Raw genomic sequence first — 60,948 nt, 5'->3', positions numbered from 1 at the left:
TCGTCACCGCCACCGCAACTCCCCAACTCCTCCCCGCCGCGAACCCTCGCAGAGGGAGGATGCCACCCGTTCGGGTGGTTCGGCCCTCTCTCCGCTCCCGGGCAGGGGGAGGCCATGACGCGTCGGGGCACGTCGCCGCCTCACTTACGGCGACGGCGATTCGCCCCGAGGCGCGCTTCAGGCGGCAGGTGCCCTTCTGCGGCATCCCCCCGTAAACTCGGAGCCGGAGACCCCTGTTCAGCGCTGGCTGGACGACGTGGCCAACTTGGTCACCACTGCCCAGCGGCAGTTGGCCGCGGGCGGCCGACCTGCCACCACCAATACGTCGCGTACCCCTATTACCCTCTCCTCGTCGGCAACGAGGAGGGCTCGCCGCTCGGCCACCGCCTCAAGGCGGTCCACGGCGCCAACATCGTCAGGGGCCTCGGGAAGCCGGAGGCGTCATGACGGTCTCTACGGGGAGCAGGACGCTCGGATTAACATCGAGCGACGCAGGGACGAGCGCCGAGCTGCCCGCATGGGGGAAGGCGCCTCCTCATCTGGAGAGCCACGTTCCTCCTCACGAGGCGGCCCTCCCCCCACGTTCACCCCTGGAGGGACGGGTTGTAGGGCCTTCGTGGCGAGTCTCCGGAATGTCTGGTGGCTCCCGAAGTTTCGCCCCAACCTCACGGAGAATTATGATGGTAGCATCAATCCTTCCGAGTTCCTCTAGATCTACACCACGATTATCGTGGCAACAGGGGGTGACAACCGCGTCATGGCAAATTACTTCCTTATGGCCCTCAAGGGTCAGGCGCGTGGCTGGTTGATGACCCAGCCCCCCGTCTCCATCCACTCCTGGGAGGATCTGTGCCAGCAGTTCGTTACGAACTTCCAGGGCACATATCCCCACCCGGGAGAAGAGGCGGACCTGCACGCTGTACGGCGGAAGGACGACGAGTCCCTCCGCTCGTACATACAGCGCTTTTGTCAGGCCCGCAACACTATTCCGTGCATTCCGGCCCACGCGGTCGTGTATGCATTTCGGAATGGCGTGCGGCATAACCGCATGTTAGAGAAGATCGCCTCCAAGGAGCCCAAGACCACCGCCGAGCTTTTTGAGCTGGCGGACAAGGTGGCTCGGAAGCAGGAGGCTGGGCCTGGAACTCTCCCGGCACCGGTGCGGCGGCCGCGGCTGCCCCCGAGTCTGCCCCCTGCTCTAAGCGGCGAGATAGGAGAGGCAAAAGGAAGCCGGCCCGCTCCGATGACGAGGGCCATGTCCTTGCGGCAGATGGGCCCGCACGGGCCCTGCGCAAGGGAAAGGCCACCGATGACAAGCCGAGCTCCACTGCTCCACCCGGCGAGGGCCGGTCGGCAGACAAGTGGTGCTCGGTGCACAACACTTATCGGCACAGTCTCGCCGACTGCCGCTCGGTCAAGAATTTGGCCGAGCAATTCCGAAAGGCCGATGAGGAGAAGCGGCAGGGTCGACGGGAGGGCAAGGCCCCCGCGACCTCAACCGGTGACCGGCGAGAAGAGGCCAAGAACAAGGCCCCCGCCGATGATGGCGGTGACAGTGAGGATCTGGATTTCCAGATACCTCAGGGAACCGTCGCCACACTCGACCGGGGGGGGGGCGTGCGCTCACACCTCTCGCCGGAGCTTCAAGGCCATGAGGCGAGAGCTTTTGGCCGCTGTTCCCACGCACGAGGCGGCTCGGAAGGCACGCTAGTCGGAGGTGAAGCTCACCTTTGACCAGAGCGACCATCCGACAGTGCTCGCTCGAGGAGGGAAGTTGGCCCTTGTGGTCTCCCCGACCATTCACAACGTTAGGATGAAGCGTGTCCTGGTTGATGGGGGAGCCAGCCTGAGCATCATTTCCCCAGCCGCCTTCAACGCGCTCAAGGCCCTAGGGATGAAGCTCCAGCCGTCGCTGCCGATCATCGGCGTGACTCCGGGACATACGTGGCCTCTTGGCCACGTCGAGCTCCCGGTGACCTTCAGCGACTCCACCAACTTCCGCACCGAGCGAATCGACTTCGATGTGGCGGACCTCAATCTGCCCTACAACGCGGTCCTGGGCAGACCCGCGTTGGTGAAGTTCATGGCTGCCACCCACTATGTCTACATCCAGATGAAAATGCCGGGCCATGCTGGTCCCATCACCGTCTTTGGCGATGTCAAAGTCGCCCTCGCCTGCGCAGAGCAACGCGCCGACAACCTGGCAGTGGCCACGGAACCGCAGGCCCCGGAGGCCTCCGCGTCCCGTGTCTCCAAGAAGCGCCTCACCACGGCTGATGAGGTGCCCGTCAAGGAGATCCCCCTTGGCGATGATCCGTCCAAGACCGCCAAAATTGGCGGAAACCTAGACGCCAAATAGGAAGGTGCGCTCGTCTCCTTCCTGCGGGCAAATTCTGACGTCTTCGCATGGAAGCCGTCGGATATGCCCGGGGTCCCCAGGGAGGTGATCAAGCACCGCCTTGCCGTTCGGCCGGATGCGCGACCCGTCCGGCAAAAAGTGCGGCGTCAAGCCCCGGAGCGACAGGCCTTCATCCGAGAGGAAGTGGCGCGGCTCCTGGAGGCTGACTTCATCCGCGAGGTTATCCATCCGGAGTGGCTGGCGAACCCGGTGGTCGTCCCGAAGGCCAACGGCAAGCTCCGGATGTGCATCGACTACACGGACCTCAACAAGGCATGCCCTAAAGATCCCTTCCCTCTACCACGCATAGATCAGATAGTCGACTCCACTGCGGGGTGCGACCTTTTGTGTTTTCTAGATGCCTACTCTGGGTATCACCAGATTCGCATGGCTAGGGAAGATGAGGAAAAAACTATCTTCATTACTCCTGTGGGCACCTTTTGTTATACACCTATGCCTTTTGGGTTAAAAAAATGCAGGCCCTACTTTTCAGCGCATGACTCGTATTACTTTGAGTAATCAAATAGGGCGCAATGTAGAGGCGTATGTCGATGACCTGGTGGTAAAGACGCGCCACCAGGACACATTGCTGCAGGATTTGGCCGAGACTTTCGATAGTCTTAGGTCCACACGCGTGAAACTGAACCCCGATAAGTGTGTGTTCGGTGTGCCGGCGGGCAAACTTCTCGGTTTTCTAGTCTCCTCCCGAGGCATAGAAGCAAATCCCGAGAAAATACGCGCGATAGAGAGGATGCGCCCCCCCAGCAAACTTAGGGATGTGCAGTGTGTCACTGGATGCATGGCCGCCCTAAATCGATTCATATCAAGGCTGGGAGAGAGGGCGCTACCCCTATTCAAGCTCCTCAAGCGCTCTGGGCCGTTTGTGTAGACGGAGGAAGCTGAGCAAGCTCTCAACCAGTTGAAAGCTTACCTCACCTTCCCCCCCCCCCCATCTTGGTAGCCCCGGGGCCGGAGGAACCGTTGCTACTCTACTTGGCCGCGACCCCTCATGTGGTGAGTGCCGCCCTAGTAGTCGAGCGCGAAGAGGGCGAACCAGAGGCCTCTTTAACTCGAGATGACCCTTCGTCTCCCGAAGGCCCGGAGCCCGAAGCCCCCAGCCCCCGGGAGGACCCCGAAGCCCCCGTGGGAGGAAGGGAGGCTTTGGCAAGTGGTCCCGAGGCCTATGATCCCGACATGACTCGAGACCCCCCCGGGGCCCTCGAGCAAGGGCAACCCAGATCATCGGCCCCTGACGGTACGAACCGGCCCCACCGAAAGGTGCAGCGGCCCGTCTACTTTGTCAGCGAGGCGCTTCGAGATGCGAAAACCTGATACCCACAGGCCCAGAAAATGCTTTATGCAGTTTTAATGGCCTCAAGGAAATTGCGCCACTATTTCCAAGCGCATTGGGTTTCCGTAGTGACATCCTACCTCTCGGTCAAATCTTGCACAACCAAGAGGGCACTGGACGGGTGGTGAAGTGGGCCATCGAGCTGGCGGAGTTCGATCTGTACTTCGAACCACGGCACGCGATCAAAAGCCATGTCCTAGCTGACTTTATCGCGGAGTGGACCCCAGTGGACGAACCTGTTCCACCCAAGGTCCCCTCCCTCCCCGGAGATGAAGAGGACCCAAACGCCGATATTCGTGGTGGGCACTGGGTTATGCATTTCGACGGCTCCCTCAACCTTCAAGGTGTGGGCGCCGGAGTCACGCTGACTTTGCCAAGCGGGGACGTCCTCAAATACGTCGTTCGGCTCGACCTCTGAGCCACGAACAACATGGCGGAATACGAAGGACTCCTCGCGGGATTGAGGGCGGCGGCCGGAATGGGCATCCGCCGTCTCCTGGTCCTGGGTGACTCCCAGCTGGTCATAAATCAAGTATCCAAAGAGTACCGGTGCACCGACCCACAAATGGACGCATATGTCCGCGAAGTGCGGCGCATGGAACTTCACTTCGACGGACTCGAGCTCCGGCACGTGCCCCGACGCGACAACACAGTCGCTGATGAGTTGTCGCGTATCGCGTCGGCACAAGCCCCACTTCCCCTGGGAATATTCGAAGAAAGACTCGCGCAGCCATCGGCGCAACCAGATCCCTCGAGGGACCCCGATGACACGCCCTCCGCCCCGACCCTTGGCGACCCGTGGCCCTCGAGGCCCGAGGGGGTCAACCCCGACCCCCCCCCCCCCCCCCCCGCCGTCAGGTTGTTTGGATGACCGACATCTACGCGTATCTCGACGGCAATACTCTTCCTGAGGATCGCGCAGAAGTTGAGAAGCTCGCGCGTATCTCCAAGCGGTACGTCCTCGTAGAAGGGATCCTCTACCGGCGTGCCGCCAACGGGATACTCTTGAAGTGTGTTTCTCGAGAGTAAGGCATCAAGCTCATAGCCGACACCCATTAGAGTGAGTGCGGGGCCCATTCGGCCTGATGAACTTTGGTTGGTAAAGCCTTCCGACAAGGTTTTTACTGCCCGACTGCATTGTAAGATGCCCAAGAATGGGTCCGGCGATGCAAGGCATGCCAATTCCACGCCAAGCAAATCCACCAGCCGGCCCAAGCCTTGCAGGTCATCCCACTCTCTTGGCCTTTTGCGGTCTGGGGGCTAGACATCCTTGGACCATTCAAGGCGGCTCGATGCGGGTATCAGCACCTGTACATCGCCATCGACAAGTTCACCAAGTGGCCCGAAGCTTACCCGGTCGTCAAGATCGACAAGCATTCCGCCCTCAAGTTCATCAGGGGCATCACATCACGATTCGGAGTGCCCAACCGCATCATTACAGATAACGGCACCCAGTTCACCAGTGAGCTGTTCGGCGACTACTGCGACGACATGGGCATCAAATTGTGCTTTGCCTAACCTGCCCACCCCAAGAGCAACGGCCAAGTCGAGCGAGCCAATGCCGAAATCCTCAAAGGCCTTAAGACCAAGACGTACAACATCCTGAAGAAACACGGGGATTCGTGGCTCGAGGAGTTGCCCGCTGTGTTGTGGGCAAATCGGACCACTCCAAGCCGCGCCACAGGGGAAACGCCATTTTTCCTGGTCTATGGCGCCAAAGCGGTCCTACCCTCGGAGATTTCCCTAAGATCGCCTCGCGTCGTGCTGTACAATGAGGCCAACCAGGATGATCTTCGCCGCGACGATCTCGATTATCTTGAAGAATGGAGAAGGCGTGCGGCCCTGCGTGCCGCGCGCTACCAACAAAGCCTGCGGCGCTACCATCAGCGCCACATCCGGGCCCGGTCACTGCAAGTTGGCGATCTCGTCCTACGCCGCGTCCAATCGCGTCTGGGGCTGAGCAAGCTCTCGCCAATGTGGGAGGGGCCATACAAAGTGATCGGCGTTCTCCGGCCAGGCTCCGTTCGACTAACCACGGAGGATGGCACGGAGTTGCCTAACCCCTGGAATATCGAACACCTCAGTCGCTTCTATCCATAGCGTCGAGATTTTTTGCTTTCCAGGAGCTCGGCCCAACCCTCGCACAACCCCTCGGTTTGTGCGGGCTTGGCCGGGGGCTACCACTGTGTATCCTCTTCCCTTTACAAGCAATGAATTTTTCTACTCACTGTGAAGCCCGTTATGCACCCTTTTTTCTCTCTCTTTCCTCTGGCTTGTCCTGGTTCAAAGGATAGTTCGCGCTTACTCTGAACCCTAAGTGCCGTGGGGCGACCTGAAAACCGCCGAAAGGGAGCACAAACGCGGGCCGCGCCCCGGGTTGCACCGAACCCCGGGGGCTCGGAAGGGCCTACACACGGCCGTCCCCGACCCCTAGTCGTCGTAGCCCCGGTCTGGCCAGTCCCGCTGGGCGGCTCCCTCAGGGAGACGGTTTTGCCTTTCACCACTTAGGTACCACGGACCGAGCGCGGGTTTGCCTTTTCGCTAGAACAAGCTCGGGGGGGAGGATGGGGTAAAAGCGGCATTTCGATCACAGGCAGATTAATTATATACTTTCGCTCTTGTTTTTTCTTCTTTCTATGCCACAGGCATTCAATGGAAAAAGCAAAGGAACAAAAAGTGCGAAAAGGAAGTTTTAATTGCAGAACAAGACAGGAACGGCACGATGGCCTAAATACAAGAAGTGTCCGCTACAGGCACACAACAAAGGGAAATTGGAAGCGCGGGTAATCACGGAGTGCCCGGGCCCCCGAGGCCGGCGCCGCTAATGATGTTGTCCTAGTCCTCGCCGCCGAAGTCGTCATCATCGTCCCCGCTCCCGCTCTCCTCGTCCGAGGCAAGCCCGAAGGTGAACCAGGGGGCCGACCCCTCAAAGTTAGAGACGATCGTGTCGGCCGCCTCCCGGACTTGCTCCCGAGCCCTTGCCTCGGTCCCCGGGGGAAAATCCTCGAGTGCGCGCCATGGGACGAAGTCGGGGTCACGCACTTGGTGGCTCACAAGAACTAGTTCCACCGCGGCCCGCGCCAAGGAAGCCGACGACGATTTCACGGTCTCGCTGACCTCCTCCTCCAGCCTCTCCAGATCCGCCGCCAGCCCGTCCAGCCGGAGTGCGAGTGCCGGCAGTGTGGGCGGAAGCTTACTATCCCGGCGCACGGAAATGCTGACTCGGCGCCCCGCGCGCTCCAGTCGGTCGATGGAGTCGGAGAGCTGCCCGGGTCCGATCTCATTGGTGAGGCGGAGGGCCGCAATCTCCCCGGCTTGATCTTGCACCAAGCGTTCTAGATCGGCGAGAGTGCTCTGAGCCGTGGCAAGCTGGCTCCCCAACTCCACGCCGCCGGGCTGCCCGCCCGCCGCCAGGTCCTTCTCACGGGCCTCCAGCTCAGAAGCCCTCGCCGCTATCGCCGCGCGCTCGGCGCGAGCACTCTCCAGATGCCGAGCCTCACGCCCAGCAACGGCCTCCTCGCGTTTCGCGAGCTGCTCGCCCAGCCGGCGCGAGGCCACCTCACGGCGGTTCACCTCAGCTTCGCGCCCGGCGAGTGCGACGTCCCGTTCCTGGCACGCCTCTTCCCGGAGCCGTAGCTCCTCTGCGCGGCGGTCCGCTGAAGCTTTCGCGGCGAGGGTGATCCGGTCACGCTCAGCTGCGGCCTCTTCACGAAGGCGAAGGGAGGCCTCCACCTCCGCCGCTATTCTCTCGTGGGCGGCCAAGGTGGACTCCCGCTGATCGAGCAGACGCGCTCGCTCCTCCAGCACCTGAGTCCGCCTTTCCAGCTCCTGAGCTCGCTGCGCCTGCTCCTGGCCGCGCGCGTTTTGCTCACGCTGGCTCTGATCGAGGACCTCGATTCGTCGGCGAATCGTGGTCTCGAACTCCTGCGCGGAGCGGGCACGCTCATCCAAGGCCCTGCGTTCAGCCTCGAGCGCCGCTGTCCGAGCCCGCAGCGAGGCATTGGCCTCCGATACCCGCCGCTCTTGGGCAACAGCTGCGTCGAGGATACCGCGGGCGTCCTTGATCCTCTTCGCCAGACACTCGGCATGGGCCTCGTAATGGAGGCGGATGTCACACAGTGCTTCGTCCAGGACGCTCAAGGCAACCAGCGCCGCCTGCCGCTCTTCCTCCACCTCTCGCATGATGGAGTCCAGCGACTCCTCACGCGCCTGGATTTTGGCTAGTTGGGCTTGGCGCATTTTGCGTCCCACCCTCACCATGTCGTCCACGGCGTGGCGCCCCTCGTCAACTCGCGCGCGGTCCGCGGCGAGCTGTGCCCATTCAGCCTCCAGGGCCGCTCGCTCTTCTGCCAGGGCTTGAACTTGGGCGTTGAGCCCCTCCAAGACGGTGGAATCGGCGGCGGCGAGCACCTGCAGGAGCGGCTCCATACTTGTCGAAGTCGGAGAAGAAAAAGTCGCGGCCCGCCCCTGTGATGATGGAGTGCTGCTGGATCCCCACGAGACTGGGGGCTGCTCTCGCCCCCTTCTTCTGCGCGACCAGCCCCGAGGGCGTCCCAAGTGCAAAAGGGAGCGGCCGTCCCTCTCGCCCCCCGCCTCGGGTCCTCGGGTAGATTCGGCCTCGGCCTCGGCCTCAGGCTCGGGCCCGCCCCAATTTTGGCATCGGCCTCAGGCTCGGGCCTGCCCCCGATTTCGGCCTCGACCTCGGGCTCAGGGCCGCCCTGTCCCTCGGCATCCGAGCCGCGACCTCCCTCGCCCCCCGATCCCGGGTGGCGCTCCGCATGAACCCTGGTCTCGGAGTCGCCCCCAGGAGGGACGTCATCGTCGCTATCGCCCGCGGCGGGACGAGTCCCGGCTGGGGTTCGCTCGGGTCCGGACCCGGTATGCGGCCCGTGGGCCCCACCGAGAGGCTGTGAAGGCCCCACGGCCTTGGATCGGCCAAGCCCGAGCCGCTCCGATCGTTCGGATTTGGTCGCCCGCGAAGGGTCGGACCCCGAGACCCCTAGGAAGGAATCTCGCTACAAGGGAACCCAGATCGCATTAACAAAGAAAAAGAAAAGGAGGGAACAAGAGATCAAGATGGATAAAAGCACCGAGGTGGGTGCCGGCGATCATACCTGCGGGGAGGGCGGTTGAAAGTCCACTTCGGGGGCTCAATGAAGCTCCCCCGACACGGCTCCGTTTGTCCTATCTTTTGGAGCCGTTTCTTTTTCCGTCCGGCCTCAGGCCCGGCAGGGCGCTTGTGGCCCGCTGGCGGACGATCCGCCACGCGCTCGGCGCCACCTCCACGCGGGGGAGAGGGCGGTCGAGATTTGGACATCTTCTGCTTCCCTTTTGGGTCGCTGGCCGAATCGTCCCCGGGTTCGTGGTTTGGGCCGGGAGACCTGGAGCTCCCACCCCCACCGGGTCCGCTTGTCCGACTCCCGCCTGCGGTCGCGCCACCGCTACCAACGCCGGCAGTGCTACCACCGGTGCCGCCCCGGCTGGACCGGCTTCTGCCAGCGCCAACAACCGACATCATGGCCAGGATGCTCTCCCGGTCGCGGTCGCAGCAGAGGGGAAGGATCCCGTCTGGAATCAGAGTTTGCTCGGCGGAGTCCAAGCCTAGTACCCGCCGAATCACCATCTTCGCGTCCTCCTCCCCCCAATCCCAGCGCTCACCCACATGCGTGCACATGGGGTCGTTGGGACCAGTGTACTCCCACGTGCCATGGGATCGATCCTGGAGAGGTGCGATGCGGCGGCGGAAATAGTCACCAAAGACCATCGCCCCTGTGAGGCCCAGGCTTCGCAGGCCCCTAAGGCGATCCCACACCGCGTCGTACTCTTCGCCCAATTCCGAAACCGCCAGCCATGCGGCGGATCTTTCGGGAGGACCGGTGGGAAGCCGAAGTCGCGGATGGTCCGGCAATGCGGTGTAGAACCAGTCCTTCTTCCAGTCCTCCCATTACTTGCGTAGATGACTCTCGATGTATTGCCCCGCTGTGCCTGGCCGGGGCTGGAAGTAACATCCCCCCACCACCGCACCTTGCAGCAGCTGCGGGATGAAGAAAGACTGGAACAGCCGCATCGTCGGCCGCACCCCGATGAACATCTCACACAAATGCGCGAAGATGGCCAACGTCATCACGGCGTTGGGTGCGAGATGCAAGGCATGGATTTCATAGAAATCCAAAACCTCATGGAAGAATCCAGAGAACGGCGGAATCAACCCCGCCATAGCAAAGGACAAGAGATGCACGGATCGCTCCGGATACCGCGGCCGCGGCTGCAACTCCCCCGCCCTCACGACGGCGCCTTCCGGTATGATCTTGCGGGGGAGGCTAAGGTGTCTATCCGCCGTAATGCGTGATGCCGGGAGCACCGTGTCGCCAACGTCTTGAGCCATGATGGCCGGCGGAGAAGCGGCGGAGGGCTTGGCGTGTGGAATAGTGTGAAGTGGCGAGAATGTTAGGGCTTAAGGAGCGAGAAGACGAGTGGGCAGTTGGCGAAAGGAAGGAGGCAAAGTCCTCGCCTCCGTATCCTTTTATCCTCGCCTCACCCACGCTCACCTCCTCGTTTCACGCCCTCACGGTTGCCCCCACGATTCTCACGCCCGCGGTTGTCTCTTCGTTTCCCGTGTCCACTCATCACGTCGCCCATTGAATCCGCGCCGTGCATTTAGTGCGCCTATCAGCGGCACACTCGAAGTAGGGCGCACAACGGTCACGGGCACAACCTGAGCGAACCATCGCCACTACCGCCGCATGAGTAGCGGGCAAGGGAATCGAGGCGTGGCCTAACCGACCCCCTGATTTTCGCGCCTTAAACATCACCATCATCAGCACGGTCAGTGGCGGCAAACCGCTGCCGTGGTTAATACGCCAACCTAGCCACTCGGCGACATTTCCTTAGATTCCCTACCGGGCCCACAACCCCAGCTTGGGAAGTCGTGAGGCACCACGTCAGAACCGACCTCAGGAGGTCAGTGTCCGATATGGTGCCGAGGGCTACTGTCGGAGATATGGGCCCGGGGGTATGTGAAGTGGGGGAAAGTTACCTTTCCATCCAGACGCGTGGCTCTACAACCTGGCCCTACTCCCGCGCCTCGCGAGTCACAGAAGCGGCCGGGGGGGGGCCTCGGGGTGCCACGTCGTGCCCCTCGGGCTCTCCCGCTGCCTCGCCCCGAGGCCCTCGCCCAGCTGCCATGTGGCGGGGGGAGGGAGCAGGAAGGGGGCCCAGGCTGAACAGCCATCAATGCGCAGTGCCCCAACTGTCCCTCGTCGCATTTAATGCGGTAAGGGCAAACGTGCGGTGCCGCCTAGTTGACCCACCAATCGGACGTGACCAGTCTGTGACCGGCCTGTTGCCGGTCACATCCGATTGAACGGGCGGCCGTGCCCCCACGTCGCCTCTGTAACAGGCGGAGGGGAAGTAGGTATGACCCGTCCCATCAAGGCGTCATTCAGGGTTCCCTCCATGAGAAAAGGACCACCACAAGTCTTCACCCATTTATGAGGAAATGACAGGGCTATCCCCCGTGTCAGGCGGGGGTTGGCGCTGGGTCCCACTCAAGGACGGGCTGCTGCTTAGCTTCCGAGCGAAGGCACGGATCGTGGCCCGATCAAGGTAAGGTGGGTCCCTCTCCCAGGGAAGGATAGGTAGAGGCGGTACATGTGGTATCCCCTTGAACTATAAAAGGAGGACATTGCCCACCGAGCAAAAGGATGACTCCCAGAAAACCTGAACTCTAGGAGAAGAAGGGGAGAAAGCTCTCCGGAGTTAAAGAACCCTTGTAACTCTTAACCATAATCTCAAACACAGGAGTAGGGTATTACGCTCTACAGCGACCCGAATCTGTATAATCCGACTGTGTGCAAGCTAGCTAGTAGTCTTAGGGGCGGATACGCGATTTCTAAGAGGCGAGCCTCTTCCCCCGGCCAAACTCACGAAAAGGGGGTCTCACGACCTCCCGCTATCGAGAGACTTCCCTCGACAGTGTGCAAGATCACTGATTTAAAATTTAGTATGATCATAAAGTTTTGCATTTTAAAGGTTCACTCTGGGAACATTAATGATTTGCTACTCAACTAAGGCAAGAGAGTTACTTCACTATCACATTCTTAACACTAACAGAAACTAGATTGAGCTGTAACTCTTTAAGTTGTTTCACTGTAACGATAAGGAATCAAGGCACGAGATGTGATGAGTTTGTTACTTTCGAGAATAAACTAATTTGGTTAGTTTTATTTCCGCATCTGTTTATTTAAAAAGAAGCATGTAATTTTGACAATATTACCGACCAGCAATAACAATAATAAACCTTTTCATTATATAGCCTTCCCTTTGTTTCATTTGATATTTGGACAATAAGCAATTTCATCAAAAAAACGATGCATATTTAATCATATTTTTTTAGCAATGCTACAAGATTATGTGAGCACATTAGATAATTGCACTTGCATTATATGTGGGCAAAATACCTTTTGTATTTTCCACATTGCACTTACAATAATCATTGAGTCCCGCAACAACACGCGGGGTATTATCAGTTAGAATGATGATACAATCCATCCTTATATAGATGGAGAGAGGACCCAGTCTAATTCTATTCAACAAACTCTATCCTTATCCCTAGGGCCTCGATCCCTCGGCCCACTACCCATGACATATACTTGTAGTTGGCTCTCTGACCCTGATTAGAATCATAAAGTCAACAATTGGTAGTAGTAATCCCTTCGTCCCATAATATAAGGGATTTTGGACAGATGTGAGACGTCCAGATTCATTGTATTAGGATGTGTCACATCCACCCATAATCCCTTGTATTATGGGACGGAGGGAGTACTAGCAGGCAATAGCGACCACCTGCTCAACCAGTTTTTTCCCCTGCTCAACTCCATGTCTCCATCATCTATTCATCTATCGCAAGTTGCAATTCAAATCATAGCCAAATCACTCGGCATTTGGAGTGCATCTATTTTATAGAAATTCATTCCATCACATCGCTACTCGATCCTAAGCCAACGACAAAGCCCCCGCATTGGCAATGGCAATGGCGCCATCATTTTATTTGCTTGTTTATTTCATCAATTTCACGCAACAGTGACACGAGTACCCGATCGACGCGAAGGTCGCAGCACCAAGTCATCAATCAACGAGTGACGAAATCCACGACGAGGTCCATCATCTTCGCCGCCGCCGCCGTGCCGGGACGCGTGAGGTGGAACACGTGGTCTTCCCCCGGCGTGTCCACCAGCTCGGCCTCCCCGTGCCACCGGCTCGCCACGAGCGCCGCGTGGTACGCCCTCCCTTTCCCCGCCAGGAAGTCGTCCCCGGCCACGGCCACCATCACCCTCCTGCACGGCAGCGCCGCCAGCGACGGCGCGCCCTGCTGCACCGTCGGGCTCAGCCGCGGGTCGTCGACGCGGACGTCGGGGCTCCCGCACATGAACCGCCACTCACGGCGGATCCGGTCCTCGAGCGCCGGGCCCATGGTGTTCGACGCGTCCCAGAAGTAGGGGTGCATCAGGAGCACGCCGGTGATCCCCGCGCCGCCCGGGAGCGGGGCGGCGGCGGCCCGCATGGCGACGTTGTGCGCGATGTTCGCGCCGGCGCTGTCCCCGGCGATGAACACCCGCGACGCGTCCCCGTGCGCGGCGAGCCACGGCTCCGGATCGACGGCGCCGGGGGCGGCGGCGGTGGCGACCGCCCACGCGAGCGCCGCCCACGAGTCGTCGTACGCGGCGGGGAGCGGGTGCTCGGGCGCGAGGCGGTACTCGACGGACACCGCGACGACGCGGGCGCGGGAGGCGAGCGCGTTGAGGTAGCGGTGGTACGTCGGGGACGTAGCCGACTCGACCATGAAGCCGCCGCCGTGGAAGTACACGAGGATCGGCAGCCTCTCGCCGGCGGCGACCGCCGGCGGGAGGTAGAGGCGCACGGAGAGGTTGGTCGCCGGGTCAACGGTGACGTCCTTGGAAGCCACGCCCGTGGGCTCGTCGAGGGACGCCGCGACCGTGTCGGTGCCGAGCAGGCGCTCCACGCGGCCGCTCACGTAGACGCGGATGAACGGGAGGAGCTCCACGGCGACCGCGTCGGCGTCGGCGTCGGTAGAAGCCATGCGGTGCGCGTGTGGACGCTGGGGTGGTGACGTCAGCTACTGAGATGGAGCCTGGAGAATTCTATCGCTATGGCAGAAGGCTTTATTGACAACTCACCAGCTGTCGAATTTAAAGCTTTAAACACGCGGATTAAAAGATTTAAACACGGAATTAATAGCCGCTTGGAGCATGCTCGGCTGTGCGCCACCCGTTGCACTGCCAGGTGGTCAGTTGACACCAGGCAGTCGTCGCATTCACATTCCTGTTCTTACTCTTTTTTTTTTTCTGTTTTGTGGGAGGAGTTTTCACGTGGTTAAGTTGGGCCGTAACGGAGCCCACGAGTGTCCTAACTCACGTACGCAGCCTAGAGAATTAGGCCCAGAGAAAGAAAGCCGCAGGAGGAGTTCGCCCAGATATGTGACTGTCACTGATATTTTCAACATAATTTTTTTTTAGTGTTGGTTTTTAAGTCGCTAGGAACAAATATATAAAAGTTTTATCCATAAATTAATATATTCCCTAATAAGCCGTTGTAGCTTATTAAGAAATTTGGGCAACCGTAATTTTTTTATTAAGGAAGCTTGTTAAGTCCTCCACCAGGATGAGGCAACAGTCGACGGCTGATGAGCATGGTGTGGAGCGCAATGTGGCTGGCGCTCCAGCCCATGAGCTTAATGAGGCCGACACCGTTTGCCGCGCTCTCGGCCTCCACGTGCCAGACAGTGATGGCCTCCTGCGTCACCTCCACCGCTGTGTGGAACCCGAACAACCGGTTGATAACGCCAACGTGTTTTCCACCGTCTTGGGGATCCCCGCCACCACCACGGCAAGCCGCTGCTACTGGACCTCATGGTGGATCGTCGCCGCACCGCGCATGATGTCGTCCGCGCCGACGTCATACACTTGGTTGAACCCGTGCCGCTCGATGGCATCCACGATCCTGGTGAGGTCGAACCCACCGCGCGACGTGCCGAGCACCATCCCGCAGGCCTTGTTCCAGTGCTCCACCGTCGCCGGATCGAGCGGGACAAACTCCTCAAAATGACCGTATGCGGCAGCAACAGCGCTGTCGCCGCTGGGGTGGGACAGAGGAGGAGCAGAGGCGGCGGAGGGGGAGGAGGATGGAGGTAGTGGCGCGCGAGGGAGGAGCCTGGAAGGGAAGGTAGCGGTGGCGCGCAAGGTCGCCGAGGGTGCCACCTGCTACCCGCCTCGCTCGTCTGCAGGAAGGGAAGATGAAGAGGGGGGAGAGAGAAGAGAGAGAGGGGAGAGGGAAGAAGGGAGGTGAGGTGACATGTGGGGCACAGGTTTTATTATTTTTCCAATATCGAATTGCCACGTAAGTGCCACGTTAAATGCCATGTGGGACAAAGACGAAGTCAAACCAGCCACATTGCCATCACATTAGCTAAAACCACCTTCCAAACCGTCGAGGGACTTCGTTTACACTGGTTTTGATAGCTCGGGAACCGCCGGACCAGTTGTATCTGGTTTTTGGTTTTTGGGTTCAAGGACGTGTAAAGTTAAGGGACCCTCAGATGAACTTAATCCATTACACCATAACCCATAAATAGATTAGGCCTGTCTAAGACGATAGACAGATTAGGACCATCTAAGGCCAGAAATGATTGAAATGGCATGGCTAAATTATGGCGTAAAGAATTAAATGGCCCAATTTCATTCACGTTAAACGTGGCGCAAATTTGTTTGGCTAATGTTGAACGTAGTGGAAGAGTACTTGATATACTTCCAAAATGTGGCGACTGGTTGGTTTGTAATCGTGATAGAGAATGGAAAATGAATGTTAGGAAAATGTGCAACAAATCATTTTCTGGGAAAAGATGTCCAGCTTACCTAGTTGTTGAGTAAACGAGTGAACGGATGAATTTAGGGATGGCAATTTTGCCCATGGGTTCGGTTATCCGCGAATACCCGACCCATTGGGCACGGGCGTGGGTGTGATTTTTTATCCGTGGGTACGCCCGCCCGATACCCGTAGACATCGTGGGCAACAGCCGGGTTTCATTTTTTACCTGTGGGTAACCCATGCCCAATCCGATACATATGTATTAGCTAATTTCGACTTATCTCTTAATTCTTATACCCCTTTCTCTTATTCATTTATGATATTAACTAATAATAAGTTGTGATGTAATTCAAATTATTGTTGATAACTGATAATTTGGTAAATTATTGATTTTATTTCTCTTTGTTAAATTATATATCTTTCGAGTTATTATTCACAAAGTTTTACCCGCTAACCCTAGTGGGTAGGGTTTGGGCGGGCGACGATGGGCATGGGGTCGGGCATGGTTTTACTCTACCCACGCCCGACCCAACCCGTTGCCATCCCTAGATGAATTGATGCACACCCTTTAAAACACTATTCAAATCAAATTGGACTATTGGAGTAGTGGAGTGCCAAAATTTGTCACCACCATCACCCAGCGCATCAACACAGCTGTAACATAAGTACCGGGCAGGCAAACACAATGATTTCAACTTGAATCATTTGTACTCTTTTTCTACTTTTTCTACTTTTTCTTCTTCGAAAAAGAGTTCGCCACCAACCGTCCATCCAAAAAATACACCAGCTATCTCACATGAACTCTAGCTAACCGTCTAGACTAATCTAAAGACTACAAAAGCCAAGAAGAATTTTGAAAATTGGTATATGAGTTCGTGGAACTGTACCAAATTTGATGTGGCGTTGCACATCCGAACGGAGTTCCTGTCTCCTGCAGGCAGTAGATACTAGATAGCCTGTAGGCAGCTCATACAGTGATGACACCTGACATCCATGGCACAACAACGGGAGCAGATGGATGAGCATCCCTGTACGACTCAGAATACCTGTCTTTGAAGTTCAATTTAGGGTGATCAGCCTGCAAGCATGCAAACAATGAATTCAAAGTTACTTCGCTATTCTTTGGCAGTATGAGGCCCAATCTTTAGGATCAACATCAAATGCAGGTTCATGTGAAAGGAATTGTCAGTGAAATAATCCACAGAAATATTACAGTTAAATACAGTAGCTAAAATTCACCCAAACCTCCTATGAATGACTGGGCAATCATGTTTGTGTATGTCAAAAGAAATAAGAGTGATGCACTTTAAGATAATCGGATTGCAATTCTATAACCTTTATTGGCAAAGATATGATAAAATTGCATAAAAAATAGTACAATATTCCCCGCAAAAAAAAAAATAGTACAACGCATTAAAACTTCCATGTTGCAAAACAAGATTCTCCTACAACCGCAAGTAACTAAATGTTGAATAGCATCATGAATTCAGTATTGGAGAATTCAACATACCAACCTTGCCACTTTAAGTATTGAATTCGCTACTAAATTAAAGGCAGCAAAAGTACTGTGCCATACTTTACCTTGTGATCTAAAAGTTACAACTTATGCACCAGCCTGTCCAGCCATGTTCCAATATTCAGGAACTGGAAACTGCTTAGCTTACCAAATTTTGCTAATGTGAGATTTTGCTGTTACCAAATTGATTTGGTTTGTTTGGCAAACAAAACAAGCATGTCCTCCAAGCCACCACAACCAAGTTACAAGCAGGGCCATGCCCTAGGATATGCATGATAACTTCTAATATATCCACCAATTAGATTCAATGTATGCAGTCATTTTTAAAATATAGAGGACAAAATAGTTATATGGAAAGAACATAACAGGAACTGATGAGTCCCTCTATTTTTAGGTATAATTTTCAGAATCATTATCTCCAAAGCAGAATAGGAAGTACCCAACTACCCCGTCATCAAATATAAAAGAAGACAACATGATGATACCTGTTTCAACCAGCACTCTTGATGTTTGTGTTCATATTTATCTGGCGAGTAGCATCCATACTCTGATGGACAGTAAACCCATATATTGCACTTTAATGCCCCTGGTCTGGCCCTTTTAGCCTGATCAAGACAAGCTTGACAGCAATCAGCTGCACTTTCTTTATGATGTGTTAAGCCCCATCGAACAGCAGCACCACCGTAATCGGTATGTACTTGAGCATTGCATTCTGGGGGTAAAGGTGGACCTGCTATTATCTCTTCTTCTGCAACATACATGTTAAAAGCTATCAGTCCAAATCTTCTCACAGCATTTTAAACTCAAGGAAAACCAATACCAATATGTCACAAGATATGTACAAAAAAAATAGCAGCTACACAAATGGTGTAAAGGAAATAACCTTCTGGTTCATTCTCAGGCTTGTCATCATGTTCAGTATGCCATACACTAACAGGTATCCAAAGGCCAATGTCCTCCATTAGCATTCGCCAATTTAACTCCAATGCTCGTTTTAACATCCCTAAGTATTTGACCATACAACATTATTGCAGGTGAAAGAAAACCTAGATATGAGTATAAAATGAACAAATAAGCTCACATACTTGATTCCTCATTAGAGAGGTCTGACATCAACAAATTCTGAGCAGATGCACTTCTGATGTCTTTCAGCTTCTCTAAACGCCAGGACTCTAAAGCTTCTGCATAATTTACAAAAAGAAATGCCATTTTTTATGCGATAAAGACATGAAATAAATGTCCCTTCATGCTGTTCAATAGAATTCCACCTCATACTATCAAATTGCTATTCATGACTTTGCAAGATAGATGTCCACAACCTAAATGAGCAACATACAAAACATTTTTTTTCATTCGATAAATTCTGTAATGATTGTCAAACCTATAAAATTCAAGAACCATAGACACTGCAACACAAATTGAATTACAGCAGCATTTGACATCATCATGCTATTATTTTTCTCGACAAAGGATTAGTTTATAACCTATACCAGTCCACATATGAAAAGGAATCTGCACTGGTAGTTCAATTCTTCGTTCACATGCACACAAGTATAAAGACATAAAAAGTAAGGACCAGAAAGGACCAGCATAAGAAGCACACTTCAGCTTCAAGTCGATGCAAAAGAATATAAGAAAGGCAAACAAAGTCCAGAAGGTAGCTTTTAGTCCCACCTTTTAAAAGGGGGGCATACCAAAGATAGAACACACTGTTTTCCAAAGTAAGTTTACAATTTGTTGCTTGCATGTGAAAAAAGGAAACCACGAATTAAATAGAACACTTGGAACAGGCAAATACTACAATCCTGTATTCTACTATACATTCTTAAATTTTAAGGAAATGTATTGCTCAAAACTCATCCTAATGCATGGATGGAACAAGTGCACTGAGATATGCCATGGATGGAAGCCTAATCACCCAGCTAGTCAAATGGAACAACAGGCCAAAGAACATACTCGCACCCATTTAGTCAAGTGGAACAATAGCAATCATTCAAAATACATACTGCTCCAAAACAACACAATCACACAAAATACATACGGCTCCAAAACAACACAATCACACAAAATACATACGGCTCCAAAACAACGCAATCATACAACTCTTTTTTTCTTCCGAGCAACAAAATACATGACGCCAAATCATGAAGTGTCGCCAAGTTCTATGCACTTCGACAATAACTCCAACCTGGTCGGTACCAATATGGCAAGTTAGCAACAAATACAAGTGTAAGACTACAGTACCTCGTTGTTCGGTCGTGTTGCTGTTCTCCCCCAAATCACGCATCCTCTCTAAAATCTCATAGGAAACCTTCTGCTTCAGCTCGAGCGGCAACTCCTTCCGTCTCTTCTCCTCCCTAGCGAACACCTTCTCCAGCTTTTTCACCTGCTCGCACCCAATGGAAAATCGCAAATAAAAAATGTAACAGCAACACCAATTAAAATCCAACAGAAGTGATTTAATTGTAAGAGGAATGGTTATACAGCTTCCACGAGCTCGACGGGCACGGCTGCGCGGCGAATCCGGATGGACTCCTCGACCAGCCTAATCTGCTCCTCCGAATACTTCACCGCCACGCCTACAGCAACCGCACCAAACCGAGCACACAAAATTGGATCAAAAGCAATCAGAAAATAAACAAAAAGCGAGCAAGACAGTAAGACACGAAGCTTAGCGCACGTCTGGGCGCGGAGGCGAAGTAGCCGGGGGCGGAGTAGAGCGAGCGGACCACGAGCAGCACGGCGACGAGGTTCCCCAGGCATACGGCGACTGTGACGCGCCGGTACGTGCACCACCTCGCCGCCGAGCGGCCTCCGAGCGCCGCCGCCGCAGCCGGCCCTAAGCCCCTCATCATGGCGCCGCCGCCGCCGCCGCCGCCACAGCCAGTACCATCCTTCCTATCGCCCCTAGGGTTTCTCGCCGCCCGCCAAGCACGAGTTGTGCGCTCCGCACGCCGCCACGCGCGCGCGCGCGCCGCGCGTTCGCTTCAGGCGAGCGGCGCCGTTTCGGCGGAGGAGGGAGGAGGAGGATTCGGGGAGCAGCGAGGCGGCGAACGGTAATTTCACCTGAGGCGGTGATGCGCGGCTCGACCTAGGGGGACTTTTGCTCCCTGACACGTGGGTCCCAAGTATCCCTGTCTTGTGGGTCCCACGTACTTTAGTTGGGTGGTGAGTGGTGGGGTGGTGGGGCCCACGGAAAGTCACGGTTTGCGTTGGGTTGGCGTGACGGAGGCATGGAGTTGGGGGTAATGGGGTGACGTGGACGGCTGTGATACGATCTTGGCGATTAGAAATGGTCGTGGCAGCGATAGTGGAGTACGACAATGTGAGCACCTCGTTTTTTACCGCGAAGTGATGGGAATTAGTCATAGTTTACCGTACCATCTTTGGGATTATTTGGCCTGGTTGGTATGGTTGCCTGGTTGGAATGTTTTTTTTTACTGTCGAGCTGGCCTGTGCTAATGATTTGGTAATTTGGTGGAAACCATTATTCTATATGTGTGGATCCGTGAGTGTGTCTCTTACTTTGTTCCTCTCTTCAGAAAGAAGAAAATGATCAAATGAAACTGTGAAGGGACACAGCCAGCCTGCAGAAACTTTCAAAACAAGGATGTTCATTTTCCACCATACGTGGCCACATGGGTGGTGGTCTTTGATCCTTTTAGGCCATTAACAGTGCATGTATCCTATTTTGTGTGACCTAACTGGATGGAGATACTGTGCAAGGGAATAAACCCCACAACGCGCGTGACCCGGTTTTAAAGACACGGGCGAGTGAAGGAAATTTATTCCTTCACCTACCCTTGCTCCCGTCGTCCTCCTCGCCTCCCACGCCGCTCCTCGCCTCCTAGCCTCCCACGCCGCTCCCCTCCCAGTCCGCCGCCGCGCCTCCTCCCGGTCCGCCGCCGCGCCTTTCCCGACGGTGGGAGCGGCGGGGGCGGCAGAGGAAGAGGGGAAAGGCTACTGCTCCGGTGTCCTCCTCGCCTCCCTCGTCGCGCCTCCTTCTCCGGCCGCTGCGGCAGCGAGACGCCTCCACCGCGGCGACCTCACCGAGGGAGACCTCGAGCAGCCGCCGCCGCCGTCGCGAGGAGGAGGAGCGGGTTCGCCGGTCGTCGTGGCGACAGCGGCGGCGGTGGATCTATCCGCCGCACCTCCCCTCTCCCTCCCCCACTCCCTTACTTCACCGCGTCGCAGCTGCAGCGGCTCGGCGTCGGCGGAGCCGCAAGCGCCCGTGGAGGAGCCGCGCGGCACCGGCGGCACGGGGAGCGCGGCAGCCGCCGCCGCCGCCGCCAGTTCTTGGCAGCACGCGGACGCCGGTTCTTGGTGGCCTGCGGACGCCGGCCGCCAGTTCTTGGCTCGTCCGGATCTGAGTTGTGGTGGCGGTCGTCGACGCAGGGCCCCGGATTCGCCACCGGATTTGGGGGTCGTGGCGGCGGATGTGGTGGCCGCGGCGGGAGCGGACGGCGCGACGCCGACGGGAAGCCGCGGTGAGGAGGAAGCTGGCGCGCGGCGGCGAGATTATTGATTGTTGTTTTTTTTTTCATGTGAGATGTGTTGTTTCTTGGTGATTCCTCTTGTGTTCTTGGGACGGATCGTGTAATTTTTCTGCGTTCTTGCTTGGGGTGTTTCGGTGGCGGGAAGAATCGTGGGCAAATTGGGGTTTTCTTCACTTGATGCGGCGCGAGGGGACGGCGCGGCCAAGAACCGCACCCCACAGCGCGCGCACCTCGCTTCTTCCTCTCCTTCTCGCGCCCTCGTTTTGGCTTGTGTAGGATCAAGGAGGCCGACTAGAGAGGGGGTGAATAGGCGGTTTTAAAACTTAATGGCACTTAAACAAAACTAACCTAAGTTGCTAGGCAAGGTGCGATGCAAGGTTAACTAAGCAACTAAGTTAAGTTTTGCAAACCTAGGTGATATGGGCTCAAATATGTCTCTATGAATGTAAATTGCACAAATATAAATGCAACAAATAAATGAGACAAGAGACAAGGAATTTTTCACCGAGGTTCGGAAACTCGCCGGTTTCCAAATCCCCGTTGAGGCGAGCCCAACTCCACCGCTCAACCACGAAGCCACCACACGCCCCCTTCGTCAAGGGGTTGGCAAGGCGGGAGCCGGCCCACGGAGAGGACTACCCAAGCCTCAATCACTCGGGGTAGTTCTTCCTTCACTCCGAAGGTGGTGAACTCCAAATCACTCACAAACGGCACCGGGCCTCCTCCACAATCTCCTCGGAAAGGTCACCGGGCAACACCTCCACAAGCCGTCTAGGAGGTGGCAACCTCCAAGAGTAACAAGTCTAGGATGCTTGCGGAGGATGATCAAGTGCCACACTAGCTATAACAATGAAGCAATGCACTTGGATTTGCTTAACTCACTCTCTAACACCTCACTAGATAAACTAAGTGCACAAGGGTGTGAGAGCTCTTGCAAGGGTTCAAGATAACGCAATGGAGTGCCAAAACCCTACTCTTGCTGCTAGGGAGTGGGTATATATACCCCCAATCACCAAAACTAGCCGTTGGAACCGAAATCCCCAACTCTGTGCTCTGTCGATCAGACCGCCGTTGTGAGGCCGGTCAGACCGGACTACTTTGTAATGGCTAGAAAACTAGCCGTTATAGGGCAATCATTGAGCCCACTCAACCTGGTCAGTCTGACCGCAGTGTAGTGGCCGGTCAGACCGTCCACGGCTCGGTCAAACCGCCGTCGGCTCGGTCTGACCGGTTGCGGCTCTGGCGGCTTTGTATCGCCACCAAAAATTAGATCAGTACAATAGACCAGTGGAGCCAGTCAGACCGGCCTTACCACGCCGGTCAGACCGGCTAACAGGCCCGGTCAAACCGGCCTAAGGCCCACGGTCAGACCGCAGGTCACTTTTCAGCTCAACCGACCGTTTAGTAAAACGGCGATATCTCTTGACTCGGTTCTCGGAATTTGGCGTTCTTGGACTCTATAGAAAGCTTATTCAAAGGGCTATCCAACCCATGAACAATCCATCCAAGAAACACAACTTTTCTCAGGGAGAAATGGCTCACACTCCAAAGGATACTCCACCGGACATAACCACATGAGGCTACCCAAACCTATTGGATGTGCCCACTTCTCTCTTTGTTTGGGACTTAGACAAGCCCACAAAATGCACCTATATGCATATGAACTAGTATGGCACAAGATCATCCACATGCTCGTTTCATAGACCCCTCTTTATAGTACGATGTCTATCTAGCAAATTCGGTTTACACCAAACACCAAGACTGGGAAAAGACTAAAAAAATATTCTTAGCTCCATTATACCTTTGTCTTGCGCCATGCAACTTGGGGTCAATGCTCGAGCCAAGATCAACACTTGTGACCATCCAGTTGAACCATGTTTATACCGAGGTCTTGTCCATCCTCTTTAAGACTTTCTTCTCATCACAAGCTTTCATTCTTGTCAACATGGCGATGTCTTTGGTTTGGTGACCATCAACTAATGGTGTCATCCATTTGCCTCATCACAATTAGACCTATTTCTTTGCACATCTCAAAGGAGAACATTAGTCCCAATAAATCGGTTGTCATCCTTCACTTGATGACCAACCGGTTGCATATGAAAGATATGGATATGTTTGTTGAGAATTCATTAACATCGCAAGTGTCATATACTCGTATGCAAGCTTAAGTGCAAAGATCCGATATAAATAATAGGTGAACAACATGGATCTAGAACATGCACAATAAATGTATAGGATTTGCTCCCCCTAAATATATGCATACAAATAAATATACAAGAGAGGCAAGTGTATGCATAAGTTATGAAGAACCAATGGGGTTTATCCTATACACATGGAGAAGGCATGTAGCAATGATAAAGATAAACAAAAAAACACATACCTTCATGATCTCCATGTTCTCAATGTAAAGGAGACTAAATAAGATAAGACTCAAGTAAACATTAGTCTCACACTTATATAACAATAACATGGAAATCATATATATAAACCTATCAAAAAGTAGGAGATAAGAAGTGATACATATCGCTTTATCTCCATGAATTTCATCCTTGTCATGATTAAGGTCCATCACCAAAGAATGCATATCTACCACATCTCATTATCGGAAAATAACCTTGTTGAAAACTTATGTAAAAAAGAGGTTAATCCCATAAACATCGGTTTATCATCTATCACCAAAGCAACAATTACACAAATTGTTTAATCCAAGATCTTTCAATCTTTTCTCTCTTTTGTGATAGATAATAATCCGATATAAACAATATAGAGAGATGAGATGAAAGATGATTTCAAATCAAGATAGAAATCTTATAATAAACAAAATATAGAATAACCTCCCCCTCAAGATGTGCATACATATGGATATAAAGGAACACATACGCACATAATCAATCAAGATCAATGAGGGAGCTCACACTATATTTTGAATCCACAAGAGAGATCAAGTTAGAATATGTGAAGTTTAATACATACCTCTAATCATTTTTACTTTCATATCCAAATGAGACTAGTCAAACAAAAGCTCATAAAAATGTTAGTCTCATATAATTAGATTTGTCATTAATCACCAAAACCAAATTAAGGCACTTGAACTTACAGCTTGGTTTCGCGTGGCTCTGCTTGGGGGCGAGGAGCTCTGCTAGGGGGCGATTCCTTCTGCCACGTATGCTTCAATCCGAGCTGGCACCGTGTAGCACCGCTCCAGCTAGGAGCACTGTGAGAGGCCTTATAGCAGTCATAGGCTGTGTTTGGCACCCGACGAGGCTCCTCTAACTTTAAATCAGAGGAGTTCCTTCCGTTCAGCTGAGGTTTCTAACATTTACCTCTTTGTTTTCCACGTATGTTATATGAACTGCTAAAAGTTTTTTTAAAAAAAAATTATATAAGAATGTTATTTTTAAAAAGTTTTTTTTAGCTAATGCTTAATTAATCATGTGTTAATAGATTGTTCCGTTTTGCATGCAAGGAGGTAGAGTTTTCAACATTCACCTTCGAACACAGCTACAATGCTCTTACATAACATTCGGTCCTAATGTGCTGAGGTGCCACATAGAAGGCTGAGATTCTCCTCTATGTTTGCAGCACGCTCGTCCCTCGTGAGGCTTCTTGTGCCATTGCAAGGAATGCTAGCTCCCTGTTGGCACCAAAGACGAACATAAGATATATAGCTCGTCCCTCGTGAGGCTTTTTGTGCCATTGCAAGGAATGCTAGCCTCCTGTTGGCACCAAAGACGAACATAAGACATATAGGTGTTGTGAAGGTTGTGTTCTTGGCTTCGCGTGACCTCGCTCTCCCCCACGCCCCTCTATCCATCGCCATGTGGATTGGACTGAGATGGTATGTGAGGCCGAACAAACTGAGACTTTCGTCAACCTGGCGAATTGCCTTACCGCACCAAGTTGGACTCGTGCGGATATCTGAACCACGAGTTATTTCGCCGCATCGAGAGTGCATAGCACAGGAAACTCGAGGGGCGCGTGCGCTATGGAGGTTGTTGCTCCGGAGTTGTCGTCCCTCCCTTCAATTAAGGCTACGCAAAGTAGGTAGCATGCACTATAGGGTCGAGTGGCTTTGGGCTAATTTCTCAGTTTCACATGGGCTAAGACACCTATAGGGTAGCTTGTATTGCTACTGCCCTGAGTTGCTATTGCCCATTTGCCCTCATGGGCTTGTGGCATGCATGACCACTGCCAACAAGGCAATGACTGATGAAGAAAGCCCGTGGGTCGTCAGCTCGTTCAACACCGAGTAGCAGCAACCGGAACAGCACTATACCAGCGTCCATGACGCCTCGCCCAACAGCGTACACCCATCCCCTCCTTTCTGCAAGATGAAGGGCGGAAAACATGTGAGATTATTTTGTGCAATAATGTAAAATTCAATAAAATACTCTTGTGCCATCTGGTGCAACCCTGTAAACACAAACCACTAAATCCTCAGACACACAAAGGGAAAAGAACACAACTATTGTTTGGTTAGTAACTAAACCATACTTAACCTTAGACAAACCACAATTTCATTATACAGTGTTTGGTTTCTACCACAACTCTATTTTACCTAACTCTTAGCCACTTGATATACATATCATACACTCTATTTTCTTGCCAAACATTATCTAAGCTTAGTTTGTCATTTTGTTTTCCACAAAAGTATGAAAAGACTAAGCTTAGCAACGCTACCTTAGTAAAAAATGTGAGGCAATATTAGTCCCCAACCAAATAGACCCAGCCATAGCAGTTGCAACCAGTAGCATCAGTGCACTTCAGAAATCAAAACAGCAAAGCACTCTGATAAGTGATCAGGCTACGAGCACTCGGATCCAAAATCGCAAGAAAAACAGGCATCTCAGAATTATAGGACGTCTTATCAGTCCAACAACAAAAATGCGTTTCTGCCTCAAACAGCGAGTTCACGGTTCGGTACAGGCTCACAGCCTGTGCGGCATTTCGACGAACAAATCGCGTGCAAGCCTAAACGCCATGGGGCAAAGATCTGACAAGTAAATACGCAGCGATCACACATCGCGGGGGAGGACTGAGAGTGCGGCGGAGATTAGCCGGGCAACGAGCTACTTGTCATCGGTGGAGGCGGGGTGGGCGGCGAAGATGCGGCGGAGATGGGAGGAGAGCGCGCCGGACTCGTCGGCGTCGGCCTCGCGGCGCAGGGCGTCCTGGACGTCGCGCATCCGGAGGGATAGGTCGTCGTGCTCGCGGCGGAGGTCGGCGTTGTCGTAGATGAGGTCGCGGTGGCGGTGCTTCTGGCCCAGGGTCCGCAGGCTCATCATGAGGACGCTCCCCATCAGGAGCAGCTGAACGAACCCGTGCTTGTGCTTCGCCGCGTTCTTCAGGAAACCCAGCGGCCGACGGCTCCCCGCGCTCCCGCCGCCTCCGCCGCCGCCGCCCGTGAGATCCGCCATTCTCGGTGGCGGTGCTTCGACTTGCGTCGCGCGGACTCTTGTTGCGAAGGAGAAGGATCTAGAGTGCGTTTTTCCTCAACTTCGGGGGTGCAATTGCATATTTGAGGGATATTGGGCTTGGGCCTAGAAGGCGAGCGAAAGAACCGAGAAACAGGGGGCGGCCATGGGAGGCGAGGCGAGGCGAGATCGCGCGCTGGAGCGCAGCCGGGCGGCGGTCGACGGTTTGGACGCGTCGTCCTCTGCTCATACGCCACCGGTGTCGGTGGGACGCGACAGCGGCATCCCGGCGGCGAAGCCCCAGTGGGAGTGGGACGGCGAGGTGCCCAGCTTGTACAAGGTACCTTTCGGTGGGGCTGATCGGGACTGCTGGCTGCTGCTGCCGTCACGGCTGTGGTCGTTTTTAGCTGCTGCTGCAGCTGATTTTTAGCTCTCGCCGCTGCAGCATGCGCTATTGATATATATCAATATACTCTATATTAGTATTTTTTTTAAAAAAAGTGTAAGAAAAATACGGGAATGATTTTCTTCGGTCGACCGGCGTGGGGGGAGCCGGATCGGGCGCTCCCCACGTGCCCACCTGTAGACCCATCCACTTCTCTCTCATTTTTTTCACAAAACATGTTTCACCTAATGTATATACAATATTTCATTATTTATAGATCTAATGTTGCAGTGAATTATAATACTCTTTTGTAAAAAAAAACCCACATATTTTGGAAACCCTCTATTAAGAGAATTTGGTTTATTCTCTGTTCCAAAAAATGTTTCATCTAGTGTACGCACAATGTTTCACTATGTATAGATCTAATGTTGTAGTGAACTGAAATACTCCACTGCAATAAAAAAACCCACATATTTTAGAAACCCCTATTAAAGAAATTTGGTTTATTTTTTTTCCACCGAAAAATGTTTCACCTAGTGTACTCACAATGTTTCACTATGTATAGATCTAATGTTGCAGGGAACTGAAACGTTCTTTCGCTATTTGCTGAAACATTGTTTTCATATAAGGTGAAACAACACCCAATTTAAACGAGTGAAAAATTTTCGATATACTTAGTGAAACAATTCCGATATACCTGGTGGAACATCGTGTAACATTGAAAAATAATTCAATAATAAGCTATTTTTTATCGAAATATATCCATGTGTGGTCTTATTTTGAAGATTTAATTGCAACGAATTTAATGGTGTAATCGGATCATGATTTGGATAAGTAATTTAAGAGAAAAATCAATTTAAAATAGTTTTGTGACGTCAGCGCCCGATTTTAATCTTCTCCTATCGGACGCCCGAGTCGAAGGCATCTCCAAAAAAAATATACATTATTTTTTGAAAATTGTAAGAAAAATGTACATGAGAGGACATTCTCGACGGATTAGAATCCATTCCCTAAATGGTGGTGGAGGGTACGTACGACTAAAATGAGAAAAAAAATTAAATGACGGATGACTGTTGGGACTCAAACGCCATAAGTTATTATATTTTGGAATAGAGACAATAGTCCATTAATGATCTTCTTGTTTGAGCCACGATCTAATTTATTATTTTTAAACATCATCTAAATTAATTTAAAGATTTTCTGACGGACTTAAAACTACTACGAAATTTTCCGATCAATATCCGGTCTAAAACTGTCCGATCAATATCTTTTTTAGAGCCATTTAATAATATCAAAATCTTTGAGACTTCGGACTTCAAGTCCGCCAGATCGACGTTACGTGAGTTTACTTGTAGATCCGTCTCATCTTTACTGTCATTGGTTTAGAGGCTCATAGCTAAGTAAAAATAAACACGTAAATTCACTTTTATATTTTTACTTTCAGCAATCCAAATATATATTGAGGTTAAAAAAAAGAAAATATGAAACATCTTATTAATTTTAATTCTGACAATATATTGCTAGTTTCTTTGTTTACTCAGTGAGAAGTTAGCTCGGCATTTGTTTCTTTTTATTTAAAAAAACAGTTCGGCATTTGGTACTTCCTACTTTCCTACTAGCATAAATCACGTTTGGTCCTTCAGAATAATTGGTAGTGCAAAGTACTCGAGTAGTCGATCACTGTGCTTCTTTCAGGGCTACAGTACGTGCAGAGATGAAATCATGCGCAGCGAAGCGAGTTGGCCAGACACAGTGCCTGCCTCCTCCGGTGCTTGGGCAATGTCGCTCGTCGCGCCGGCCGCACGTAGGGGACCTGTTCCGACTTTGGGCGACAATACCACGGATGCGTTTACATCCACGATAAAATTAGAAGTTAAAAGAAATTAAAACGATGCGACGAAAAAGTTAAAAGTTTGTGTGTGTAGAAAAGTTTGATGTGACAGAAAAGTTTAAAGTTTGAAGAAAAGAGTTGGAATCTAAATAGGACCCACGTACGCCGTTTAGGGCCCCTTTGAATAAAAGCATTTATATAAGAATTTCATAGGATTCAAATCTTATAGAAAATTTTCCTATTTAGCCCTTTGATTCAAAAAATTGAAGCTTTCTAGATCCTATGAAATTCCTATGTAATGGCACATTGCATGTGAATTTTAGAGGAAATATATTAAGAGCTTCAACCTCTTGAAAAATTCCCTTTGAGTCTATCTCTCTCATCCGATCGTTGTGTTTTTCCTGCGCTCCAATCAAACGATCGTTCCTATGTTTTTTCTGTGTTTTGTAATCCTCTGTTTTATGTTTCAATTCCTATCAGAATCATGTGTTTTTTATATTCCTCTATTTTTTTTAATCCCACGATTCTAATGTCCCTTATACTTTAGACTGACCAACCTACAGTAGACGTACCTACGCCTTCCATTGACGGCCCCACTAACGTTTCTAGCCTGGGCAAATCCAACCAGAGTGATTTTCTACAGTGAAAACACTAACTTTTAACCCTGTAAAACACACAAATTCATCACAATTTGTCGATGAGCCGAGCCAAGGCCAATGGTTACAGTGATCATTACGGTTTTCCTTAGGACACCGCGTGCTAATTACTGCGGTATTGGCTTTACCTACGTTATTGAAGACCGTTTGGCATATAGACAATTTAAAAAACAATTTTAAAAGTAACTTTTTTTCGTAGATTTTGTTCGGCTCCACATGATATCGCATTAGTAGTGGTAACTCACTCTTATCCCTTTTTAAATCTGGGTTTGTGATTTTTGCGCCGTCAAATCCCAGGGCTCAACCCTGGACAGGCGGTAGAAACTACCAAGCTAGACAAGGCTTTGATTTGCCTTTCTTTTGTTTTGAGTTTTTATTTCCGTTTTCATATTTTTCAAGCTATTAAATAGTTTGTTTCGTGAAAAAAAAGGTTTCTATATATTTTTTAAATACTTTTATAAAAGTAACTTTTCATCACCTTTTGTAGTTAACTTGTTCATTTATATAAAAATTTAGATTATCTATCAATTTAACTATCTAAAACGGTCTTATTAGATGGTAAGAGATCCCTAATGATCACCACTAGATCAAATTACACACAAACTGAAAGACGTTTTGTAAAATTTCTAACAGGCACACTATTCCTATCCGACATGGATGCATCCAGACTCGCCCCTTCCGGCTTATGCATTTAGATCCACCCTAAAATTTTTCACCCTTTCAAATTGAACGTTTGAACACCTGTATGAAGTATTAAATATAGGGTAAAAAAACTAATTGCACAGATTGCGACTAATTAACGAGACGGAACTTTTAAGCCTAATTGCTTCATGATTTGACAATGTGGTGCTAAGTAAATATTTGCTAATGACGGATTAATTAGGCTTAATAAATTCATCCCGCGGTTTACTCACAGATTCCGTAATTAGTTTTTTTATTAGTGTCCGAACACCCCATGCGACATCCTATATAATACCCGATGTGACACGCCAAAACTTTATACCTCTGCATCTAAACACCCCATGTGTATTCCGATATGTCCAAAATCCAAAACAGTACAACCACCACGTAGTAATGTTTACATGTGGCGATCTCTGCTCTGAATTGAAACAAACGGCTAGCCCCATTCGATCTGCTGCACGCACGCACGCGTTGCACGGCGTACGTGAGCCCACGCGCGCGCGCCATGCCCTACGCTCGTCACGTCGCAACAGCCGCCGCATTTACTTTTGCACGATCGATTTATAAAAACCACATCACACGCACCCGATTTATAAAAATTCGAACGCCATCGCATCCCCAACCGTCCGATCGGTCCGATCGAATCGCCCCCTCCCTCGTGCGTGCGTGTGGCGTGTGCGCTGCCTGCCTCCGCCTCAATATCACGCGCGCGCCGTGCGTCTTTCCAACGGTTGGATCCCGTGTCACGGAAACAGGCTGGCCGTCGGATCCGTATCTGGCCACAGGTATTTGTACGCGCGGCCGCGCGGTTGGGAGCGGACGAAGCGACGGGTTTTTTTTTGCTCGGATGGGGAAGAAGAAGAAGCGCGACGGCGCAGCGGCGAGGAGGCAGGCGCGGGTGGTGGTCGGCGGCGTCCGTACGCGGGCCGCCGTCACGGCGAGGAGGGTGGTGGCGAGCGCGGAGGAGGGTTGTGGTTTGGTGGGCCGTGGCGGTGGCGGTGGCGGTGGCGGAGACGATGGCGAGGGCGGATGCTATCTGCGTCTGCGGAGCAGGAGGCTGCCCTTCGTGGCGGCCGCGGTGGTGTCGTCGCGGAGGGAGGAGGCGCTCGGTGATTCGGTGGCGGAGGCGGCTTCGTCGTCGTCGCCGCGGGCGGTGGAATTGTTGGGCTGTTCTGGTGAGGAGGAGGCTATGGCCGAGAAGGTGATTGATGAGCCCTAGAATTCCTCCGCGGCTCGAGTGCTCGATCGCCCGCTTCCATCTCTTGCTGAATGATGCGGCTTGGGATGTGGTGGTTTTGCAGGTTTGCACGCAGGCAGGCGAGGATCACGACGAGGAGAGCTCCGTCGGCGACTCCGGCTGCGGCCGCGAGAGGTGATCGAGCTCCTCTCCACGCGTTCTTGCTTGTCCTTGACATGATTAATTACAACCGCCGTTCTCTCAACTGAATTATCGCAATTCAATCCAGGAGCGCGACGACGCCGTCGAGCCGCCGGCCGCCGGGAGACGCGGACTCGAGCGACGCGGAGTCAAACCAGGAGGCCAAGCAGCAAATGTGCCGCCGGAGTTCGACGACCTCAGCAGCTGCATTTCACGCGGGAGCGACGACGAGGAGCTTCAGGATGATGGCACCGCCGGCGGCGGCGGCAGAGATCGAGGAGTTCCTCGCCGCTGCGGAGAGGTCCGAGGCCGAGCGCTTCGCCGCCAAGTGAGTGCTGCATCACATATCGTCGTCCGTGCGTCGTGTCGTACATATCGTCGTCGTCGTCAAAATCGGCCTCGATCGCGACATGCATGACCGCATGGGAGCTGATTAACGTGCGCTCCTCCTCCTCAGGTACAACTTCGACGTGGTGCACGGCGTGCCGCTCGACGCCGGCGGCGCCGGGCGGTTCGAATGGACCGCGGTGGGCAGCGGCTGAGGCGAAGCATATGCATGCGGAATTGCAAACCGGCAGTGGCCAAGGCATGGTAAAAGAGATGCTCTCAGTTAATGGAAAAATCCGAAAAATGTAAAGTGAAAATAAGGATCGAAAGGATAAATAGAAGAAAAAAATAACAGAGGAGTTCCATTAATTTACCAGCAGCCTGGACAGTTAGCTCGATTGATCTGGTCGATTATTTGCTCTAAAAAAAATCTTTATTTCTTTTCGTAGTTCAAGTTCATGATCATGCTCATGCATGTCCCTAGTTAGTGGTCACTACAGTTTCTTCACTCTTCTGGCTATTTCGTGCGACTTCAGCGTTTTGATTCAGATTCAAACTGGGCTGCCTTGGGCCAACGTGTTACGAGGGTAAGGCCGGAAGAACTTAGGCGGTGTTCTTTTGTATGGGTTGGGAACCCCTCCCCTCCGCATGAAAAACGGAGTGATAGATTAACACATGATTAATTAAATACCCGCCCGACCATCTCCTTTTTCCTCTCCAGAGGACCAAAGCAGAAAAAATATAATTCATACTATTGTCTCTATCCGTTAATATACAGCGAAAGTGGATTCTAATATCTTAAGAGGTATCCCATCTTGTATCTTTTTCTTTCAAATTCGATACAAATAGTTGTGAGAAATTCTAAAAAAATTAATAATGTAGAATATAGTGATATCTATCGGTCCACCAAAAATCAAGTTTAAATTCGATCTACCCATCAAAGAAAAAAAAGATAAATTTAGATGTGAACAATATGCTACTATTCATATGCTGATTTTTTTATATCTCGACATGTGAGTTGAGTTTGGATCTAAGATTTTGTAGAGTTGTATAGATATGTTGTATGAGTGTTGCTATTTTTTTTCTTAACCGTTTAAATGGTTTTTAAGCAAATGATAAACATTTTCTCAAGAGATCAAAATAGTTTCCCATATATAACCAAAGTCATACATTAATTAAAGATAAAGTGAATATGAATGCTACTACCTCCATCCCAAGAAGAACTTCACTTGTTGCCATCATTTTTATTTTTACAAAAAGTCTTTTTGATTAGGTAGTAGTACTATTTAACCAGGACAACAAGCTAGATTCCGGCCGTCCCTAGAAGAGTACTGATTCACATAAGCAACTTGAATGATGATGCTACTACTGATTCACATCAACAACTTGAATTAACCAGGATGACAAAAGTGTATTGTTCCTGGATTTTCTAAACACGGCGAAGTTGCCACATTTGCCACGAATTTTAGAAAGTCAGCAAAGGAAGCAACATTTAGGGCCCTTTTATTTGCAGGATAGGAAAAACATAGGAACAGAAAAAACACAGGAATAGAAAAAACACATGAATTAAAGTAGTAGGTTTAACAATAGGAGTTCTTTAATAGTGCTATAGGAAAAACAAAGGAAAATTCACAAAGAGGTCACACCTCTTGCTATTTTTCCTATGAAATGTGAAGCATAGGAATACAATTCTATGAAAAGTTTCCTTTCTTTCCTTTAAATCAAAGGGACATGTAGGAAAAAAATTATAGGATTTAAATCTTATAAAAATCCTTTGCCAATCTATAAATCAAAGGGCCCTTACATCAGAAAAGCAGTCATCAGATAGGGGCACGTAACGTTAAATGTGTGGAGACATTTCTTTCTTTCTTTTGTGTAGATATGAATGTCTTATCTGATGATAGTCAAATAAATTAGTTTCCGTTTTGAAAAGGACCGGAATTGTCACCGTCCTGGACTGCTCTCTATCACATCCTTGATTGTTCTTTTATGAGTTCTTTTTTTTTTTTTGCCATCAGAACATTGAAGTTGATCATGACCTAAACACAGCCGTAGTATCTCAGTGAGAGTACTCCCTCTGTCCCATAAAAAACTAACCTAATACTGGATGTGACACATTTTATTACTACGAATCTGAATATACATTTGTCCAGATTCGTTGTATTAAAATATGTTAACCTAGTACTGGATATGACATATTCTATTACTATGAATCTGAATATACATTTGTCCACATTCGTTGTACTAGAATATGTCACATCCAGTTATAGATTTGTTTTTTTAGGATGGAGGGAGTAGTTGTTACTACTTAAGGATATTTCAGTGGAGTATTCCATAAGGATATTTCAACATTGTTAAAACAAACAAGCTATCTTATTAGTACCAGCCAAACTTGTGTTGAAGTGTACCCGACAAGTTTCTTCAATGGTCCTAGAGGAACATTACAATAACCATGCCGATGCATGCCGCGACTTCAACATGATTGGAATAGTCCAAGTGAATTGTGTCAGCCAACTCTTATTCTTATGTATTAGGTGGTGTTCTTTTCTTCTAAAGATAAAATAAAGATGAAGATTAAGTTTTTTACGCAAAGAGAGATAATATTAATGTATGATTAATTGAGTTTTAATTATTATAAATTTTAAAAAAATAGATCTATGATATTTTAAAGCAACTTTCATATAGAAAGTTTTCGCACAAAACACACCGTTTAGCAGTTTGAAAAGCGTGCCATAGGTATTCAATATTTTATCTAACTTTTGTTGGAGAAAAGAATAGGGCCAAAGGTTGCTCCTAGCGTGGTTTTGAGATTTACTAGCAAGCGTATATAGAATTTAAAGATCGATTCTCTATTACTATAAAAGAACAGTCATCATCCTCCTCATATAAAAAGCCGCTTTGCATTGAGAAAAAAAAAGGGTAGAAACTACATTTTTCATACCCCGTTGCAAACGCACGGACATGTAAGTGGTTTATATCCATAAAAGTTAGGAGTAGCTATTTGCCTCCTCGTTTTATTTTAAATTGTATTTTTTTTCTCCGTTGCCTCTTGTTCTCAACTTTTATCCCTTTCCCACCATCACCTTGCATTGCTTTTTTTTTTGGAATAAAATAAAATGGGGAGGCTTTTTTTGGAATTAAAAAAAAGATAAAAATACAATACTAAAATGTATTATTCTAGGAGTCGAGCTTTGTCCTATGCATGTACTACACCAGTTACCCAGTGGTCACTGGTGGAGACGGCTAAGGAGGAATTAGCTAGGATAGAACTAACTTTCTGCCGCTGTTTAATGGTAGTTCAATGGAAAAAAAACAAGCGACTATTTAGTCATCGGCTCTGCTCACACACCTAGGTGTTTTGTCTGCATAGGAGTATAGGACACTAGCTACTCACAGTAGCCAATGAAAACAAAAATATGAACAAAACAGTATGGCGGATTAGTTATCGGTTGAATAACATGATTATTAATAGAGCCATCAATTAACTGTGTTTGTGTTAGGGCATTCCCAATTCAATGACTAGGATGGTGTCCATAGCATTAAATAAGTTGCCACATAGGAAAAAAAAATGATGTGACAAGTGAATAAATGAGGAAAGAGAAGGAAACCATGTCTTGCATGAGACATGGTTTCTACACAACATCCAAGACATCATGTGAGATAATTAGCATTAAATTGAAGGATGGAATAGTGGTGTTTGCATTGGAAGAATAGTGTCTAGTACTAGTTTCTTGATGATGTGGAGTTTATGGAAACCATATCTAGTGTTATGGGTTGGAACTGCCCTTATTAATATTACTCTCATATCAATTGATATTACTCTCGTCATCCGGACACATGAATTTTATGGAAAGTTTTTAATTCGAAGAAAGAACCGATTCCTCAAGTACTCTCTCCATCTAAAAAAATCTAAATCTAAAAGAGGATGTAATATTTTCTAATATAATGAATTTAGACAACTTTTTAGATTCATTATAGTAGAAGATGTCACATTCTAGTATAGGTTGAGTTTTTTTTTTTTTTTACGAAAAAGAGTAGCTTAGTGACCGTGATTATCTTTTGACCTACGACCGTTAAAAAATCCTTCCGCATGCTGGCCGAAAGAAAACCAATTCCGCACCCGTACACAAAGTCACACACACACCTCACAAAAAAGGCTTCCAGAAAAAAAAAAAAATCCACCAAGCGAAAATAAGAAGGGAAAAAACAGAAATAAAATAAAATCAGCGACGAGCCAAACGCCGAAGCGACTCCTCGTCTCGTCTCCTCCCCATCTCTCCCCCCTTCCGCTTCCGAGCCAAGCAACCGAGCGGAGCAGCACAAACCCTTCTTCTCCGCCTCGATTCCGCGCGCGCGTGGGTCCCCCCACCTCACCGTCACCGGAGGAGCAGCGCCGGGGGGTCGCTGGCCATGTGGCCCGGCTGCGGCGGCCGCTTCTACTGGGCGCCCGCGCCGCCGTCGCCGTCGGCGGCGGGCGCGAGGGGCGTCGTGGTGGTGTTCGGGTGGGTGTGGAGCGACGAGGCGCAGCTGCGGCCGTTCGTCGAGCTCTACGCGTCGCTCGGGTGGCGCTGCCTCGTCTGCCACCCCGACCTCGTCGCGCTGTGAGCACCGCTCCCCTTTCCCTCCCCCTGCTGCAAGTGGTTTCGTTTGGCCGCGCTACTCATCGCGTGCGCTCGTGGAAGTGGTCGCTTGTAGTTCTATAGCCTCTGCCGCGCGGATGTAATTATAGCTGTTTTAGGTTCAATTTTAGCGATAGCTCGGCTTGTTCAATCGGGGGAGGCGGATTTAGGTTTAGTTTTATGCGACTATATTTTGGGATCTAATTTGTCGGTCGAGGAGCGTTGAATGGATCATCTCCCTCCTTGAAGCGCTTAAACCATGGTTGTTTAGCCATCTTAGCTTGAGAATTGCTGCAGCCGTGTGATCTTTACTTCTTTTTTATGGTAGAAATGACTAGGTAACTGCAGCAAACAGATGTTTAGCTGAATTGCTTGGTTGGACTTTGATTATCACATTACGTTTGGAGGTTTTGGTGTTACAGTATATTGATTGGAGGATAGTGGTAGGTTTGTATTGTGTGGATTTGTGGTAGCCTGATCTTTGTATGATCAGGTTGGGACGATTATAGGGGTTTTCTTGGATCTCACTGAATCTGTTTAGAAATAACATTACGAGATTTAAATCCTTCTTCTGTTACATTTTGAACTTATAGGTCTTCTTTTATCTTCAGCCATAATTTCTTAGCATCAGTATTCATAGTCGTTACCCCTTTCTTATTCTCTTTTTCATGTACATATGCTAAGTTGAACTAGTAAGATAATATCAATAAAAGAGAGGGAATTTTCCCAGTTTCGTTAACGAAATAAACACTTGCGCCAACAAAAAAGGGGAAAAGTAGAGGGGGTGGGCATCATCATGACACACTACGTAACAAGTTCATTAAAAAAAGGTACTCTATTAATCAACTATCAGAAACGGCAACAAAATAATCGAAACACCAATGAGAACTCACATGATGACACCATCAGCAACTCAACTTTCTTCTAGAAAATGAGTATTACACCCATTACCAACCTTCTTTTCACAGAGACATACAAGGGCATATCATGCCCTACCATAAATGTGACTTCCCAAGTTATTTTTTTATTTCAGAGAATCTGGAACCGACATATCTCCTCAAGAGTTAATAAGGCCTTTATTTCTCGCATTTAGATTGAGCACTCGAAGACACATTTATAAGCTTTTTAGTCATTGATATAAATGAATCTATACACAATGGAATATATCGTATTGATTAATATTTCTAAATTAAGTATATAAATAATACTCCATCAGATAGTACTGAAGGGTAGGGTTCTTTTTATCAGCATCATTTAATTCGCTGGAGGAGTGATAAACATTATTCAATAGGGTGATTATGGCCTTTTATCCTGAATGAGATATAACCGGGATCTTATACTTGGAGAGATCAAGTGTAAAATTTCAGGTGATCCTTTTGTAGATGTTATACTACTACTTCATTAATTCTTTCCTTCATGTAGGTATCTGTCTGAGAAAGCTGCGTCGCTGGCATCTGGTGTTATCAGTGAATTAGTGAAGGTTAGTGCTCTATTGTCTTGGCATACACAACAAATACTGCATTACATATGGAACACCAATAGCTTTGTTGCTCAAAGTGGGAATTATTAAAATGTATTCTGCTTGGTGTTTTGGCAAGTGGTGACACTGTAAAATAAGCCCATCCCTGTGTTAGCATGAATAAGCGTTGTGCAGTATACTTGGGAAATTCCTCAGTTGACTTGTTAGTTCTTTAGCTGTTATATACACATTAAATCCATAGCTGTAACTGGAAATTCATGTGTGTAACTGTGCATCCCTTCATAATCTTATTGTTAACAAGGATCTGTGTTATGCACGCTTTCATATGACAAACATGCACTACTGTTGAAATTGTGTAAAATCTACCAGGAATACTATTATTCTTGATTTTTTACAGTCTTTCTGGAATTACATGAAATGGTGCTGTTTCAGGAATTCAAAGTAAAGCCGTTGCCAACTGTGTTTGCTTCCTTTTCTGGTGGTTCAAAGGGATGCATGTACAAGGTTATTCAGGTACAAGCCTGACCACTATCTTTTTGAACGATCTGATCGTAAACAATATCTATTCTTTCATTTTATTCTTTTCACAGTTGAAATGACTGAATTTTCTTGTCTGTTCCAGTTACTTGATGGAAAATGTGAAGGAGATGCAACCATGGTATGCTCTTTTATGTTTTTTTACCTGAAAGGAGCACATCCATTTATATTCATTACTAGGATAATGAAAACCCTGTACATTTGGTTGAGTGTATTTGATCTATTTCATTTGAACATACCTAGTCATCATATGTGCTCTACCGTTTGCATTGTGGATACTGGCTAGTTGGACAACAGCCTTGAATATTTTGGCAAAGGGGTTGATCTATTATTGACACATAGTTTTCATTATGCAGAAGGACTATAGGTTGGTGAGAAACTGTATCTGTGGGCAAATCTATGACTCTGGCCCAGTAGATTTTTTCAGTGATGTGGGTACCCAGTTTCTCCAAAATCCTATGATTGGCAACTCATCTCGACCATCCATGTTACTTTCATGGATGACAAAGGCCCTTGCATCTGGAATGGACACAATATTCCCAAGCAGAATTGAAGCTCAGCGTGCAGAGTACTGGCACACACTATATTCATCAGCAGTAAGCCCAGATTTTGCCCATGTGATAGTGTGATTGTTGCATCTCTCTCACTGGTGACAACTGTACCAACTATTTTCATTTACTGTTTACAGGGGCTGGGTCCTGTTCTTATGCTTTGCTCTGAAGATGATGATCTTGCTCCATGTCATGTTGTCTGTGGTTTTGCCAGGCGTCTCGTTGAACTGGGCACTGATGTTAAAGTTATCAAGTGGAGTGATTCCCCTCATGTTGGTATGTTCTTATCTTATGTTCGTATCCAACTATATTATGTGGAATCTCTGATTACAAAGATTGTAAAATACCTCATTCTGTTTAAGAATATAACAGCTTGGACATTCAGTAATCAGTATGTGACTCTGACCTTAACTTAAATTCCCATGACAAATATGATGGCGCTATTTTCACATTATAAGTACTCTTTACCTCTTTGACACCAATCTGATGACAGGGTCTAAATTTAATTTCATACTTACAATCAGATAATTTTGACTGACACTTTCCAGAAGGACATGCATTTCTTAATGGATGGGATTGTAGGAACATGGATTTTGCATGATCATTCTTGCACCTAGCATTCCAGAGCAGGCATTAATGTGATATTGAATTGTCAATTAAATCAACTGACTGGTTTGAAGACTCACCTTTGAGCTCATGTCCTAGAACAATTCACAACTGAAGACAATAAATTGATGAATTGATCATTTGCATTATTTACTAGTTAACATCCTTTCCCATGTATAGTGATGACTTGAAATATTTTGTACCTATCAATTAAGCAAAGAATGCATTTTAAGCTCAGGTATCCAATATGAGCTGTTTGCACATTTATATTCCTAGACATGAGGATGCTACACTTTAATCTTATGGTCTACATTGCAACTGGCAATATAGTCTACAATTATTTATGGGTGTATCATTATCAACTTGAAGCTTTAACATTTCTTCTCTGCTACAGTGCTACTAGACAATTATCAAATTTAATGGACTATCATAATATCAGATAACCTCCCTTGAAAATATGCAGGCCATTACATGTTGCATGAAGCAGAATACAGGAGTGCTGTAAATGATACTCTGAGAAAAGCTCTTGTCACCTTTTGCCACAGAAGCCAGCTGAATGCCACAAGTGATCAGGAATACAAGATAGCACATTCCGTGTGCAGTCTGCACAACGTGGCTGCTAATTCAAATGAGAGCCTGAGAAGGGTAGCCAACGGCCCCAGTGACCACTTCTTCTTGCCAAGTTCAAAGGACCATAATGAATCTAGGGATCCGGATTCTTTGATTGATGAACAGAGGCGACAACTATCCTATCCACCCAGCATGGAGCCTCAAGGAGTCCTTGGCCAAATTCTGTTTGATGTTTGTGTTCCGAAGAATGTTGAAGGATGGGACATCAAACCAACAGTGTCCCCAAACGGACGGCCAACATTGGCTTCTGCGCGGCAACTCGGCCCTTTCAATCCCATCAAGTATTTTCGACGCTCAAGGCTATAGTTTGTCTGCTGCAACTGAGTTTTGTGTACATAACGGAGGCAAGGTGTCTAATATGACTCTGAGCAAGCTTTCTCCTATGTAAGTTTCCTTGATATTGACTCACCTGCAATTTCTTTTTTGCACCGATGACTGTACATTATGTTGTGTATAGTTATACTAATGGATATATTAGAAGGGGCCATCTAGGTTGGGATGGTAAGGTGTATACTAACAGTGTATAGGGGAAGGTGTGCACTATTATGGCCCTAAATTATCTATTTTTGTGCCCCATAGTCATATGATCTAATCTAATTACGAGAACTGTTTCTCTTCTCACTCTCTTTATAAATTGCAGTTTCTGCTAGTGTCTTACATTGTCTATCGTGATTCATGTTCTCTTGATTGTCTCTTTGTTTTAAGAGCATATAGTCTGTTGTTGTATTAATTATTTTTTCGCTTATAGATGCATCGTTGATAAGTTCTTATCACATCTTTGACTCGTTGGTTTCTGTTTAACACTCTACCATGGATTTAGTTTACTGACTAAAATACGGGAAAAATGTTGTTGGCATGTCTGCCTTATCTGTTTACGTGCTCTTGACTCAGGAGACAATATCAATGATCAATGAGAAGATAACTCTATTTGAAGAGTCTGCTGAAGTTGTTGATAGAGTTAGCACAATAAGCACCTAAGAAAGCGTGTTAAACACTGATTAATTACGTAAGAAGAATCGAATTTACTTGAGCTTTACTTGCAGTCATAATTAGCTTATTCATTACTATGCTCTTGTTCCTTCCCTTTTCCGTTAACTTTTGACAACGTGTTTTCTGACGGGCCAAGAGTCATATCTTGGAACATGTGAATGATTCAGGGGCATTCATGGAATCATGGTGATAATTGGGTAATTCTGCACAGTTGCTAAACGCTGAACCTTTTGACTTAAGTGAGGTCGAACATTTGTAGCTGCATGTGACTTGTTAGGGGTTATTTGCTTTTCTCTGTCGTTTCGGTATAAAGTTTATTCATCGAATATGATCTTTGGTATATGTAGCGCTTCGCTGGAAGCACATGTGCGCGCGCTTCCCGCTGAATTCGATTTGATGGAGCTTGTCCTAAATGACGCGCTTCTGCTTGAGCACGTACTACTTAGAGAACTGTGATCGTTGGTTATTTACAGGAATAATAATAGTAACTCATGGATTGATGGTTTAAAATTTGCAAGATATTAGGAGATGCTTTCTGTCAAATGAGGAGTAGACAGTCCCTTATTTTATTTAGATCATGCAATCTTTATATTGAGGGGATCCTTGAACTTTGATGTATGTTAACATGACCGGTATATAGGGATACTTTTATATGGGATACGGTCCAAAAATTCAATAAAACTATAAGCTAAGTTGTATAAAACCATAAGGTTTTGACATGTGACACATAACATATAACCCTGGATATTATATTCATATAGTTTTATAAAACCACACCAACTATCGTTTGATCATCACTACCGTGAGTTCTAAAATTACATATGAAATTCATAACTTCTTTGATCTATCGTATACTAGTTGTAGCTATCTTAATTTAAGTATGTTTACTTTGCTATAATAACAAGTTAAATTGGATGGTGTGATTTTTTGAAACTTTTGGATTGCAATACTCGGGTTATGTATTACATGTCAAAACCTATTTGGTGTAACTTGAATCATAATACCTATGGTTCCGTGAAATTTACTCTATTTTTTAATTCATGAAAAATTATCATACATATGGATGGGCTGTAATAATCAATTTCTATATATTTACAATCTACTAAGGCATGCCCTGTTTGAGATAGTTGAAATTGATGGATGATGGATTATCTAGCTTTTGTGATAGCTATTTGCTGAGGGTATAAATGAATGAATTAACTCCTATAAGGTTGAAAAATTCTTCTAGAAAAAAAAACTATTCCAAAATTATTTTATGTAGAAAATTTTCGCACAAAACACACCATTTAGGAGGTTGGAAAGCGTGCAAATGAAATAAAAAAATCCAGATATTTTTTTTAAAAAAAACATGATTTAACTACAATCCACTATAAAGGAGCGAAAAAGCTACCGTGCGATCAGTCGCGTGCAGCGATTAGCCCCCTCATCACGGTGGTTCATTTTTTGGCACCGCATTACTTTCATACACCTAAAATTTGTATACCTAAAGTTTATATACCTAAAGTATACACACCTAAAATTTGTATACCTATACCTAAAGTTTGTACACAGAAAGTGTATATGCCTAAAGTTTACATACTTAAAGTTTATACTGTCCGATTTAGATTATGGATTTACAGGTCAAAAGTTTATGCACCTGATTCAAGTTTAAATTTAGGAGGTTGGAAAGCGTGCAAATGAAATAAAAAAATCCAGATATTTTTTTTTAAAAAAACATGATTTAACTACAATCCAGTATAAAGGAGCGAAAAAGCTACCGTGCGATCAGTCGCGTGCAGCGATTAGCCCCCTCATCACGGTGGTTCATTTTTTGGCACCGCATTACTTTCATACACCTAAAATTTGTATACCCAAAGTTTATATACCTAAAGTATACACACCTAAAATTTGTATACCTATACCTAAAGTTTGTACACAGAAAGTGTATATGCCTAAAGTTTACATACTTAAAGTTTATACTGTCCGATTTAGATTATGGATTTACAGGTCAAAAGTTTATGTACCTAATTCAAGTTTAAATTCGGATTAAAATATTTTTATATAGAAATATTTCTATACATAAAGTTTATATGTACGAAATTTACTGTATATATTTATAAGTATAAAGTCTATACACATGAATATATTTTTAAAAGTATTAGACTTTTTTCTATTTTCTTTTGTTTTTTTTCTACCTTCTTTTTTTAGAATGTTTTGAAATTCATAGTACAATAGTACAGTAGGAAGGGGAGCGAGGGGGAGGCGCGGGCATGTTAGGGGGTGGGACAGGGGGTGCCCGATCACCGTGTGTGATCACCTGCCCATTAGCCCTCCCCATAAAGGAGCACATGTCTGAGTCCACGTTATGAAAATATTGAACACAACAACTGCTAAATTACTACATTTGTCTTACATTCTGGCGCTTGCTTATTTAGCACACCTTGTGCAACAGTTTTCTTGTCCACAAAAGAATCTGATTCTTCATAAATAAATGGATATTTCTGCATCATTCAAATTAAGAATCTTGGGGACTAGAGGCTTCAATGGGAGTAGTACCAGAACTTTACCTTTTAGATAATACTAGAACTTTGCTTTAATAACTATTATTCTGCTAATACCCTATGATTTCCTCCCACCACCACTTGCACCGGTGAATATTTTACAGAAAAGCACGTAATGATAGAGCAGAGATGATTCACCGGAAAATAAATTGTAGACCATGATGAACATGCATTATGTTATTGATCACCAGGGGAAATTTGTTGGGGCAACCAGCTCTAAACTGAAAGATTATGCTACCGCAAAAAGAAAGGGTTACTATGAAATTTCCCAGGACAAATGAAAGGTTAGAGCTCAATGACTAGAGATTGGAGAGAGAGAGAGCGCGCGCGCTATACAAATGAAAGGTTAGAGCTCAATCACTAATAGAGAGAGCACGCGCGCCTATACTCATATTAGAAAAGTATATACTCACTCCTTTCCTATATATTTGACGCCGTTAACTTTTTTAAACATATTTGACCGTTTGTTTTATTCAAAAACTTTTATAAAATATGTAAAACTATATGTATATATAAAAACATATTTAAAAATAAATTAAATGATAGGAAAAGAATTAATAATTACTTAAATTTTTTGAATAATTTGAATAAGATGAACGGTCAAACATATTTAAAAAAGTCAACAGCGTCAAACATTTAGGGATGGAGGGAGTATGAATTATCTGTCATTCCTTGTAAGTTTAATTCTCAATATAGTAGGTCATACTGACCAGACCTAATTTTCAACATATTTCACTAATCCATTACAAATGTACACCCGCACTAAACTAAAAATAACCGTAAAAGTTGCTAGAATCCGACAAACCTGGTCGGCGTTGGAACTTCGGTCAAATTTATTACGGAGTACTCCTATATTTAGGGGAAATGTTATATTATATCACAGTGCCATAATATAATTATCAGGTGATAGCCATGATGCATAGGCACACTCTCAAGACCACAGGAAGAGAATATACAACAGAAGAATTAAATTTGAAAATATATTGTTCATTCAACTTTTTTTTATAAATATTCGGTATACAAAATTTTTTACGTAAGTATACCGTTGATCTTGTACAACCGTTGCAAAAAATAACGTTGGAATAACGTCTCGGGCGGTAACGCGCGACGAAAGTGCGAGACCGTGCGGCCTCGCGGAATGAAAGAGCGATACTGAACGGTTTCTTGCAAGCAGTGAGCGATACAAGTGCCATGCCGATTTAATTAGCGACTAATTATTCTAAATAGCGAATTAATTAAGTTAGTCACTAATTATTATAGTTTATTGTTAATTAAGCAATTAAGTAGTAGTCAAATTGAGCCGTTGGACAGTGTCGCTGTTTGGTTCCGTGAGACCGAACGGTCTCGCTCTTCCATTGCACGGTCTCGTGCCGTTGCCGCATGATACCACCCACGACATCACGTGCACCTCATTTTCGCGCAATGGTTGTGCGAGATCGACAGTTTATTTACGCAAAAAGTTTTGAATCCTGAATATTCATGAGAAAAAAAATTAAATGAACAGTATATTTTTAAATTTAATTCCAACAGACCACTACTGTCACATCTACAACATCATCTCACGCTCTCAACAAGAAACAGTCCCAACACGAGATCACAAAACGCGTCAAAGTCCACCGGTGGAGTATGAGTATCATCGCCCACCTCCATCAATGTGCTTGTTACTCTGTCAAGGACTCAAGCATTTCTTTCCAGAACTTAGGCTGTGTTTAAATTGAGGGGTATAAAGTTTTGACGTGTCACATCGAATATACAGACACATATTTAAAGTATTAAACGTAGTCTAATAACAAAACAAATTACAGAATCCCACAAAACGAATTTATCAAGCCTAATTAATCCGTCATTAGCAAATATTTTATGTAGCACCACATTGTCAAATCATGGCGCAATTAGACTTAAAAGATTCGTCTCGCAATTTACACGCAATCTGTGTAATTAATTAATTTTTTTTCTATATTTAATACTATATGCATGTGTCAAATATTCGATGTGACAGGGTGTAAAATTTTTGCCAGGGGATCTAAAGAGGGCCTCATCAAACAAGTCCCCCAAATATTCCATGTGGATTTAGTGAGCACTCTAGCTGGATGCTTTGAAACTCAATCATCTCTGTACTCTTTGCTGCCCTGTACCTTTAGTCCTTTACACTGCAGGGGTTAGACTATGTGCCACCACCACCTTATCAAACACCAAAAATGCTGCACTTTTAAGCTCCACCGCCTATTATTCCCCTTGAAAAAGCCCAAAGCCAAGTACCGCATCCTCCTGCAGCAAAGCTCCCCCACTTGTCATCTATCATTTAATATCTTAATCATTTTTCACCCAAAAATGTATCCAAAGTTCACCACGGATATATATCAGATTGACACGCAAATCTTTTGCGTGTTCGTGAAAACAAAAGAAAAAAAAATGCATCACCACCGTCCTGCCAAACGCGCGTGCGTGGGAAACGTGCGGTAAATAGTTGCGCCGTAAAACTCAATAGAAGAAATCAAGAAAGCCAAGCTCTCCCTGATCCTATATATATTGTTCGACGCTGGCTCACACTTGCCTCTCACCCAGACAGATCGAGCTACACACTAAGCTAGCTGAAGAGATCTAAGTAGAGCAAGTGATCAGCTAAGCTAACCGAAGATGGCGTTCAGGAGGTACAGGGCGCTGCCGCAGGGGGAGGTGACGGTGGAGGAGTTCAGGGCGTGGCTGGGGCAGTTCGACGCGGACGGCGACGGGAGGATCAGCCGGGACGAGCTGCAGCGCGCGCTGCGGAGCCTGAACCTGTGGTTCGCGTGGTGGAAGGCGCGCGCCGGGGTGCGCGCCGCCGACGCCAACCGCGACGGCGCCGTCGCCGGCGACGACGAGGTCGCCACGCTCTTCGCCTTCGCGCAGAGGCACCTCAACGTCAAGATCGCCGAGCTCGGCGCCTCCTACTACTGAATAATTAACCTCCCTCTCTCTCATACTGTGATCGACAAGTGTGCGTGATCAGGATCGATGTACGTACGTAACTGTGTGAGATTGCGCGCTGTGCTGTGTATGTTTGTGTTTTTGCACATCTTTTGTGTTGACTTGATTTTGGTCTCGGAGATTCCATTCTTTTTTACTCTCGTTTCATCGATCACTGCGGGATTTGGAGAAATTATGTGTGATCTTTGTTGATCTCTTTAAGCCCCAATTTAAGCTGTCCTTCGATAGCTTACTAACAAAGGGAAATTCAATTGGTGTTTGGTAAAGGCTATACTAGTACAGATTTTTAGAGGTTAAAAAGGAAGATAATATCTAATACGCAATCGATGATTGAGAAAATGGTTACTTACACTAATCATTACTAGTTAATAGGGCCAAGATAATTTACAGTACGGGAGGCACCACAATGTACAATTTGATGATTTGGCACTTTATTAGTCCGCAGTACTTTAATTGTATTGGTATTTATAAGGATGCTATATAATATCATAATGAGTCAATGATAATAATGGCTCAGTATGTCTGCAAAAGGACCTATAGTCTAGTTGTTACAAGAGCTTCTATAGCATCTTAGGTCCTGGGTTCGACTCCCGATGGGAGCGAATTTTTCAGGATTTAACGGCTTTGTGCTTTCAGTGGTATGCGACGTACCCGTCGACAGCGAGGCGCCCGTGGTGACTTCGTCAATCTCCAGGATGGATTTGCCGGCCCAGTCTTCAAAGATGCTCATAATGGTAGGGTTTGCGTGCGTGCGTTCATACTCATTTGAACCAGTCCTCATATTTGCCTCGTCCGTAAAGCTACTTGATGGGTCTGAGGACTTTTGAAGAAGGAGACTAATTTGTTTAGACTAAAGGCAAGAGAAACAACAGCCGTTGGATGGTAGAGATGGACAGTGCACGCACCTGACGTTACGTTGTAGCTCGATCCGATCCACGTCCCCTCCTCTTCCTTTGCACGCTGGCCAGCACATGATGCGTAGAAGGTAGAGAGACGGTAGTCACCCACTCACCCTTGGATCTCTGTTCTTCTGAGGGTTTTTCAAGAAGGAGACTGATTAATTTGGGCTTTTCAAGGAGACTGATTAATTTGTTTGGACTGAAGGCAAGAGAAACAACAGCCGTTGGATGGTAGATGGACAGTGCACGCACCTGACGTTACGTCGTAGCTCGATCCGATCCACGTCCCCTCCTCTTCCTTTGTGCTCCCTCCTCGTGCCGCCTGTGCCTCCACGACAATGAGGTGCCAATGTGGCAAGGAATTGGATCTCCACCTGAGCAAGGCAAGCCGCGCTGGCCAGCACATGATGCGTAGAGGTACAGAGCAGTGTTGTGGATAACGGTTGGTACGGCCGTATATTCGGACGTCAAAACAGTGGCGCTGACCTCTCCGTCACATTTCAACAATACGGTGCACATTAGTCGTTTCAGGACATATAATCACCGTTATTAGTGATTAATCGGCCGTATCCGACTAATCGGCCGAATAAACGGGCCTAATCACGTGACAAGGCCATGTGCAGCCAGCCCACGATAACTATACTGGCCCATTAGTTGTGTAACCTAGCACCATATAGCTAACAGAACGTCGTTTGCAATCCCAAAACCTTCGCAGCTCATTCCTGCCGCTACAACCTGCAAGTCTAGGGCTAGTTCTTTTCATCTAATGCTCTTAGTTCGGAACTTGTTTTAGTGTCACTTATATAGTGTTACCTGCTTTTGGTATTTCCTTTATGCATTACGAACCAAACCTATCACTATTTGATACACAACTATGAGTGTTCAGACCTATATTTTACTATATGTCGAGTTAATGTCATGTTATCCTTATTTTTATTTAAGAATAGTAGGTGTATATGTAGTTATATGCATTTATTTGTCAAAAATAATAAGCTATTATGAGTTATGTACATATTTGTCCAAAACGTTAAATTTCCGTCAAATTCCGATTATTCGTCCGTACTCCGACTAATCGTTTAGTGGTACCCTCTCCGTCCGATATCCGTATTCCGTCATCCACAACACTGGTACAGAGACGGTAGTCACCCACTCACCCTTAGATCTCTGTTCTTCCCCGGACAGCGGCGTGCAGAGTTGAAAATTTTAGGGGCGAATAATTCCAATTCTATTGGTGATGCTCTTAGAAGCTAATTTCACCCTCCATGTTGTAACTTAACATGTTTTCACTGAAAAAAAGTGATAATTGAGCTTAACATATTTTCACTGAAAAAAAAAGTGATAATGGATTGGCCGAAGCAAAAACCCCCGACCAAACCCAACCAAGGCCACACCAGTTGCAGTGCACCACGACTCCACGAGGCCAGACGGTGCGGCTCGACCGAATCCGCACGCCGCCCGCGGCCCGCTCCTCGGCGCCGCCGAGCAACACGACACCTCCGCGCGCCGCCATCCAAGTCGTCGCGTCGCGTGCCGAAAACCCAGCAGCAACAGCCAACCACGATGCCGCCGCCGCCGCCGAACTCCTCCTCCCTCCCGCTCGCCGCCGCCCCGATGTCCAACCCGTCGGCCCCCTCCTCCTCCTCGTCCTCCTCCTCGCCGCTGCCCCCCAACCCCCTCGCCGCGGCCTCTTCCTTCCTCCACCACCACCTCTCCCGCCTCGCGTCCCGCTTCGCCGCGCCGCCGCGCCCAGCCCTCGCTGCTGTGTCGGCGGGGCCCCCGGGGCCGCAGGGCGCCTCCGCCTCCCTCTCCCTCGGGCTCGCGCCCGACGAGGTCGCGCGCGCGCTCACCGGCACCCCCGTCTTCACCGTCTGCAACTCCAGCAACGAGTTCGTGCTCGTCTCCGACCCCGCCACCGGCCTCCGCTCCCTCGGCCTCCTCTGCTTCCGCTCTGAGGACGCCGACGCTCTCCTCACCCACGTATCCTCATCTTCCCATCTGTTATGCCTTTTGCTGTTTGATTTGTTCTTTTCGCCCTAATGGTTTGGGAGTTTGTGTGGTTTAGGTGAGGATGCGGCAGCCGGTGGTAGGGAGAGGGGCAAAAGTGGTGCCGATTACGCTTGATCAGGTGGGATTAAATCGATATTTTGTGATCAATATTGTCATCACTCTTCTTGGACCAACTCTGCATAGGAAGTGGAAGAGTTATGGAGCATTTGGGTTTATGGAAGAGTTAAATAGGGACACATACAGTTGTATAATAATTTAGTAACTGAATGACATATTAACGATTAGCAAAGTGAGAGCTGGATTTCTTCCAAGAGCAAATCAAAGGAAAGCTGCCGTTTCTTATGTGCTGCCCTTTTACCTAGCTTAGTCTATCTTGTCTTACAACACCCATGCTTTTCTTGCATATTCATGCTTTCAGGATTCTTGGGCTTAGGCTAGCATCGTTGCAACTTCACTCGTTTCTACTTCATTCCATACAACTAGTATATTGCTTACATTTAACTGTGCTGATTATTTTTTATGTTTTACAATGTAAATATACCTTAAACGTCCTTCTAAATGCAGGTTTACATGTTGAAGGCTGAAGGTATTGCATTTCGGTTCTTACCTGACCCTCTTCAAATTAAGAATGCGCTGGAGGTTAGTTCTTATCTGGATTGGTGGCTCTTTGCTCCATCTTATCTATAAGTGGATATGTGTAGTACGCCCATCAGGCCATCATTCTATCTCACTAGAAAAGTGGAATTCAGTTCCTCGGGTTGACAGCATTACTCTTAAAAGCATCAATGCAGCCATTGCATCTTCCAAAATTCCGGTGGACTCCTTATATACCAATTTTACTCCCATTTCATGTTTTTAACTATTTACCAACAGTCCGAGATCTTGGCAGTTTGGGTATGTGTGTACCTATTTTTTTTTATCACCACTCAAGACTTTACACATGGACTTGGTTCCTTGTATACATTATTGGTAGATAAGTTGCACTGTCACTAATCATTGCCTTCACCAGAATGCACAAATGATATGCACACACTAGATGGATGCACGCAGAACACATGGAGTGCTGTCACATGTCGGCCTATTTCATAAGGAGAAAGTCCCTTCCTTGCAAAAGAAAAAAAACGTATGGGAAGGTGGCATTTTAAAATATAGATAATCTGTATTGTTTTTCCTGTTTTCTGGTGTTGACTGTCCACATTCAGTATATCATTGAATGTACAACTCATGCCTTTTCACTCATGAGTCATGAGTATATCAGAGCTGAAGTCTTAACAGTGTATAGTATGTAGATTACTACTATCTTATGCATTGTTTCGCTAATGTAAGAATGCTAACAAACTTACTTCAGCCCAGTGACGATTACACTTCTTCTTTTTTTTTCAGTTAAAATCTGGCTTAACTGCTTTTGATGGTGTTCCTGTTTTCCAGGTAATACTCATGTCTGTATTATTTACTGAAAAATTATACTTTTATGGAAAGCATTGAGACATACCCTTTGCAATTATTAAATGATATTTTAGATTATTAACAATAAATGTATTAAAATTGATTTGCTGATTAATATCTTGATTCTGAGTATAAATTACTCGTGAATTTAATATTACCAAAGTGCATGGACTATGTTGTTTCAGTAGGTTCTGAAGCTATCTGCTTGTTCCTGTTAGTTATTAGCCCATACCTATTTATTAAATGTAAATGCATGAACTGTCCTGTCATAATTTCTCGTTACTCGCCACATGTATGCATCATCTTTGAAGCTTTAGCCTTATCTTATTGGCACGACTTGTTGGTACTAAAATATGATTAGAAGATAAACGGATAGTCAAACAATTTCAATTGAAAGTTTAGGTGTGCAGTAGTCTAAACCTTTTTATGGAATATCAGATCTCCTGATGTTTCTATTGTCATAGAACAAGGGAAGCCCTGATTTTCTTATCAAGGAAAAAACTGAAGTATACAGCTTTAGGTCCATCAACGCAGTCGATTACATGTTTATTGCAGTATGATATGAAAAATCACTCGGAATAAAAGCATCATAGCAGGAGAGAATGCTTAACTTTCTTCTGGAGATGCTTCACACTTTGTTTTGAGATATTGTGCCATTAAATGTATGATTTTCCAATTATTCAGTTGTTTGCAGCACTGGACTTGTGAATTTGACAGGCTGATAGCTGTTTTTGATTACCATAGCGTTCTATCGCAAGTACAGACTATTTAAGAGATTAAGTGATATATTCAGCATTTGGTGAATTATTCTTTCCAAAGGCAATAATGTCCCATTTGAATGTGCAGTCAGACCTATTGGTTGTTAAGAAACAGAAGAAGCGTTACTGCCCGATATATTTTCAAAAGGTTTGCCAGGCTTCAATTTCTTTCATGTAGTTTGCCCGGTCTGGTTTAGGTCTTCACCATTTTCTCCTTAGCTCAGGAGGACATAGAAAGAGAACTTACAAAGGCATCCAAAACTTCTAGAGGATCTGCCTTATCTAAGCAAATCATGGTATGTGGTTTTATCGTTATATTATCTGATTGCTTTCCTAGGATCTGATGATATTGCCTTCAAATTGTGGTTTCTTTAGGTTGGGAGTTTGGAGGATGTCTTGAAGAAAATGGAGGTAGGATGACAGAAATGCGTTCTGGATTGTTTTTACATTACCAAATACTAAACATTATAACGTAGTTGTTTCTACAGATGAATGAGAGGAATTCTGGTTGGGATGACTTGATCTTTATACCCCCTGGGAAAAGCCTCAACCAACATATTAATGAGGTATCAGCATAATTTTGTTCTTGCAGTGATAACACAGAGTTTGAGCACTAGTGCTCACTTCAAATGCTGTGATGGCCAGCCAATCAACAGTGTCAAGTTGCTGCCTGAGCTTATTTTTAATATTTTTTTGTTAGTGGTTCTTGTAACAAAAAAGTTCAGGATTAAAGTGGAAAAATATGTTTGTGGTTTTTTCATTGTTTCAACCTTCAAACATCAATACAAGCTCCACTTGAAGCTGGCGAAGTGTACGAGGCGCAAAATCTCTGTTGCATGATTTTTTTTGTTTTTTGAAACCTGCTCTGTTGCATGAAAATTATTGTTATGTGCTAAATCAGTCATAAAAGAAACAATAATTAACGTTGCCATGATCAGTGTGTTTGGTGGTCTTTCATTGGGGATAAATTGTCGTGCTATGAACCAGAGGTTCAATAACTTAGCCACCTGGACCGGAAAGGACATTCGTGCAAATCATTTTGCCTGCCAATCCCATGTTTTGCACTTGAGTTTCTAACGAAATGATCTGTATTTTATTTTCCAATGCAACTCGTTTTCATTTATCTTCTTAAACTGAAGAGAGCTAATTGCACACTTGTTCGCTTCATCTTTTCGAATTGCATCTTAGAAAGTCAATGGGCAGATATTTCTCGATGCACTACAGATGTGTATAAAATCTCACTCTTTCAAATTTAAACGAGAAGTATATATCACTCCTTGATAAACTCCATTTTACTCGATCGTGGATCCGCCGATTCCGCGCCACCACAGCGGCCAGCCGGCAATCGGTTTCGTCCATGTACGGGGCGCCGGGCGCCGGCCATGGCCTCCGGGCCAGCGAGGTTGCCGCTGCCCTGTCGAGAGGAGTAGGAACAAAGGGTTGAGTACTTGAGTGTGCTTTTCGGTTTGGAAGGTCTCTGTGTACTTAGTAGGGCAGTACTATCATTCATTTGGGAGAAATTGGGAGTGGATATTAATCCATCGAGGGGATGTCACTTGTGTACATTTTTCTTTCAAATTCAATATAAATAGTTGTGAAAAAATCAGAAAAAAAATTGACAATGTAGAATATAGTGATATCTATCTATCCACCCAAAATTAATTTCAAATTCTATCTACACATCAAGAAACGAAAAAGATAAATTTAGATATGAACAATACGCTACTATTCATACGCAGAATTTATCTTTTTTATATCTCGATGCGTGAACAATACGCTACTATTCATACGCAGAATTTATCTTTTTTATATCTCGATGTGTGAGCTGAGTTTGGACCTAAGATTTTGTGGAGTTGTATAGATACGTTATATAAGTGTTGTCAAATATTTTAGAATTTTTTATAACCGTTTGGATGGGTTTTAAGCAAATGAGGAGATATCCCCTCGAGGGATCATAATAGTTTCCCAAAGAAATTTTATTGTCTTTGAGAGGTTGCAGTGCACATTCAAAATTTACACTAGAAAATATGGTACCTCTCTATACCTTTTCAATGACCGTAAAATCTATTATATTATTAAAGGAATAGAAAAAGGAGCCTACACGTTCGCTCTCATGGCTTAGAAATTCTCACATTAATCGAAATAGCTTAAATTCGGAACTGAAAAATAAGGAATATTAGAAGAGGAGACTAGAGTCCATATAGAAATACAATTTAAAAATAGTTGAAATTCAGAATTAAAAAATAAGGAATATTAGAAGAGGAGACTAGAGTCCATATAGAAATACAATTAGAAAATAATTGAAATGGAATTGAAAAATAAGGAATATTAGAAGAGGAGACTAGAGTCCATATAGAAATACAATTTAGAAATAGTTGAAATTCGGAATTAAAAAATAAGGAATATTAGAAGAGGAGACTAGAGTCCATATAGAAATACAATTAGGAAATAATTGAAATTCGGAATTAAAAAATAAGGAATATGAGAAGAGAAGACTAGAGTCCATATAGAAATACAATTAGGAAATAACTGAAATTCGGAATTAAAAATAAGAAATATTAGAAGTAGAGTATAGAGTCCATATAGGAATTTAAAACGTATAAAAATACAATTTTACAAATAACTAAAATTCGAAATTAAAAATTAAAGAATATTGAAAGATGAGTTTAGAGCCCACATAAAAATACAATTAGAAATAATAAAAATTATAAAAATAAATAATATTGGAAGAAGAGCATAGAGTCTATATAGAAATACAATTTACAAAAAAATCGGAATTAAAAAAAAGAAATATTATAAGACGAGTCCATATAGGAATATATATAATTTAAAAATAACTAAAATTTAATATTAAAAAATAATTAATAACTAACACGTATATAAATTATAATATGAAAATTCAGAAATAAAAATAAATAATATTGGAAGAAGAGCGTAGAGTCTATATAGAAATATAATTTATAGATAATGAAAGTTCGGAATTAAAAAAAGAAATATTAAAAGACGAGTCTAGAGTCCATATAGGAATATATATAATTTACAAATAACTAAAATTTGATATTAAAAATAATTAATAACTAACACATATATAGAATATAATATGAATATTACATTACACATTAGTAGTTTCATAAAGTTAGTACAAAATTTAAAATTATGTTGTCATTTTAATATATTTGAATAATACATTAAGAAAACATATATGTTATTATATGAGAGAAAATATAATGATACTAGCCACGTAATCTGCGCGGGCCACTATACTAGTTGATGTCCGATAATAATTCTACTAGTATATAATCCGAGAAAATTTGGTAAGAAATTCCATCAAACAAAGTCCATTGGAGCCGGGGGTGGGGGGCAGGGTCAAGCGTGACGCTGTGAGCGTCCTCGTCACAATCCATGGCGACGAGCACTGCTCTGGCTCTATGGCCGCCCGACGACGATGAGGCGACAGGAGGCGAGGAAAAGGGGCCCGATAACAAATAGAGAAAATTGCAAAAACTACCCCATAAATCTTGAAGTTTAACATTTCACCCCATAAGTTATTTTATTGCAAATATCCACCCACCTACTAATTTTTGATGTACAAACCTCCCCAGTAAACACATGGTTAGCCGAATTAATATGTTTTCATAAAGTGTGAGCGATTAATGTGGTTTTTACCAAAATTAAATACTTCCAGAGTATTCTTGATATTTTTTTTGTGAGACTCCACAAATAAAATTGCAGACGAGAGCTTAAACGTTGTCGCACTGAGTTTCGCTATATGAAAAAAAAAGTTCAATCAAATATGGAAAATAAAGTCTAATGCAAACACTTGGCTAGCTTAGCCTGTGATAACCATACATCAGCGATAATAAACTGATTTGATTAAGTATATGTGCATTAGGGTGGTTTTTGCAACAAAACTAAGTAGAGGGTGGGTATTTGCAACAAAATAACTTATGGGGTGGAATACCAAATTTCAAGTGATTTATGGGGTGGTTTTTATAATTTTCCCTAACAAAAATGACAAGAGGAAAGGAGTAGAACTATGCCAAATATGATCTCAAGTTGTAGTCATGTGTTGAATTGGAATATCGGATACGTGGTCATGCATGCTTAGGGAAATATTGTAGAGAAAAAATATTTCTATATAAATGCTCTGGCGAAAAATGCAAATGTAAAAATCGCTAAAGCGACTGCACATTCCTCACAAAGTTACAATATTTCTGTTGTTCCCTGGTTTGTTAAGAGTACTTTATTTATGATTACCATAAATATTTTATAGTTCTATAGTTTGTGGCTAAATCCCGTGCGTGACTGCGTGGAGCATCCAACGGTCCAAGATGGTTTGATGACGAGGGTGGATCCGTGGATGTGCGTTGGCTGCCTATGTGACTAATGTCCGATGGTCGCAGCGTAAGGCCGGACCCCACTCCTCTCCTCTACTCGCAGCGGCAGCGTTCTTATTTTCGCTATTTCTATATAGGTGTATATGGGTATATAGCAAGGTTTACTTTACCATCGGTAATCTCTTTAAATTTAAATAAATTTAAAAAATAATTTAAATTTTTGATAAATTTTACATGATTTTATACTGTTTTTCGCGGTAACCGCGTTTATCGCCTGGGCGCAGTCGCGCCCCGGCCTTGACGATTTCGGAAACCCTGGCATATAGTACTTGTGGGATCGAAAGGCGCTGACGAACTCGATCAAGAAGTAGTCCTATCATATAATTGCTGATTCAGTGATTCGATTCGATTCGATTCCGTCGAGAGGGAGGCGAAGCATGGGGCGTCGTCGTCCTATACTTCTTCTGTTGAGCGATCTACTGCTGCTGCTCATCGCCATCGGTGAGTAGACACTAGTACTTGTAATTTATTAATTAAGTATTTATTTTGTCTCTTGAGCTTTCCTCCCGCTTGCAGCGGTGGCAGGGGCGGCGGTGGCGTTCGCGATCCCGAGAGCGGCGCCGGCGTTCGGAGTTGAAACTGGGTGGCCGCCGGAGCACTGCTTGCGCTGCTTCGCTCCACCGGATGCCCCCTTCGTCCTGGGCGCCGCCGCGGCCGTCCATCTCGGCAACACCAACTCCTGCATCGCCGGCTACGACGACGCTCCCCTGGGGGCCAAGCCCAGCTACTACCAGTTCTGCATCCCCTCCTGGGTAGCCCTCGCACACGACAATGGCACCCTCATCTCCGGCGAGGCCGCCATGAACCGCGCCGCCCTCAGTCCCTCCACAGCCGTCTCCGCCTTCATGCGCCTCCTACACAGAAGGCAATTCCCCCAACTCGTTCCCCCTAAATTCATTCTTGGTTTGCCAGCCCAATTGGGGTAGTAAAAAAAAAAATCGGTAGCCGCGGAAGCGTGAGCGGTGGCTATAGTCGCCCGCTCCGATACCATGTTGAATAGTATAGGAAGAGAGGTATACTGCGTAACATGGGACACATTATATTGAGTACACGGGGAGAAGAAAAATAAGGATTACAGATATGGAGAAATCCACACAAATCAATTTTATTCTAATATAACTCTAACTATCGTATACTCTAACAGTTTGTACTAGTAACAAACATCAATCGATTGTTAATTTGCTGTGCCTGTGCCCAATTTTGTTAATCAGGGTGGAGGACGATGTGGTGAAGAGAGAGATGGAGCTTGTGCCGTACAAGTTCACCAAGATGCGAGGATGGGTCTCCGTCCAACTAGGCACCTGGGCCGCCACATCAACAATGCTGTCATCACCCTACCCAGTCGACTCAGCTACTCCGCCGATGGCAGGCAGGTCCTCAGCTCGGCGGCGAAGGAGTACGGCGGCTTCAGGGCCGTCAAGGTCGTCGACGAGCACATCGCGGCGGCCGCGGCGTATGGGCACCACACCAGGCAGGGTGACCGCAAGGCCATCCTTGTCTTCCATCTCGGCGGCCGCACCTCCCACGCAACCATCTTCAAGTTCGTCGACGGCACGGCTCGCCTCATCGCGACGCGAGCTCATCATTTCCTCGGAGGCAAGATCGATCAATGCCCTGCCTAGTGCCTATACACACAATAGGATGTTGATATGTCCCCTTGTTTTTTTTTTCATGTCTTCTAAATAATTATAAAAAGTATTTTAAAAAATTAACAAGATAGATTAATATGAAACATATCACTACATAAACATATGAAGCCAAATTCGATTTTTACAGATTAAAAAAAAGCAAATTAAACAGAAAATAGTTATCATACATTTCTAGTTATATTTGTTATTTTTGTTATTGTAGAAGTTGAATTTGCTTTTGTATGTTTGTGGAATGATATATTTCATATTAATATATCTTGTGGTTTTTTTAAAAAAAAATTATACATGCACGAAACGAAAGGATATCCCTCGAAGGATGAAATCACTTTTCCCATGTAATACATTCTTTCTTATAAATACTAACACAACCAATTATTTTTTCTTTCTTTTTTTTGACATATAATGTAGTAGGTGATGATTTCACGGCGAGGATCGTGGACCACATGGCGGAGCACATCAAGGAGCAGCATGGCAGGGACGTACGGCAGGAGGAGAAGGCGATGGTGAGGTTAAGGGTGGCGTGCGAGCACGCCAAGAAGGCGCTGAGCGAGCAGCGAGACACCCTGGTGCAGATCGACTCGCTTCTGGACGACGGCGCGGTCTTCTCCGCGACGCTGACGCGGGCCAAGCTCGAGGAGCTCAGCCACGACCTGTTGGACAGGGCCATGGCGCTGGTGAAGGAGGTGGTGGTGACGACGGGAGGAGTGGAGGTGGTGGACGAGGTTCTTGTCGTCGGCGGCAGCGCGAGGATTCCCAAGGTTCGTCAGCTCGTCAAGGACTACTTCAATGGCAACGGCAATGGCACGCACCCAAACAGTCGCGGTTGCAAGGGGCCGGTGGATGTGGAACCAGAGGATGCCGTGCTTCATGGCGCCGCGCTTCTTTCCCGTCCTCTACCTGTTGCAGAGGGAACAGCAGCAGCTCGGTCCATCGATTTCGATCACTGGTTCCGTCGGAGGCATCTGATCTCTCTCGTGTAGCTTATGCTTTGGCTACGACGATGAACCAAGGTGGGTGCGCTTCAGGTTGGAGCTTACAGTGAGTGTGGGTCATTCTTGCCTTCTGGAGTCGTTTTACTAGTTGTAACATGTAGCACTAACCACTAAATAATTGTTCATTTCCCTGTGAAATTCTGAATGAGACACCTCCTTTTGTCAAGTCAATTTGCTGGTGTTCCGAAAGGGATCTTGTGAGATACTCGAATATAAATTCCGTGTTTGTGGGAAAATGATCTGAAAAGGCGTGAAGGGCATGTGGAGATGATGCGAACGAAACAAACAGGTTGCCTTTATTAATTGTAAGCCAAGCGTTTGCCTGGAAACGTGGTCCAAACAATGTTCTACTACAAATTACAACCAAAATAACAATAATAAGAATGAACCTATCTAAGACCAAGTTTAATAGTATAGCCAACTACTACCTCCAATTCATCTATAGCCAATCTAATAGCTCATTCGTACAATAGTTATATACTACACTATTAATATCTGGTCCCACCTGTCATACACACACTTTGTCTTGGAGTCCGTGCTACAGCTGGTTACAAATATGTAGCCCGTTGCTCCTCTCCCCTCATTTATCTTCTTAAAATATGTTTGCAGCTGGCTTATAGCCTGCTATTGTACCTGCTCTAATCTTTTCTTTCTTCCCTCACTGAAAACTTTAAACTCAAATTTTAAAACTTTTATGACTTTCAAATTAGATTTGAAACTTTCAAGTGAAGATTTTAAACTTTTAACTCAAGATTTAAAAATTTCAACTTAAAAGTGAAAATTTTTAACTAAGATATGAAAAATTTTAACTCGGATTTGAAAACATTGAACTCAAAATTTTAAAAAATTCTAGTCATGATTTAAAAATTTTTAACTCAGGTTTGAAAACTGTCAACTCAAATTTAACAACCTTCATCTCAAAGTTCAAACATTCAAATGAAATCGGAGGTGAAAGGTTTAATTTCTAGAATATGATAAAAATTTCAGGAAAAAATCACGCGCGCATTGGAGCGCAGACGTGCCAGTTCAACAGAGCACAAGCGCATACCGCCTGCTCAATGTCTCGTGTACAAAGGCGGCAATTAGTACATACAGTAGTACATATTCTAATAATGTGGGTGAAAATCTGGACTATTTGGGAAAGCTGTAGCTATAGATGCCCAAAAGGCCCGAGGCCCGACGGCTCGGCCCATGGCACGGCATTTTGGCCCGGCCCAAGCACGGCACAGCCCGACGGAGGTCAAGCCCGTGCTGGCCCGGCCCAACCACCGGGCCGTGCCTGGGCCCCTCCACCGGCACGTTGGGCCGGGCCGGCCCGACACGATGGGCCAGCAGCTAGGCCCGATACACAAAAAAATATGGGAGTAAAAATAGACATATTATATGCCATGGATGAAAGAATAGGGATCTAAAATAGACTTTTTTATCTATACATATGTCAGCCGAAGAGGAGGGATGGAAAATAGAGTTATTTTAGCTATACATATGTTAGCCCAAAGAGGAGGGACGGAAAATAGACTTATTTTAGCTATACATATGAAATAGCCCAAAGAGGAGGGACGAA

General features: G+C 46.5%; 8 protein-coding genes and 1 pseudogene across 10 annotated transcripts; 5 read left to right on the top strand and 4 right to left on the bottom strand.

The window, feature by feature from the left end:
• Positions 1-6,584: 6,584 nt before the first annotated feature.
• Positions 6,585-8,177, bottom strand: LOC127776321 (uncharacterized). The gene has a single exon (XM_052302676.1). The coding sequence runs from the start codon at positions 8,175-8,177 to the stop codon at positions 6,585-6,587; it is 1,593 nt and encodes a 530-aa protein (XP_052158636.1).
• A 4,591-nt stretch (positions 8,178-12,768) lies between these two features.
• LOC127775957 (tuliposide A-converting enzyme 1, chloroplastic-like) lies at positions 12,769-13,897 on the bottom strand. The gene has a single exon (XM_052302275.1). It carries the CDS (start codon positions 13,846-13,848, stop codon positions 12,880-12,882), a length of 969 nt encoding a protein of 322 aa, XP_052158235.1. The 5' UTR covers positions 13,849-13,897; the 3' UTR covers positions 12,769-12,879.
• Positions 13,898-16,244: 2,347 nt separating this feature from the next.
• Positions 16,245-20,207, bottom strand: LOC127778021 (uncharacterized). The gene is made up of 7 exons (XM_052304661.1): positions 19,829-20,207; positions 19,633-19,727; positions 19,393-19,534; positions 18,234-18,329; positions 18,032-18,151; positions 17,634-17,896; positions 16,245-16,710 (listed from the first exon to the last, which is right to left on the bottom strand). The coding sequence occupies exons 1-7, from the start codon at positions 20,001-20,003 to the stop codon at positions 16,600-16,602; spliced, it is 1,002 nt and encodes a 333-aa protein (XP_052160621.1). The 5' UTR covers positions 20,004-20,207; the 3' UTR covers positions 16,245-16,599.
• A 6,301-nt stretch (positions 20,208-26,508) lies between these two features.
• Positions 26,509-27,402, bottom strand: LOC127777312 (uncharacterized). The gene has a single exon (XM_052303887.1). The coding sequence runs from the start codon at positions 27,059-27,061 to the stop codon at positions 26,714-26,716; it is 348 nt and encodes a 115-aa protein (XP_052159847.1). The 5' UTR covers positions 27,062-27,402; the 3' UTR covers positions 26,509-26,713.
• A 3,714-nt stretch (positions 27,403-31,116) lies between these two features.
• On the top strand, positions 31,117-32,668 carry LOC127778103 (cyclin-dependent kinase inhibitor 2). Its single transcript, XM_052304760.1, has 4 exons — positions 31,117-31,812; positions 31,913-31,983; positions 32,078-32,317; positions 32,447-32,668. Exons 1-4 carry the CDS (start codon positions 31,117-31,119, stop codon positions 32,529-32,531), a joined length of 1,092 nt encoding a protein of 363 aa, XP_052160720.1. The 3' UTR covers positions 32,532-32,668.
• Positions 32,669-36,559: 3,891 nt separating this feature from the next.
• Positions 36,560-42,521, top strand: LOC127777432 (uncharacterized). Of its 3 annotated transcripts, none has more exons than XR_008018330.1 (8): positions 36,560-36,917; positions 38,358-38,415; positions 38,848-38,928; positions 39,038-39,073; positions 39,309-39,548; positions 39,641-39,779; positions 40,573-41,123; positions 41,897-42,521. XR_008018330.1 is itself a non-coding variant. In XM_052304025.1 (7 exons), exons 1-7 carry the CDS (start codon positions 36,727-36,729, stop codon positions 41,043-41,045), a joined length of 1,218 nt encoding a protein of 405 aa, XP_052159985.1. In that variant the 5' UTR covers positions 36,560-36,726; the 3' UTR covers positions 41,046-41,336. The 3 variants fall into 3 exon arrangements, 1 of the variants encoding a protein (XP_052159985.1); XR_008018329.1 differs by lacking the exon at positions 41,897-42,521 and adding an exon at positions 41,631-41,886; XM_052304025.1 differs by lacking the exon at positions 41,897-42,521 and having other exon boundaries at positions 40,573-41,336.
• A 4,242-nt stretch (positions 42,522-46,763) lies between these two features.
• LOC127777752 (uncharacterized) lies at positions 46,764-47,582 on the top strand. The gene has a single exon (XM_052304372.1). The coding sequence runs from the start codon at positions 46,907-46,909 to the stop codon at positions 47,204-47,206; it is 300 nt and encodes a 99-aa protein (XP_052160332.1). The 5' UTR covers positions 46,764-46,906; the 3' UTR covers positions 47,207-47,582.
• Positions 47,583-49,539: 1,957 nt separating this feature from the next.
• Positions 49,540-53,155, top strand: LOC127775524 (protein TIC 22, chloroplastic). Its single transcript, XM_052301774.1, has 8 exons — positions 49,540-50,112; positions 50,198-50,260; positions 50,707-50,781; positions 51,526-51,570; positions 52,435-52,494; positions 52,571-52,642; positions 52,722-52,757; positions 52,835-53,155. Exons 1-8 carry the CDS (start codon positions 49,696-49,698, stop codon positions 52,922-52,924), a joined length of 858 nt encoding a protein of 285 aa, XP_052157734.1. The 5' UTR covers positions 49,540-49,695; the 3' UTR covers positions 52,925-53,155.
• A 3,900-nt stretch (positions 53,156-57,055) lies between these two features.
• On the top strand, positions 57,056-59,535 carry LOC127777581 (luminal-binding protein 4-like; annotated as a pseudogene).
• The last annotated feature ends 1,413 nt before the right edge of the window (positions 59,536-60,948 follow it).

The sequence above is a fragment of the Oryza glaberrima genome, chromosome 6 (genome assembly GCF_000147395.1).
Source record: "Oryza glaberrima chromosome 6, OglaRS2, whole genome shotgun sequence".
Lineage (NCBI taxonomy): Eukaryota > Viridiplantae > Streptophyta > Magnoliopsida > Poales > Poaceae > Oryza > Oryza glaberrima.
Note: the sequence above shows the minus strand (reverse complement) of the source record. Positions and strands in the feature narration are given on the sequence as shown.

Bases quoted from the DNA above. Each gene is read 5' to 3' on its own strand.
- LOC127776321 (XM_052302676.1), bottom strand. From the start codon at position 8,177: ATGGAGCCGCTCCTGCAGGTGCTCGCCGCCGCCGATTCCACCGTCTTG.
- LOC127777312 (XM_052303887.1), bottom strand. From the start codon at position 27,061: ATGGCGGATCTCACGGGCGGCGGCGGCGGAGGCGGCGGGAGCGCGGGG.
- LOC127777752 (XM_052304372.1), top strand. From the start codon at position 46,907: ATGGCGTTCAGGAGGTACAGGGCGCTGCCGCAGGGGGAGGTGACGGTG.
- LOC127778103 (XM_052304760.1), top strand. From the start codon at position 31,117: ATGCCCTACGCTCGTCACGTCGCAACAGCCGCCGCATTTACTTTTGCA. The intron at 31,813-31,912 runs GTGATTGATGAG...GTGGTTTTGCAG, and splicing joins AGGAGGCTATGGCCGAGAAG to GTTTGCACGCAGGCAGGCGA. The intron at 31,984-32,077 runs GTGATCGAGCTC...AATTCAATCCAG, and splicing joins TCCGGCTGCGGCCGCGAGAG to GAGCGCGACGACGCCGTCGA.
- LOC127778021 (XM_052304661.1), bottom strand. From the start codon at position 20,003: ATGATGAGGGGCTTAGGGCCGGCTGCGGCGGCGGCGCTCGGAGGCCGC. The intron at 18,330-19,392 runs GTACTGTAGTCT...TAAATTATGCAG, and splicing joins CAACACGACCGAACAACGAG to AAGCTTTAGAGTCCTGGCGT. The intron at 18,152-18,233 runs GTATGTGAGCTT...TCAAATACTTAG, and splicing joins CCTCTCTAATGAGGAATCAA to GGATGTTAAAACGAGCATTG.
- LOC127775524 (XM_052301774.1), top strand. From the start codon at position 49,696: ATGCCGCCGCCGCCGCCGAACTCCTCCTCCCTCCCGCTCGCCGCCGCC. The intron at 50,782-51,525 runs GTTAGTTCTTAT...TTTTTTTTTCAG, and splicing joins AAATTAAGAATGCGCTGGAG to TTAAAATCTGGCTTAACTGC. The intron at 52,495-52,570 runs GTTTGCCAGGCT...TCCTTAGCTCAG, and splicing joins GCCCGATATATTTTCAAAAG to GAGGACATAGAAAGAGAACT.
- LOC127777432 (XM_052304025.1), top strand. From the start codon at position 36,727: ATGTGGCCCGGCTGCGGCGGCCGCTTCTACTGGGCGCCCGCGCCGCCG. The intron at 38,929-39,037 runs GTACAAGCCTGA...TGTCTGTTCCAG, and splicing joins GCATGTACAAGGTTATTCAG to TTACTTGATGGAAAATGTGA. The intron at 39,780-40,572 runs GTATGTTCTTAT...GAAAATATGCAG, and splicing joins GAGTGATTCCCCTCATGTTG to GCCATTACATGTTGCATGAA.
- LOC127775957 (XM_052302275.1), bottom strand. From the start codon at position 13,848: ATGGCTTCTACCGACGCCGACGCCGACGCGGTCGCCGTGGAGCTCCTC.